Raw genomic sequence first — 72,089 nt, 5'->3', positions numbered from 1 at the left:
AGCTTCTGAGTCCTTTTTTTTACCAGACTTTCTCTGCACCCTCTCCAAGGGACGCGCGCACACACAGATCGCAGAGGAGAAGCCATTGAAACTGTAACCCCCAAAGAATTAACTGGCAGACTGTGATCTAAAAGAATGAGCTCCTCTGAAGCATTTCCGGCAAAGGGAATTTTTGTTGCATGGTCAGCAACAGCACTTTTTCACACACATCCCTCGTAGATCCTTTTTATTAGGTACTGTTACTTACACACAAGCAGTGGTGAATGCCAGAAGCATCTGTGGCAACACAAGTCACTTCAATTTTCCCCCAGCTTCTAATGCAGCCTTTTTCTTTTCTTTAAAAAAAAAAAAACCAAAAAAAACCCCCAAAAAAACCCCAAAACCCAAACACCTCTTCTGATAGCATGCAGAATATGGATTTCTTCTATCTGAGATAGGATTGCCTCTAATCAGTGGTGCTGGAAGTAATTGTTTAGCCATGCTGAGCACTGCTGCAATGCTGCTTGCTGTGTCTCACAAAAAGCAGTGCAATGACCCCCAACTCATTCCTAGCGAGTGGGGCAGGCTGCGCCCTGTGCTACCCTGTGTGAGCCCACGCAGGCTTCAAAGCACTCTCCAGCTTAGGGTTTCTCCTCCTCACTGTGCTCACTGGCGACACAGATGAGACTGATATAGTCTTTTTTTGCAGCTAATGGACTTCCTTGAGGTGTCTTTCCAAAGGGGATTTGTTTGTGTATGTGCATACACATATGTAATGCAGCTTGAACTGGACAATGTCTAAGTGGCTGCTGAAGAGGGTGGAGAAATCACCCACTTTGCCTATTTTCCTCCCCACAGCAAACCTCAGAATCTTTGAAACGAACTCCATGGGATTATGCTTCTTCACAAAGAAATGGGTTAGATCTCAGAAATGGACAATTCTCTTTATTCTCCACAAGAAGATGTGTGATGATCAGAGTAAAACCAATAAACACTCTGAGTTACTTCTAGCATCTTCCCAACTATTTTAGGGAATACTTCTGTTTCCTTATGAACCCCATATTTGTCCTGTGAATCCTGTATCTCATAGGTGTTGATTTTTCCTTTCCTTTATTTTTCATTACAATAATTATTTTTCAAATGTATTGAAAAAAATGCTGAAACTATAAATATATATCTGATTCCTTTAGAACTCAAATCCTTCCATTATTTATCTTGTGGTAGACCTGATGCTTTTTCTTTGACCAATACTTATGTAGCCATATTTGTGCCTTGTCTGTAAAGTTAAAAGAGATAAGCGGCTTTGCTGTCTTGTAGAGCTGGCTTTTCTGCATAAATTCTATGGTAATAGCTTGTTTTTATACATTCACTGTTGCGCTGTTTAAGCAAACAAGTTACCATTTGGCAGTCTTTTTTTTTTTTTTTTTTTTCAGGTGTCTACTCATTAATCATTGGCTAAGAAATACCTCTCAAAGCTTATGTCTGAAGACAGCTGTAGTCAAGTAAGAACCTTGATTAACTTCCTTTGTTTTCTTAGTTTCAACAATACGTTCCGTTATCCCATTTGGGTTTTGCAATGCCTGGGGTTTTAAACTACTATTGAACGGACTATTATTATCTTAGAAAACACCAGGAGCATGATTACATCTTATGAAGTTATTTATATTTGTGTATGGCAAATGAAAAATGGAATTTTAATGTAAATTAGTAGAGAATGATGGTGTATAACTGTACTATCTTCCATGCTGCCCAGTTTTCACAATTGTGATGTCCTGGGGTGCAAAGGAATGAAAAATCATGCTCTTGATTTGGAATTATTTGCCTTTTCAAAAGAAATTTCAACTGATAATTTTTTGTTTCAATTATAGTATTCTCTAGTTGATGGAATTTAATGCAGCCTGATTTGAGTCAGAAACATTAGGAAAGCTTTGTGTTTGGAATTATAATTGTCGACTCGTACACTTTGGCAGTCGTTTCCTGAAAGCTTGCTTTGGTCTGCAGTAAGTAGACAGTACATACGACAAACTGATTGTTGTGGAAATACATGATCAAGCTGCCTGTTTATTCTAGATTTTGGAAAGGGATTTCTTTTGCATAATTTGATTTACAGATGTTCTCTCTGAGTAAAGCATTTCTGTCTTCCTATTTATTTGTATCAGTATTTTCCTCTTTTATCTAAAGTGAAGAGATTCAATGGTAGAGATGTTGTGCTTGTTTAGAACTAGCAATATGCTGAGCTTTGTACAATACTCAACAGCAGACAATCACTGCCCTGGAGAGCTTAAAGTCTAAAAATACTTCAGCTAATGCTTCAGCTTTTTTCAGCCTTTAGCATTCTCAAGATTTTCTTATTGTTTTGTTTCATCTTAATACACCTCAATTTTAAACTGTCAGCCAAAGCAAATCAGCTTCATTCCTCTCTGTGAAAATAATCTGACAACAGGTAACAAATTCATTTTCAAATTTTAAAATACCTGTGGGTTCAATCCGGCATTCACTGAAGGACAGAATCCCATCATTATGAACTAACCAAGGAAATTTAACCTTGCCTACCCACTCCTAGCAATGCCACTAAAGCATCTGCAAGCACTCCGGCTGTGTTACCTGTCTTATCTGTAGCTGTATAGAGCACGTTAGTTGTAGCAAACTGCTAGAGCTCTGGTTGTAAATGAGGTCATCTAGGTAAGACATGCCCATCTGAGTGATGCTTTCATGAATATATGTGTGTATTTTGAAGCAATGGAGTGCATGTCTTTCCAGTAAGTCTCATTTTAAATCTGTGATGTGGGTTTTTTTGCCATCAGGACTATCAGCAGCAAGGGGAAGATGGGTGTGATCTGCTAGTTTAATGCTAAACAAATGGAAGGACAGCAAAAGATGACATAATGTGCTAATAGCAAAGGGACTAAAGAAGAATGAGGGAAAAACAAACTTTAGCAGAAAGGCTTTGCAGTCCACTGGATGTTGCCTCTTTATTTTGTTTGTGGATATATTTGTATGCATTTCTTCCTCTGTGGTTTCTCCTTTCTAAGAACAACATCAGTCACCACTGAGCTGTGGTGTCTCAGATTCTTTCTAGGGATTAAGCTGCAGGTTTAACTTTTGGGCTGGCATAAGGACCATCTGTTCAGTGTAGTTTGCAGGCAGAGTGGCGATATGTGTGTTGTGAGCATACAGAATTCACTGTAAAAAAAGAAGGCAGAGAATATACTTTAACATCTTTTTGTTAATTTTGGTTTCGTCATTAATTTTGTCATTGCTTGAAAGAGAGTGCTTCTAAAGGATGAAATCATTGTATTCTGTTCTGTGTGGAGGACAGTTTCTGACTGTTCTTCAAAGTGTTTGAACTGTGTGATGGCTTAGAGGATTGATAAGAAATGGAGACATTCTCTGTCCCAAAACTGCTGCTATACTATGGTGGCTGCAGTAGCTTAACACTTTTGAGAAAGGGAGCATTTCACTCTGTATTCATACCTTTACATTTCCCAGCATATAACTTGTACTGACACTCCTTCCTCTTCAGCTCCATTCTCATCCCATTAAATCACTGTATATAAAAAGTTGCTCTTTACTGTCCTGTCTGCTATGAACATTATGCCACAAGCAACTGCAGGAGCCCTGCACACTTCTGTGTGTCTCAGATCAAGCCCTACAGCCGTATTACTCCCATTTGACAAGGACTACTTCTGTTGCATAAACCAGAGCCACTTCTCTGCCTTGACATGCTCCTGGACTACTGAGCTAGCTCTCATGCCTTCTCTGGTAGCCTCTCTTCCCATTCCTGCTCCAAAGATAAGACATCGGAGTTTCATAAGTCACAGAGATCTCCTAGGTATTGACTGTAAGTTATACCTCATATTCCTCAGGTCTGACCTTACTGATCATCCATCTGAAGTCCTTCACTCTTTGTCTTGAGACATATTCTATGTTATTTCTGTGAAGGGTTAGTGAATATTAGGAACGAGCTGGAATGAATGTGCAGGACTTGAAACACTGTGGAACTCATTGAGAAAGAAAAATAGAAATGTCTGTAAAAAATTGACATCTTTAAAGAAGGCTCTTTTCAATTTTTGCTGTGTTCAGGAGGACATGTTCTGGAAATCCCTACCTGAAACAACCATGGTTTTGAATTGCTAAGAGACCTGATCTACAGACTCAAGCACATTAAAATGAGACAACTATAAAACTGTGAAACTTTTCATACCTGTTGGTCACTTATTACTTTTGTGGGCCTTCTTCTGACTGCAGATCTATCGTAGCTGATCTTGTAGTATCCCCTTACTACTGGACGATAACCATACCCCTGTGTGCTGCTGTTGCTCACAAGGGCCTGAGCCCTCCCTGTGGGGAGGGGACACATGTGGGGAAGGGAGAGGCTGACGAGCGGGGATCGGAGGCTTCACAGCTATCCCAAACCGTGAGTATAACTCATAAGTCAGAGCCTTGCCTCTAGTGAGCACATCGAATTCCACCAAATACAAAGAAGCAGGTGGATTTTAAAGCACTTCAGGTACAGAGAAATGAGACAACAGCTTGTTACCCATCAGCTTTTTCACTCTGCTCCTCACAGCTCCTTGGCCGGTTCAATCTGCTGTCTGAGCTGCCCCTGTGAGCAGGCTATAATGTCTTTCAGTCAAATTAACTTGTTGAACAATCCGTGTTCCTTAATACAGTTCACCAGGTTGTGCAGATTTAATCCAGATCAGGCATGGACACATGATCCCGCCTCTGCAAAGTTAACTAGAAAATGCGATACGCATGCTGGCTTTATTCTTTTAGGCTGGTTTATGCTGGCTGCAGGAGAGCAGAAGATTTCTGATCCAGCATAAAGCTCGAGCAGCACAGACAGACAATACCTGAGGCAACATCAGGTCTGCTAGGACAAAATTACCTATTCAGGGTTGTCTGAACCGATTTGAAGTGGAGAGTGAGTTTCTACTAGTCTAATGCTCTGCGCTACGCAGCCATGCAATTCTGTACTTGATGCTAGTCTTGCAGGTACCTTAAAAAACTGCTACGTGCTTTCATACTTGATTTACCATCTCATGCTGCCACGGTGTTTAAAAGTACAGAAAGCAGGTATTTGCTAACACAATCCTTTTTCACTGAAGCAAGGTAAGAAACAATCTCTGCTTTACCATCAGCATAACTGGATCTGCCTAATGAACGCGTTAAAAGTCAGCTTGCAAACAAAGGGGCTCAATACTCCTGTCTCTCTCTACTTTTTTTTTCAGATAGATGCAACTGAGCCTCAGCAAATGTTGAGGAAGCATGAAATATACCATTCCTTTACATTTGTGTTGATAAAGTTTCAGGTATGTTATGGATATTTTCTTCTAGCTGTTGTAAGACACAAAGTACAGCAATTTTTTTCAAATGTAATTAATAATTTACCAAAAGGATAGCAGAAAGTGGAACAAGGGAGTGTAATTAGGCTCCATTTCTATTTTTTGGGAACATTTTATTTGACAGAAACCTATTTTCCTCCAACCTCTCTATTTTTGACAGGTGTCAGTCACGTTATAATCCAGACATGAGAACATTATTACTTTCCACTCCTTTTCTGTACTGCTTTTACATGAAAGAAGGAAAACATGCAGTAACTCAGGATGATGACTGCCTAATGAATTGTGTGAGAGAACTTTTTATATAGAACAATTTATTATGAGCATATTGCACCAAAATGCATTTAGTGGATAAAGTTTTGTAGGAATAGTCTTTGGCTCTTAACATTGTCATTACAATAAAAGCATTTTATTATAATGTGTCTTCTATTCATTCACCTTCTACTGTATTCCTCAGTTATACCTTCATTCAGTGTAAGAGGTCTCCAAGGTGAATACAGAATAACATGTAGGCAAATAGACCACTGCTTAAATAAAATGTAGGCATTTAAATAAAGGAGAACAATCCAAATTTCCTGAATAATCCACTTTAAGTTGCTATGATCTGTAGAAAAAACCCTTTATGCACCTTGAGAATGATTAACCTCTTTTACAAAAAGCACTGTTGCATTGTCTGGACTAACCATCTAGATGCCTATCCTTCTGCCACTGGGGCACCTAGACCTGGAATTACATTTACACTGCTGAACACAGATGAAATACTATTTGTACAATTTAGCACTCTGCCCTGGACAACATGTGGCTCTTATAAACTTCAGGTGTCACGTGTTTGAGTTTCATGTATCTGAAATAATATGGGTGCTGTCTTGCAACCCAACAAAAGTATGTTCTTTTATAGCAAGAAACTGCTGTGCATCCAGTCCCTATCATATATGGATGATATGTAAGGTATGTGGGAGCATTGAGGAGAACTAGGAGGTGTAAAGTCTGTTGGGATAGGGTTGCAGGAGAGCAGGATGTCTGGCATGCCATACTGGTCCCTGACATCTGCTGTCTCCCACATTGTTCTTGTGCACTACCTGGAAGAGCTCTAGCTCATCCATATGGTACAGCTACTCTCACAGTTCAAGAGTAAACCAGCATTTTGGGCTAGTGGTCAAGTCTGTGTCATGGCCCTGTTTCATTTTCTAGTGTAGAGATCATCTGAGTGCCTAATGGTAAATCTAGAAATAGCTTTATGTGACAACACACAAGATGGATAGCTGGGTTTGGTGCCAAATTTAAGAATAGTACTTAAGTGCTTCCTTAACAGTGATGTTAAAGCTCATGTGTTTCAAGGACTTTGAGACTCACTTCTCCAAAATTTCTGACTAAGTGGCTAATGTGTCACATTACTCAGTATGCTCGCTCTGAGAATCACATTTTTAGATACCTGATTATTCCCAAATTACTGTAGCGATTGCTGAAATTACTAGTCCATAGTCTATAAAAGACTATGCAAACAAATTGAGAAAGAAGGATTTATTCACCATTCAGAAATTCCTTGGCAGTATGTCTTTGGCGCCTGAAAGCACGTTAATATAGACAGTGAACACTGGTAAATCGTAGCTCAGCTGAGAAGACTTAGATTGTCTTACATCACTCTTCAATCTTATCTCTTTTGGTATTGCAAAGAGTGTTTTTAGGAATGTTTTTCCTCTGACATTCCCATTCACAGCAACTAAAGCACTTCATGCTAGTCAGAGTTGTGTTAAAACTATCTGTCTTTTGTAGATGTGTGAATGGAAGAAGAGAGAGAATCTCAGAAAACTGTAGCTAGCCCTGCCCGTTAAGTTAACTGGATTTCTCAGATATATAGCTTGCAGGCAGTTTGCATACCTTCTAATCCAATCTGCCCACCCCATCGCATACAGATTTTGTAATGCAGTGGTATCGGGTGGCCTACTTCGCTTTTTTTTTTCTTAATTCTCCATCAAAGCACAGCACTGGACAGTGGTGGGACTGGCAATCTGTAGCCACTTAATCCAGTCATGGCCAGAGAGATGGAGAGCTGGGGTGATCCTGCTGAATCATCTACAGGGGCTTTGTAAAGCCCGCTTTCCCTTAACAAGCCTTTCCATTTGACACCTTCTCACCTAGACACTAATGCTTTTGGGAGCTAGGTGTGAAACCAGGAGGAGAAATACACCTGTTTGCACAGTGATTTTTTAAAGTTAATAGTGGGAAGTATTATGTAACATGACTATTGCAAACAACTGGAAGTTTAGCTTGGCAAATGGCAAGCGGCCTCTGCACAATATTGTTCCCTGCATGTGGAAATTCCCAGCATGACAGATTCAAACATTTAACATAACTGACACCTTGCTGGAAAAAAGCAGATCAGACAAAACAAAATGAGGTTCTTCAACAAATAGGTGCTCGGACATGAATCTAACAATGCTGAGGAATTTAAGTTGTTCATCCAAAAAGGGGGAGAAAAAGAAAGGACAAAACTTTCCTTTTCATGTTCCAAACATCTTCATTTCATGAGAAAGATGCAGTGGTGAGTTTGGTTCCTTTATACATCAAAGGGTAGCTGTAACCAGTTCTGGAAGTGGGTTAACATGTGATAATTAAGTGACTTTAAATATTAATCATCCTATTTAAAAGTAACATTGGCAAAGAAAGAGATCCCTAATGAGAAGTAAAATTACATTATAAACACTATTCCGTAAAAATAGGACCTATTCAAGTGTTTTCTTTGAAGCCAGATGAGAACTGATCCAGTGTCTGAGTACATTCCCAGGGTGCTATGAGGAAGCAGAATTCTTTTCATAATTGTTTGACAAACTTCTTCCAAGACACACAGTGCACAGACTTAAAATGCATTTTTCCTGTCGTGTGTCTGTGTTTATGGGTGAATACCATATGGACTTTGGTCTGAGCTTTGCTCATCTGAAAAACGCTGGGAGAGGACTCCATGTTTCAGTTAACTGTTTCCTTTTGAGCAGACAAAACATGTTCATGTTAAGGAAGTAAAAATGACAAAGCTATTTTAAGGTAAACAAGCCTATGGCTGAAATTTCATTTCCTCAGGGTCTGGGGTATTTTTGTTGTTGTTATTCACATCTGGATAAAAAAGACAGATTAGGTATCACAACTGTTAGCTTCAGCTTTTCTCAGGGAAATAAAGACAGGCTTTGAATAGGAAGCATTTACATAATTTGAAGGCTAAGCTGAGCCTGAAGGCAGTGATCAACTTAAAGATTTGTCCTACAGTAGCATATTGATGTGAATGCTGAAATGGGGCACATGTGCCTGATTGACACAGGCAAGGCTGTGTTCTGAGAAGGGATTCTGGAAACTGATAAAAATGATAGAAAGCTTTTATAAAATTGCTCGCTCTTGCAGTTTAATTTTCCAGTGGTTAAGGAAAAAAAAATGGAAACATTCATGTAGATTGAATTGGGTAGATGTGACTTTGGACAGTGTCCCCTCCCATGCAGAGCAGTGGCTGCAAACTTTCCCATAGGAAACTAAGGTCAGTAAAAATACATTGTTTGGTTAATATAGGAAATTTGTGAATTCTGCCTTTTAGTTTTTTTCAGGTCTTTTTTTCTGGGGTATAGGAACATTGGTCCAATCCTGAAGTTGTTGCTTAAGGCTAAATCCTGCTGTTCTTGTGCCAAAAGACATTTAATCAAATAAATGTTGAATTTGGTTCTCTGTCTTTATTCAATTGTTTTTTGAGTTAAATATTCATTGACTTCAACAAGAGTTTTGTTTGGTAAGAGCTAAATTAAACTAAGTAGAAACATGAGGACCCAGCTAAGATACTGACTTCTCCCACGTCCTTAGAGCTCAGTATACTGGAGTTCATTAACTCTTAGAAATGCAGTGCTAAAAGTTGACGTATTATTAAGTAATGGTAAATGGAAAGTTATATAGATGGATTAGCTTGCTTGCTTTCAATTTCTACAATGCATAGTAAGAGGTTGTTTCTCTGCAAAACTTTTGGACACCCACTTAAGATTGCAAAACTGTGACAATATAAACTGTTGCCAGGGAATGCTAAACCTCTCAGTACTCTGACAGTGTCTTGAGCTGGGCAGGTGGCAGAAGAACACGAAAGTGGCTAATCGACGTGGCTCTTAGAGTTGTGCTTATTGTGCTGATGCAATTGTAATTAAATGATTAAGTATGAGGGCAAAAATCAGGAAAAGGTTAGACAAGGTTGTGTTTTAAATTCAATAGGGACAGATTGGAATGGAAAAGGAATTCCACTGTTAAGAATATCAACTCATTTCTACACTGAGATGGGCTTAGCATAAAGGTAACTATGGTAAAAAAGTTGAGTAGCAGAGTCTGAATATCAGACTGCTCTGAAGTTTAGAGTAAGGCAGTTTCAAGAATATTCTCCTCTACTCCACATGCACGTGGTCCCGATTGATCAGACGGCAGCTGACAGCGATGAAGCCTGCTCCTGTGCCTACCATGCCACTCGTAGGGGCAGGAATGAAAGCACTGACAGCACCGTTTTACAAGAAATGGCTCCTCATACTTGGAAATGATTCACTGGCTTGCAGAATGATTTCCCCACATTATGTCTCTGTTATACCTTAATTCTGATTAAGGGTAATGTGAAGTCTTAGTTTCCTAAGGAGAGCACTGTTAGGAGATATAGGGCCTCTTTGTCAAATTTTCTGCTGGTCTATGTGCCATTTGTTGTTGTCTGCGTATACAGCATTTACATCAGCCGAAAAGTATTGCTTCTTCGCATAAAAAAAAGTAATCTGGGTAGCTTTCCACTCCAGCTGAAAAACTCTCAGAGATTTGGTCTCTTTCTAAAAACAGATCATTAAGGCTACGTTATTCGTAAGAGTATTTGGCTCTATTCCATGAATGGATTCTAATTGTTAAATATGATCTTTTTTTTTTTTCTTTGTGCTTTTCTTATTGTGGTTTTGAGTATCTTTTCTGGTTGCTCTGTTTGATATTTTAGCAGATAGAGACCAGAAAATTACAATTGTATATTGTCCTAAGCAGATTCACTCCTAAACAAACTATTCCTCAAAGATTTCCAGAAGGCACCAGCAGCTCTTTAAGAAGTAACAACCTACAAAAATGTTATTTTTCACAGTTAAGCAGACTTTGGTCTAAAGCTGTGCAAACAAGCCTCTGAATTCTTCTCGCTTTCAGGGACTGTTTTTGGGTGTGTGCTGATCTATAAATCAAAAGCATTTGAAACAATGTAAAAGAAAACGTTTAAAGAAAATAAATACTAAAGGAAACGTTTTTTCTCTTCTCCCTCCTGCAGATCAGGATACCTTCCAAAGAAGTCAAAGGCATTGCAGGGATGCAAAGCTCGAGTACGAAGAGGAGATTCACGAGCGCCTGCTCCAAATCCCACTGAATTAGTGGCAAGTTTGTCCTTGACCACAGTGAGTTTTGGATGAGATCCCATGCTCTGATTTTGGCAGTCAGGTTGGCTACCGCATCACAGTCCACTTCAGTTTCAAATAGGCAAGACCAAAACCAGCGAAAAAGTAGGTTAAAAACAAAAAAGGCATTGGATCTATGAGGACTCTGCCAAGCTCTTTTATAAATGATATGTGGCTCTTTATGAAACAATATGTAGCACTGGCAATGTATAAACAGCCCAAACGGCCTAAAGACTTTGGTGTAGCATTGACGTGAGAGGTGCTAAAGCAAAGTGACAGTAATTAATGCCCTGCCAGTACTGCAAGATAATACGGCCACACGTATTTTAAACCAGGCAGTTTATATTGGATCTTATTCTGTTGCTGATGTCAGTGGCAAAACTCCTGGAGACCTCGACAGTGAGAGGACCCAGGCAGTGGTGATGAGGGGAATTCATTTGCTCTGAAGAGAGCAGAGCTAACTCAGAACAGTCCATTACCTGATGTTGACTGGCATCACCCACCCTTGCGTTCCTGATGGTTGGCATCAGTATGCAGTAATAAAAGTACTGCTTGCCCAGGGTACCTAAACACTGGAGCGCAGCTGGAGGTGAAATCTGTGTATGAGAATACCAGTAACGAATAAAAGTTTTTCCTGCCAGGAGCCACTTAGAAGGAAAAATAAATAAATGGCTAACTTGCTCTGGCTGTTCTTTTTAAATCAAATGAAGCTGATTATTTTGAAAAAAAAAATCAGTAGGGTTATTTAGGCATATGTAGTTTTATTCTTTTTAAACAATAACAGTATAAGAATATATAAAGGATAAGGCTGGATCAGGTGGTGTTAATCACTGATTCTAGTCTTTTTCCCTCAGTGCATGCAAGTACTGACACTCATAGTATTATCTAAAAGGAGTATAAGAAGCATCGTAGTCTGTTATCAGCAATAAATTATTGACTAGCCTGCCTATGAGGAAAATTCCTTCTCTGAAAAATTGACTCAAGCTTATCCTTTACATTCAAGTCAATGACAGTGTTGTTCAGAGAAAAGCAAGCCCAGTGCGGCCGTCCAGTATCCCTGAGATCTGGGAGGAGAAGAGATTTTTGTCCCTAAAGCTTTCTTTTGTAACTTTTTGATTAGCATTCAAGAGCAGAAACAGTACATAGCTTTGAGGAGTGTTAAAAAGTCCGGTCAGTATCAGGGCTACAATATGTGTGTGTGTGCGCGTGCGCACGTGTGTGTATGTCTGTGTCTCTGTGTCTGTGTGTGTCTGTCAGGTAGTGCTCGGGTCTGCAGTCTGTTCTCGGGTCCCATTCACTGCCTGCCTGCATTGCAAAAATCTTGTTCACCCTTGGGCTCCCTTTTAGAGTGAATCAACTGCATCTCTTTTAAACCAAACTCCAGGTACAGTTCTGGGGGAAGCTCATTCCAGGGACCTCTACAAATAAGCACTGTGATTGAGATTGCACAGTCCTGCACTTGCACAGTCCTCCAGGAGACTTTGCACTCTTGGTCATCTCCAAGGCATGAAGAGCATCCCCTGTGCTTAATTAAATAAAAGCAAAATGCTGATATGCTCCAACACAGTCCTCACACTGTTTCAGACCCTTTGAACCAAATAAAATACACAGAAAATAATTGTGTCTTGGCCTGGAGAGACCCAGGGCCAAGTGCTATGGAGTGTGGATGCAGTCAATGGTCTTCACCTCTTGGTGCAAAAACATTTAGCAGGGTAAATATTTACCTACCCAAAGTGCATGTCAGGCATGGCTGAAATCAATCTGTGTATGAAAGATGATAATTAACATGGTCAAGTATTCAGCATATTTTTCAGGGCTCCTTGATTATGGCAACTGATGCAAGCACTTAGAAGAGCACCAGACTGTGAGGTTCAGCAGACCTCAATCTCTTGGAAATTCCATATGATAATTCCCCGTTTAACTAAGGAAAAGGTGCCAGGTCACTGCTAGTTGAGATGGGGGCATTAAGTATGACATGCCATTGCCAATTTAAAAACTGCGCCTCTCAGACACTTTCTATTTTATGTCTCCTAACTACAAGTGTGGTACAATGAAAAGATAAAGCATAGGAAAGAGACTTAATTCTGTTTCTACATAAGTGAAAAAAAGGCCTTTTGGAATTATACTTGGAGTCAGAGGCCGTATGTTTTGGCCATCAGACCTCCTCAGAGGTCTGTGCTCCTGTACCGTAACACATGTATCCTACCAGGTGGGTTATTTTCTGAGTCATATTTCAGCACAATATAGCTTTTAAGGCAGGCTAGGGAAGGACAGAAATGTCCTCATTCAGAGGGACATTTCCAACAGTTGTAGAGAAACTGTATACGAGGTATTTTGGCAAGTCATTGATAAGTACAAAGGACCCTGCTCTCCGAAAGTATTGCGGTGAGCCCTGGGGATGTCATCTCTAGTCACTGAAAAAGGGATTCCACAAAGCAAGGAAATCATCTCAGTCCTTTAATGTGATGGTGGATTTTCATAAGGGACTTTTGGGAGCCCCTGAGGGTCTCTTCCACAACATCAACAGTGCAGTTCAGCTGCACCTGCATCCCATTAAGATTGCTCTTTCTATTGTGGATGGCAGGCCACCGAGGTTAAATCTAATTCAAGGATCCTTACCACTGCAGAGCTCAATACATTTTAGAAGCTGAACATAAGTCAGTTTTGCATGATAGATAACAAAGAGGAAGAACAAAGCTAAAAAACTAGGGATAGGGGATGTTCACCAGTCAAGCATATTGAAAAAAAAAAAAAAATTAAATGGTGATTAATTATTTTTCTGGATCTTAGTATGTCATTTTATGACACACTTTCCCTGTAAGTAAATTTACATAATGAAAAGCTGAAGCAATCCAGAATTTTAGGCTGAAATATGTAAGTCTCTTTCAGAGCAGAAAAGCTAACACAGTGACTTCTCTTGAGCTGTTAAAACTATATCATATATCTTCAAAAGCTGTTTACGTGCTTCATATCTACAAGCCAGAAAACATAACCCACAAAGCCGGACTTGTCCCCATGACCCACTGACTTTTTGACATCTTGAGGTCATGCATCCAAAGCATGCACAAGCAGGAAACGCAAGGCTTCTTCCAACCACATCCTGGTGTGTCTGTAGTGTAAATTAGAGCTGTGAGAGCTCTGGGAAAATTCGTCTGGAAGGCATGCTATGTTTCTTTTTCTTATAAATTGTGCTAAAGGGTTTGGGCTTAGTCTGAGTGTAATTAAAATGCATGAGAGTTAAATGTAAAGGAAAAAGAAGAGATCACCCATAAATGATTAGTGGTAGGGGGGAAAACCTGTATATTGAGAAGGCATCTAGCAGGAACCTCCTGCACCTCAGGACTGATGTAAGCGATAAGATGTGATACAAAGATGAGGGAACATTTATTAGAATTTCAATGCAGTGATGTAAGAGTGACAAATACTAAGCCAAACAACTGATCATCATTGTTCAGGCTAGGATAAGCACACATCCTTGTGTGCAGAATAGGACTTATGAAAGTATCTTATTTTGATGGGACTACAGACATCTCAATTTCCAGTCCTAAAAGAACCCAACTTCTCTTCTTTTATGTATCTAGCAATTTACTTGTCTCGCAACTGAATTAATTCTCTGCCAGTCATATCTCTGTCATGTCAGCCAAAGCTGCAAAAAGTCACTCAGATGCCACTGATCCCCGCTGAGAAACTATTATTGAAGTGTCTCAGATTGCTCTTAAAAATAATCATCTTTTATTATGTTTATGTGAACAAGAAGCAAACCAGACAAAATGAGACCTAAAGGAAAAAGTAGAAAGTGTAAAGGCATTCTATAAGCATCTGGCTTCAGGACAGTCAGGTAAGATTCAAATAAAGTAAATTATCTTATCCTATGTGATTCTTACCCCAGGTACAGCTTAAAAATGGATCTGAAGTTTCAAGGTTCTCATCTGAAGATGAGGACACTGAACATTGTGCCACATGGCAGAGTGTTAAATGAGTATCCTGGAAGGACAGGGGCAGTGTGATGCTTAAAAAAAAGGGAATTGCTGAGCTCCATTCCCATATAAATGAAACAAAATCAGGTAGGTCCATACTTTCTGTGCTGGCATGATTGATATGTGTGATAACATGAAATCTTTGATAGACATTTATGAAATTCTGCTCAAACTGTACAGTATATCCAACTGCCTCTGTCCCTCAAACCCCAATCACTGCAAAATAAAAGGTTGGTGTTTTCTGAATGACACAAACAAAGTATTGTTGGTACAACTGAGATGTCAATGAATTGAGTTAAAAAAAAAAAAAAAAAGAGTTATATTACTTGCACCAAATAGGAAAGGAATTAATACATAGAGGCTATAAATTGAAACTTTCCCCCAAGAAACAGCTTGAGAAGAAGGACTTATGAAATAGCATTTTTAGTTTTGTGTACAAAGCAAGAACAGGTGCAAGACCAGTTTGACAAATAAAATGCAAATTCTGCATGTTTGCAAATTCTAAGTGCTGCAGTATCTAAGCACCCAACTGTTCAGGTCTTGAAGATCTCAGCTGGATAGATCATCACATTTATGATCTGTTGATATGTAATGAAAGTGCTCAGCAACAGGTGAGACTACTAACATTCAACGCGGCATGAAATCTCCAACTGACCAGAGCAAAATGTCAAACTGGACAGAATAAGGTGAGGGACAGAACACAAGTTCAATAATAAAGAGGAAGGGTGACTCATGGGATCAGAAAAATAAAGATGATCTTCTCGACCTTATTACGTCCCATCGCAGCCAGTCTATTCATATGGCATTTCTTTTGACCACGTGGCAGTTTAGCAAATGTTACTGAAATCCACATATCTCTTTCTGACTACTCAGAATGAAGGGCTGCCACGCATAATAAAGCAACGTTGCAAGCTGACATTCTGAGTTCAGTTGTCTGATTTGATGCAATACATAAAACTTCCATCAGCTGCACATCAGTAATGCCGTAACTATTCCAAGCTGTTGCTCTATGACTCTTAGCTTTGTTTTATTTTTCAGAAGATTGATGAGAGGGGTTTGATTGACATCATTCAAAACATGCTGTAAACACTGCTAATTTTAATATTAAAATTCCATAATGTAGCTCTGCCCAGATGTTATTTGTTAGAAGTAGCCTGTTGTTTTCTCTATTTGTGCATTTTTCTTTGGCAGTCCTTATAGCCCTTCCTGTAAGGAAAAAGAAAAACTCCCGTACCTTTAAATCAGACATGTCTGGCATAACTGCACTCGGTTTAGTGCAGAGGGGTTATACAATGGGTGAATGGGTGCCTGTAAATATGAGCTAAGCCAGGAGCCCTCTGTGTACCACCCCCCCAGAGCAAGGCAGCCAGCGCGTCAGTGACAGTGTGGAAAAACCCTTTCCCTGGCTATGTCCGGAGCTCACACAAGCCCAACGCGACAGTACCTGCAGATTACAGGATTCGAGAAATTTGGAGGCAATAAAGAGGTCACGCAAACGGAAAGATATTTAAAGACTTCTGAATAAGATTTCTGTTTCTCCTTGACAGATGAATTCAAGTAACTTTGTAGCAAGGCAGAGAGGTTTTGCCTGAGCAAAGTTTATCACTGTAAGGAAGTTTTGCTAGTGACAAACACATGAATAATGAGAAAGGCTTTGTTAAGTAAGTTGTTTAATCCTCAGAGGGTATAAAGGGTATATTGAACTAATATTTCAATTTTCCAGTGGTAACTGGTTTTGTTTTTCTCTTTGTGTTAGAGAAAAAGTCAGGAAGTTAATTCTTTCATTAGCACATTTGAACAGTAAAAATGAACTGGAATCAATGTTGTTTGGCTGGCCTGTGGTTTTCACAAAAGGCAGTGCTGTGAGGTGCATTTTTTTCCTACTCATTGGAAGCATCTGAGTCTGAGACATTTTAAAATGACACTGAAGAGACATAAACATTGAGCACGGAGCTACCAAATACCAGGAAATAAGAATCGAAGACTGACTGCCAGTAAAACCTAAACAAATATTTCCATCAGTAAAACTGACAAAACAGTTTAGGAAACATGGTGCGATTAACAGTTGTGCATGAACATGCAATGGTTTACGAGAGGTGTACAATAGGTAAGGTAAATCAGTCCTCTGAATTTGCTTGCCATCTTAGAAGTCAGGTCACATATCTTCTTGGCCGATAGTGTGTGAGTATCTTAGAAATGATTGCCTTTCCTAGAGCGTGCCACCACGCTCACTGCAACATAGCATGAATGTGAAAGGGGATTATTACCAGAGAATCTCAAATCAATAACTCCCATGGGTGAAACCATTACAAAAATGAGTTGTTTAACACTGCATCGTAACTGTATGTCCAGCTTTGCTGTCCAGTCAGTTTCTCCGTTACAATCTGCCATTATTGTTGGTTTGGGCAGAAACTGGATTCCAGCAGTTGGACATCTATGATTATGTGTACATTTGTATCTTCCATAGCATGTTGTGAAATGCTTAGCCCTTCAGCTGTTAAAACTGTTCGCAGAGCTACGCTATGAACCTAATTGTTGGAATGAGCCAGGTCAGAAACAACTCTCCCTCCCAGACGATTATTGATCTCAAGCCAAAGCAGACTATAAACTCCCTACAATAGCTGTTTTACTGATTTTTGTAGGATCAGCTGATTCGCTTTAATACCTTATTTCCATTATGGTTGAACACTTATAATTAATGCCACTGTTTTCTGGCTCAAATGTAATTATATGATTTAAAAAAAAACCCCATATATACTATTGGATTGATATTTCTGTTTTGTGTCTTCCCACAGCTCATTTAGCTTGCATTTTTCTTTCCTTGTCTTTCTCTCTTCCTTTGAAAGTATATTTCCTCTTTCTACTCCTGTATTAGCAGTTCCCTCCAGGACTCTCATTCCCAGATTCAACGCCAAAAATGTATGTGCTGTGTTTAAGGGGGTTTATGACCCATTCTTCCTTTTGATTGCTGCCTACACTGTCAGAGAAGGTAAACCTTGCAGTTATGGCCAGAGGAACAATGCTTAGCAGTCTGTAGCTTTGTGCATTCCAGTTTTCCTCCAGCAGCTCAATCCACCTACCGGCATGAGAAGGCTCAGCAGAGTTGGTCTCAGTGCTGGTAAACCTGTTTACCTTGCCAACAAAGCTGATGTTCTCCAAAAGGGGAGTTGTGGTTCACAGATTTGTTTTGCTCTTCCTGTCTCATGCCATAGGTAATATAACAAAGAAAAAGTCCAACAGAAGGGCTAGTTGTGACCTGTACACATTACCTACAAAGGTAATACGGTGTTTGAGCCACCATTTTCATCTCAGGAAGTATCACTATGAAATAAGTATCTCTATGAAAGAATAGCTGCTGCAAAGCTGCTATTACCCAGTTCATCAAGGACAACTGAGGAGTGAATAAACAGTGAAGGAAAAGAAGGAGAGACTGTACTTCACAGCATGCCAGCTAGTGCAGCTGAGGATTTGCATCAGGAGACAGACCTTGTAAAAGGTATCAGGTTCGAGCGGAACTAGTTCTCTTTATTTTATCAAGTTAAAACAGATTTGTAAATTCCCATCTCCTGGAGCTATGTGATTACAGATGCCTTTGCACACTTATTCTGAGCTTGAACAAGTCTGAGACTCAAGGTCTGGACCATTTAATCATTATGACCCTTGAACTGATGTCCTATCCAAAATCTCTGAAAAACTTGGAAAGAGAAAGTTATCTTCTCTTTCCAGTGAAATTTCCGCAGCAGTGAGTCACAAGAGCAAGTCTCTCTCTCTCAACCTGTCCCCCCCGCCAGCACACACTGCTGGTCACACAGAGATATCTCTCTTAAGGAGTAACGTCCTCCTTCCCAGCTGAGAAAAAGATGGCTTCAGCTACAGCACATCACACCTCTTCAAAGTTTGTACTTGAAGAGGAAAAAATAATGGTCCAGCAGGATCCCAGCACAGAGGTGTGAGGACCAGTGAAGTGTCCCAGCAAGCACATCCCAGATCTGTGGCTGTCCCTGGTGCCGCAGCGGTGGGGAGAAGAGGACTCTTGAGCTATGTCCCTGCACTCAGCTCTGGGACAGAGTCACAGTGGGGCTAGTCCTGAGGGGAGAATTTCAACCTGCATTAGAAACAAAAGATTTAAATTTTTCTTTAGAGAAATACTACTGTAATGAGTGTGGATGTGACCTTTTTATGGAGAAAAAAGTTTTGACAACATCAGGATACTGAGCTGAGGTTTCAAGGTGATTCAACTGAACAGATGAAATCCTGGCCTTTTGAAATGAAAATGAAATGACTCATAAATGGATTTACAGAGTTTGAAACAGAAGATGCCCAATAGTTGAAAGAGTTTTCTTCAATCTAAAGTTTTTTGGGTTTTAGGGGTTTTTTTGGTGAATATTTTCTCTAAGTGAATATTCTTTGGGGCCAAAAGAAAATGTTACAAAATTCAGACACATAAGCAAACCCCAGTTATTTACAGAGTTCTGTATAGCACAAGTTCATGCCTTTCTTTTAAGATCCATGCTTTTTCACTAGTCATTTCACAAGTCTGACATGGCGTTGTGAACACGTTACATTACCAGGTGGGACAATACTGCAGTAGTATATATTATCTCCCAGACCATTCCTTCATTTTCTAGTATCCCCTCTTCCCCCATGACCCTTTTGCTCTTTCTTGGCCACCTCCCAATATAATTCTCTTCTGTTTTCTTTTTTGCTGACAGTTTCCATTTAAAAGACCTTGGTTTCTGCCCCTTTGTATTCATTACAGAATATAAATCAGGAGATCTCCGATTAGCTTACTTCCTTGTTTTTTTTAGCCAGGATGATGTCAGTACAGCTTAGGGAATGAAGTTTATTGGTTACATTGTGCGGTCTCTGCCAGCCAAATCAAGAGAAGCCCACTGTTCAAAAGAGCGTGGAAGCCTGATGTAAACAACTATAATTTATATTGCTTTGAATCTGGTGAGAAAGAAAATTTGCATGCCAGACGTGAATGTGTTTTGTGATCAGGCATTGGTTTAGCCTGAAGGAAGAAGTAAAACTTAGTTAAAAAGTCACAGCTCCCCTTTTGTTCTGCAGGAATCAGCCTCTGGTGTACTTAGTGACTCATTTTTTGATAGGTGTGTTTGGCAATACTCTCAGAACTATTACTTAAAATACTGCCATGGAAAAGGTGCATTCTCTTTTCTAATAAAACAAACGGTCAACTTATTTAAGATTCACAAGACTCACAAACCCTCACGAGGGTTTAATGTTGCCACGAAGACTGGCTGTTTGTTTCCTTGTCACAGGGGAGTGCTTGGTGGCATTCAGGTTCCTACAAAAGTGGGAAGATAGCTTGAGTGTATTCTCAATGTTTTTTTCTTATCCATGCTATATAGTTTATTTTATGCAGCACATATATTTAACATTAGCCAAAATAGTGATAGTATTTAATGGCAAGGCTAACCTTTATCATCTGACAAGTCCGATTTGCTGTTTGGAGTCAAAATCACGTTCCATTAGGAAAAGTCACATCAAGTTATATCCCCACTGCTCTGTTTATTTATTGAGAAAGCATGTTTTCACCTTATTTCACAATCCTTTCTGATCTGTTTATTTTAAAATGAAATACTCTCACAGTGAAGCAGCATAGATTGCATTTCCCCAAATACGAAATAAAATTTCTTTCCTCTCAGAACAGTGCCAACTACTGACACTCAAAATCAATTTTAAATCAGTGAATCTTAGCCTTGCTTGCATCATTTCAGGGTCTTCCCCAAGGCCCTGAGAAAGGCAGCTTGTCTTCGTTAGGCTTTCCACCCAGTCCTGCTGCGAGCTGCTCATGCTGAGGGAGGGCTGGTTTTTTGCAGGGCTGAGGAGCAGGCGGTCGTGGTGCCTGAGATGTGCCTTTGTATAACCCACTGGGTGGGAGGACCTCTGTGCACTAGTGGGGTCTCCTCCACTGTGGGCAGGTGAAACAGCTGTGAACACCCTTCCGTCTCCAAACAAGCTCCTGTGGCCCCATACCCATTTCCTGGGTTTAAAAAAAAAAAAAAAAAAAAAAAAGCAAATTGCACAGACAGACAAATAAACCAAAACAAACCCATGGCAGTGAATTACAGCAAACCTCGTCTGACATACGGCAGTTTACTTAAGTCACTTTGAAATGATGAGGTGTTTCAGTGAGCTTTCACACCTGTGTTCAGAAAGGGCCCCGAGCCCCCTCGCCGCGGCTGTGCTCTGTACAGGGCTTTTTCACTAAATGGGGTGGGGCCTGAAGGCTACTTGCTGTTGGCTGGACACCTTGAAGACTGCATTTCAGCTCTACATGGCTGAGATCCCACGAACATTTTAGTAAAGAGACAACAATAAAATAATATTCAGTGACCTTTCACTTTGCTGGTAGTTCTTAGAATCCTTGTCATTTGGAATCACAATGAAAAGCAATATTGTATTATATTTTTTCCCCACTTGAATCAGGACAAATTGAAAGCTAATGCTTTTTTTCCCCTGAAAACCATCATTCCAAGACCTAAATCTGAAGATTTCTGAAAGTGGCTTACTTTTCTGGGCCAGGACACCTCTAAAAATAAAGTTTAATGTAGCTGACATCTGCCTAAATTTCTTGAAAGTCTAGAAGAAAGTTTGGGGGTACAAGAAACCCATGACAATTCAGCTCAGAGAGGCATCAAGTATTTTCCTCTGCTTTAAGAGTACAAGAAATTAGAAGACTGCTTTTACTAGAACTATTTGCATCATCTGTACTGATCAGCTTCTCATTTTTGAGTCTCAAGTGGACAGACCTTGGTTTGTAGAATGTCACAAATTTTCTTTGCCTTTTATTTTGTAAAAGCACATTTAGAGTAATTGATCAGCAGAAATTTTTTTCGTTAGGTGTAGACAAAATTAATGTTTAGGACCCTATTATATGATTACTAAATAACAAAGGATTAAATTTATAGAGATATGCATGGTTATTCATAGATATGGACTGTTTGAAAATAAACATTCAAACATTGGGTTTTACTCTCCAGCCTTACACATATTGCCAAAATGGATAAAATCTTAATTTTTTTTTTAGCGCACAGAAGACATAGAAGGTGAACTAAATCTCAACTTACAGTGAGGATATTCTAACCACTTCCTATCAGGCAACCGAGAATGTTGCCACAGTGGGCCAAAAGAAAGAGAAATCAGTTCTCTTATCCGAGCTCTGAATTTTAAAGCAAGCCTGCATAATAGCACACAAAAAATGACACATTCTTTGTGGTTAGTCCCGCCCGTGACACAGTATAGGCCAGGAGAACTTCACTTTGCTGACCTCTCACCTAAACTCTTCAACTGAGAATTTGGTGTGAAGGGCTGAGGGGTTTCCCAGCTGGAGGATACCAGCTCCTCTAGGCTACTGGTTTGAAAAGGCCTCAGGTTAGTATGGAAATGGAAATCGCTGACATACTGTCCAAAACCTGCCGCCTGTGGAAATACTACACACGGCTGCTGCCTGGCAGCAGTCTGAATTGCCCCTGCAGCGAGGCACCCGATCCCAGGGCATGCAGGCAGCCCACGGAGGGTAACCGTGCTCTGCTTCTGCCTCTGCCTCTACTGGAAGCCTCTTCTGCGGCCTTCCTCCTCCTCTGCCACCAGTCTGATGCCTCCCCTGGGCATACGGACATGCATGCCAAGAACTGTGTGGTTCTGGACATATAAACAAACACGAGGGCTCTTAAACCCCACGGTTTATAGGCGAGTCTGTTGAAAACATGCTTGTTGGAGATTAAAGGCTTAAACTACCTATGTTGCCAGAAAAGCTATCCAGGAGTTTTCTAAATGAAACATAAATTCCCTTCACTGTAATTACTGTGGTCAATTATGCTAAATCCAGCAAATAGCTTTTCTGTAAACAAACATTTCGTTAGTGAGATTGGAGGTCATCACTACTGATACACAGGGATAGATCATTAGTTCTGATAAAATCAGAACTTAGCCAGAAATTTCATTCTTCCTAGTGAAATTGTGAGTACTTTACAAACTGAAGCAACTCTTTTTTAGTAACACCTGAATTTTCTCAGTCATTAAGATTTCTCCAAATTTCAATATACCAGGACAGGTTGTTCAATCTAAGTTATGAGAAGAAAATGAATAGAAGGGGAACATGATGCCAGATCAATAAATCAAAAACACAATATAAAAATTCATGATCACAAACTGTGGTGAGGTTATTTTTCTCTCCTTTTTTCATTTATAATTTATTTCCTAAATGGAATAGAAAAATGGCTGCTGAAAATTGTAATAACAATACTTATTGCACCCCATCACACTGATTGGAAACTCTCACCAAAATCAGAGTTTCCTGCCCTAAAGATCTTAAATATAACTCACACAGTAGAAATTACTATCTAGCACAGTGTAAGTCACAACACTGAATTAAGTTTTGACTTTAGCTTAAATGTTGGAAAGTTTTTAAAAATATTAAATAGGAGGGTTAATTTATCTGGTTAACTGTGTAATTTAGAGAAAAATTACACCTGTTATCAAGCCACTGCTTCTCAAATAAAAGGTTCCAATTCCTGCATTAAGTTGTTCAGACTGGCACTTAAGGATGTAAAACAATTACTTACATTCCTGAATTACAAGCTGAATGTTGTATCTGAAAGATTAATATCTCAGTAAGCAGATAGAGTCAAAATATTAGTTTCTCATCTCTAGCCATTTAAAACATTTTACCCTTGATTTTTTTTTAGTTCTCACAGAAATGAGAATGCCTGAATGTCTAAGCTGTGGTGGTTTTTGATTCATATTATGATTATCTACAATGAATATTTTGCATTTATTTTGCACATCGAACATGCACTGTAGTCTTTTAACACTGCAATTGGTTCTGAACTGATGATTTAGCAGACCTCCAAAAATGCCATTGACACAGTATGCTTTTATGGCAATAGGTGTCAAGAAATTGGTCTGCAGCCGGAACTGTGCACACCTCAGCCTGTCTTCTCAGATAAAATCTTGAAATGAAAGCTTTCTGCCTCCTTCTTTGTGGCAGTCTTGGTTTTATTCTTGTAAGGTCCTTGTACCCTTGCCATTTACTAACCACTCTTCGTGTTCCCACCTTTACTGAAGCTCCTCCGTGTGCAGTATCCTCTGGGGAAGGGATTAGCATTCCAAGCTAGTCCAAAGAGCTGGAGCAAACAAAAAAATAGTTAGCATTGTCACTAGCTTCTTGATGATCTTTTGACATGCTTGGAATAGTTTACTTTGGGCATGCAGATAAGAAAATAACCTACCAGGTAGTGCATAGAGTATGAGTGTATAACAAACAGATTGCAGAAACAATTGATTGTGCTTCTGATTAAAGACAATGAGACAATATCACTGAGAAAAGAGAGTCAGATTCAAGAAGGTGAGTTCATTTGAAAAAAGATTGGGTGTGTATCCTAGTACAATTTTATATTTTGGACGCGAAAATGTTAAATTTGCTTTGTATACTTGCTAGAGTGTTGTCTGTGGCATGTTGCCATTGCTAAACCAAACAGCATAGCAATAAAACATCTTTCCATGCTGGAAGAGGAAGTAGGAGATTAGTTTATAAGAAATAAATTGCATAAAACTATAAGAGAAATCCCAAGGGTCTCAAATGTGTAACACTGGGGAGAGCTTGTTTTATACAGCTTTTAGGTTGAACTAAACAGTATGAGTGTACATAATGTGTTTTCTTAAGGAGGCTCATAATGCATTTTATTTGGTTTTCTCATGAATTGAAAAACAGGTCTGTAGTGCTATATATTGTAACTTTTTAGATTGTATTGCCCCAGTTTCCATGCTTTATTCATACTTTGTGTTTGGGGTTTGTTTGGTTTGTTGGGTTTTTTTGTTGGGTTTTTTTTCACTTTGTCCCCACAGAAATATCTCTGCTGTTACCAGTTTATACTAGCGTATGCCTTCATGGTGTTAATGGTTAATTATGGCTTTATAGGCTGTGTGCAATTTTCTTTGCAAATATTTCTTGTGCGGTCACAGTGAATGACTTAAGGTACATTAAAAGAAACATGCTAGGGGAAGATATGTTATGATTTCAGTTTACAGTTGAAAACCTGGACCTGAAGTAGAATTTGTGTTGTGCTTTGAATGGAAGAGTCCACTCATGAATCTGAGGAACCTGGCAGGAGTTAAAAGAACACCGACAGACATGTAGACTAAGCAGTGACCTGAACTATAGTTTAAGGATTTTTCTTCATTTAATATAAGCTGCATAGCCCAAGAGCCATCTGTCATTTGAGCTCAGTGAAAGTTTCTTTCACCAATCTCTTTTTTTCCCTCCCTATTTTGTGTAAAAAGGCAGATTTAGTGAGATCAAAACACTTCAAGAATGTGTTTTGCCAAATCTTTCCTTAACAAATGTAAACATTCCAAAAATTCCCTGTGACTGACTTTGACACATTTTTAAAATGATATGTTGTCATTTGGGAACTGGAATGATTTCTCATTTCAGCAAAACTTTTCATTTTATTTATTGTCATAAAAAAAAAAATAGCATCAAACTCAAACCAAGATGCACTGATTTTTTGGACTCCAAGGGATTTCACACAAACTTTTTTTTTTTTTTAAGTTCACTACATTAAAAAAGAAAAAAAAAACCCAAACCCCAAACCATTTAGGCTTTCCTATGTGTGAACATCTAGTAAGCCAAAGGAATGATGTTTTCATCCTGCTTGACAACCAATTAACAGTTTCCCTTCCCTTTCCTTCACATGGGTAGTCATGAAATGTAGGTGTTAGACCGGAGGAGTTTCTTTGGAGCTCTCTGTGACATGACCATGGGCTAATTGACCTTGAAAGCATGAGCCTTTGACTAAATGGTGGCATAGCTGTGGAAATCTTCTCAAGTTGGTGAGACAATTGCATACAAAGATGAGCAGATACGGTAGCGGCTACTTTTTCTGGGAAGCCCTTTATTAATGTGTTAACTGATGACTGCAGATTGACAAAACTGTATTTTTCTATTTTTTTCTTCCCCTTGCTTTCAGTAACTGCCGCTTCTCTGCCATGCCCCCTTCTTCCAAAAAAAAAAAAAAAAAAATTAAGAAGGGTTAAAGTTATGCTAGGATTCTGTGCCATGGATAAAAATCCAGGCCCCTCCCCTGCGACTTCAAAGGGGCCATTTGCAGTGGAATGAGTGTCATTTGGTGGTGGAAGCAGGAAGCTATTTGGGCAAGAGGCACGACATAAATGAGACAGGGAGGGGGGAGGACCAGGACCTGAGGACTGGTGCAAAAGGCTTTCCACCTATGGGAGCATGCAGGTTATTTCAGCTGCTGGGATGCAGCAGACATTTGCAGGGGAGTTGCTGCCATCCTGGGAGGAAAGCTCGCTTCTCTTTGGCTCCGTGCCCTCCTGCCCTGCAACCCCCGTAAAAACTGAACATCGGCACAAGGGCTGATGTCTGCGTGTTTGAGAGCAGACAGGGGACCATCACATTGAAACTAGGAGTAACTCAAAGTTCTCTTCTCTCAGGAAAATCTGGCTTCACCTCCTGCTCATGCAATTCTGAAATAAGCCACAGAGCCTCACTTGCTCTCTCTGTAGTTTAATGAGCAGAAAAGAAAAATTCCTTTCGTTCCCATTGTGAAATGGACCTTTATTTTTATAAAGACAGATACAGTCCTGTCTCATTCATTGCTGTGTGCAAAAAAGCTCACTTTGTGCCTTTTCTTGGTCCTCACTATTGTCTTCGTGTGCAGTTTTTTTGGGTGTAACTTATTAAGTTTTTGCTTGCCTTGGATTCCTGCAGGCCTCATTTGGATACAATGCATACTTGCCTCACTTCAGTTCCTGTAGACAGTGATGTATTTGATCTGCTGGCCTGAGATATGCATTTCTTTCAGAAACCCTAATGTAAACACTGGAAGTAGTTTATAGCTGCGAATCAGCATCCAATGGCAATGATGATTTAAGGCTATGAAGAAGTGACATAAAAAACCCCCCGTCCACTCCAATGCAGAGTCTTAAGGTGGTTCTCTATTCTCTTCTTGAAGCTACAATTAGAAATACTGTAAAAAGAGCTGCTGTTTTTTTTATAGTTTTCTTCTCTTTTATTTTCGTTCTTTTTTTCTTTCTTTCTTTTTTTCCTTTCTTTTTTTCCTTTCTTTTTTTTCTTCTTTTTTTTCTTCTTTTTTTTTGTTCTTTTTTTTTTTTTGTTGTTTTTTTTTTTTTTTTTTTTTTTTTTCTTCTTTTTTTTTTTCTGTTTTGGTCAAGCACAAGGAAGTATATTTCTGCTGTGCTGACTTTTTTTTTCTGCCCAGCAGAGTTGGAGCTGAAACAGAGTCTTGCTGACAGGATTTAATATGAGGAAGTTTTGCAACATAATTTACAGCTGGTGTAAAACTTCTCAGTGAATGTCAGAAGGTAACTGCTGCGATAAGCTAGTTAGGTATTGTTGGGCATATCATTGGAGCAAGATGTTTGCCCCTCAAACAAACACTTCATTTGGTACAGAAGTCTTTCCAGGCATCCACCCTAACTGTTAAAATCTACCATTTGATGAGCAGAGTTAGTTTATGTGCACATTAAAGAAATGGTAGAGAGACAATCCTTGATTGCATTCTATTTCCAGAGGCCAGCTTCAAATATAAAGTAATGAATCTCTTCTTTTTGCTTTCAAAATAAATGTGTCCAACATCCCAAAAATCTGAAATATTTAATAGAAAGACACTAAGCAATGAGAAAAAAAGGGTGTTTTGTTTTGTTTTAGAAAAGATTTGGACAGTGAAACCTGCTTTTGTACATCTTGTTAGCACATTTCACTGTAGTTGGCAGTTTGGCAACAGTTGAAAAAATATATGTTTGTTTTAGCTGGCAAGACTGCTCAATGTATTGGCCTGAGCAGTGATCTGAGTGTCTGGATACCTGGAGTTAATTCCCAGCTACGCCAGTGCTCTGCCGGGTGACTCTGAGCAGCCACCTCTCTTTGCCGCGTAGCTGCCGGCTTCCCTCCCGTATGGTTTCTCCTGTCTAGTCAGCTGGTGAACACTTGGAGCAAATGCTTCCATGACATTTTTATCTGTACAGCACCTAGCACAGCTGACTCCTGTCTCACTTGGGATCTGCGGGTGCTTCGGTCATGCAAGCATTAGCAACAAAAATAATGATGCCGTTAATCAGCATAGCTCCACGAAGCTGATTTACACACAAAGCAAAGGGTCCGGCCTACAGTCTTGTTCCATTGTGTTTGTGAGAAGAAAATGATGCAAAAGAGAAATGGAAATGGTTCCTTTTTACTCCCTTTTTATGTTCTCAGAGATGTTCAAACACTGGAAGAGGCGAATCTCTGGTTAATTAGGATGTAGTTGAGGAACACCAAGCTCTTGCAGTCAGTGGAGTCAAAAGAGAGGAAAGTATTGATTTTTCACCTGCTTAAACAGGAGAGAAGTGGTGCAAAACCAGGGACGTGGTAGAAGATAAAGCAATAATAGGCAGAGTAAATAGCCAGTGATTGTTTCAGTGTCTCTGTCACAGCCAGCATGCTTATATGAAGGTATGGCTGAAACTCCTGCAGCTGCTCCTGGGTGTGCATGACGAAGTTTCTTGTGCACTTCTGAGGGGCAAACTGCTGCTAGTACAGAAAAGGTAGACAAAAAACCCTCTACAAGGTATTGGCTAATACTATTCAGATAATCAGATAAGGTCATTGCATGCCATAGCCAGCACATTCACTATTTTATTTACTTACCCGTCCTCAAAAGGGTTTTTGAGTCCTCCACGTATGCTGTTTTGACAAGTTGTACTGCGTTGACTGAAGCCGAGTTACTCCTTCACACGGGTATGAAGGAAAGTCAAACCAGGCCCAGAGCTGAACTTGTGGATCCAATTATAAATGATCAGCAGTGTTTTCCTAATCTGCTTTTCTTTGTTGCTCTTTTGAGCAGTACAAGTGTTTGATACTCACCGCATGGTCAGTGTTGGCAGATGAATGTGTTCGTCTCAAGTGCTGTGTCCTTGTCGCTGCGCTAAGCCCACGCTAGCACGCTTCCTATGACATGCTAACTTTGCTGGCAGGCAATTTTATACTTCTGCAACTCAGAATGAGGGGTGAGTGTGAAGAATGGATGACACTTCACAAAAACTGTTCTATGGTCTGAACTAAGTCCTGAAGGCTTGGAGGGTTATTTCCTCAGTTCACCCTGAGCACATTTTTCTTGAGCTGCAGACTTAATGCAGATACCTAAATAAGCAATTAGTGCTTCAAAAGTGTTGTGTCTCCAATGATTCCAGTAGGATTTGCTGGTTCACTATTTTTAATTAACTGATAAGGATTTGGAAACCTAATTCTAGGCAATTATTCCAGAAAACTTTGGATAATGTCCTATAACAATATTCATTATTCAGAATTAACAATCAACTATTCAGTGCAAATTTGGAGGATGTGCAGTAAACAAGGTGTGAGACCACACATGGAACGAGTACCAAAGGAGAATATTTGTAAATATAGCATGCTATCATGTTCTTAAAACTATATTAACAGAAGTAAATTAAATTTGGACAACTAATGTTTTCTTAAATTTTCACCAGTATATTCTGCAGTTTTAGTATTCTTTCAGTGTAGGCTTTTTATAATAAAGTGTACACTGGTCCTTTGTTATTCTGTATGAGGAATTAAATGTTAAATTATAAAGTATATTTAGAAAAAAATTAAAGTTAAAATGCAGTAGTCAAATTAACCAACTGTGGTTCTCTGTGACATGTTAACCCTGCTTTTTACGTGCTTGGTCACTTGCAGTCTATTTTACTAATTCAAAGAATTCACAACATGTCTCTCAGTCATTTCCAGGAATTTGAAAGAGCTCGTTTGTTTATTCTTACTTGCAACAGGCATCTCCACAAAATTCTTCAAAATATACCAAAGGCTTTTTCTCCTCTGAAACAAAACTTTAAGCACCTAAAAATAACTTTTTTTTTTTTTTTAATGGGCTAATTAGTGCATCAAATTATTGCTCAGGCCCTTTATCTGAGACTTTGGGTAAAATCCAAATGGAAATGAGCTTGGCTGGTGCATTTTAACCTACATTTGTCAGCCTCACAAAGTCACCATGCGATGTAGCCCAGTTGGCAGCTCTGGTTAAGAGACAAGCAGGGCTGGCATAGCTGAGATGCTTCAAGAGGGGAAGGCTGTAGCACTTTGACAGGACTGCGAACACACACTTTCACTGCTTTTCCTGCTCCGTCTCTGCTTCCAGTCCCTGCTCTCGCTCCCGCGCTGGCAGCGACATTGGACGCCATTCGGTTATTTGAGACATACAATAAAACTGCTTTTTAGGAAAGCAGTAAAATCCTCCTGAACATGAGCATGCTCTAAAATCAATAATAGTCCACTTCCGAAGCAGAGAAAGAGTCACCACTTGGTCCCGTTATGTACAGCTTGTGGGATGCCAAGCCAAGGGGTGCTCGGGCATCCCTCCTGCCAGTATGGCCATTCCCTGGTGCCCACCGTGGAGCCACGCGATGGAGGCGGGTAACGAGACGCGCCAGTGAGCACGGCTATCGCCGCGTCTTGTTTGAGCTCCTGGTCTGTCGGGCGCTGTGGTGCAAGCACAGGAGTAAGGGTACCGATGGTTTGATTGCTTTGGCTGCGCCCCAGGACAGTCGTGACGTGGAGATACAGTATCTCAAGGATCTGTCCTGTTACAAAATCGTAAAATAAACAAACAAAACAGAGTATTTTAGGCTCTGTAGCCATTGCATCACAGTAACAGCCAGAGTAAAGGTTGTGTCCCAGGCCAGCCACGGAAGAGAGTGCTTAAGTGAAGAAAACAAACTTTTACAAATTCTGCCCTAAGCCACAATTGCATAAACTCTCTGAGATATTAGAGAGATTGTAGAAATTCTCCCTTCTCTTACAAATACAATGCATTTTGTTCATTTTTGTTGTCAAAATCCCCTGGATGTTGTGCATCTCCCTGACAGCACAGTCCTTGATAAGCTTGATGATAACTCCTATCACAATAAAATCAGCAGGAGAAAAATAACTGTCAAACTAGCAAGGCCAGGATGAACGTCACTAAAGAATGAGGTGGTGTGGAGAGTAGGTGCAGCTTTGGGAAGCAGCTAGTAACACTTTGCAGAGCTTTGAAGACCACTTATTTGTTTTTAAGAGCTGGAGTGGAATAACATCAAAGGCTAATGCTATTAATAAATTATCTCTCATTACTCAAGGGAAGAAAAGAGGTCCTGTGCAACTATATTTTCTCAGAAAAGAACCACAGATAAGTATTAGGTATATTATGACTTGTAAAATATTTAGAAGAAAAAAAAATGCTCCTTATGTTTTTATTTGTCACTGAAGACTCATAAATAAATTAATATGGGTGGGGTGGTCTGTTTTTTTTGTTTGTTTTGGTTTGGTTTTTTTTTTTTACCCAAACCCTGCAGAATTTAGTCAGGCTCTTAAAAACAACTTATAAAATGTTAATGGAATATGCAGGGACATTTTCATTGACAAAAAATAATCAATTCTTCTTATTTATTTTTAATGGAGCCATTTTTTCCACTCTGGAAATATACTTCAGGAGACATATTTAGTCTCATATAAAATAGTGAGGAGATGTTCCCAAAAGCAGAAAAAGAAAAGAAAAGTATGTTAATTTATTCTTATACAGAACTATCCTTGAGGGAATTTCCACGGTTTGTACTATTTTCCATTAAACTCCCTCAAAAGAAGTAAAAAAGAAATACTGCTAGGTTTTGATATGATAGAAGTTGTCTCTTCATATTTAATGCCAAAATATTTGGATAACTGGTTTTTGCTGAAGTAGAAAGATAATACTGATTGCTGTATTGCTTTTAATAGCTACCAAGAACATGCAGGTTAAGCAGGTTTTGCATACAAATGGGAGTTGAAAGAGAGAAAATTAATAAAATAGATTTTGAAAGAACAACCGTATTTATTGCTTTGTCTCAATTCAATGAGGACACAAGAAACCTAATTTTTGAAGGAAAAATTTTCATTGTTGCTTCACATTTTATTAAATTAAATTTTAAAAATCATCCTGAAAATAACATTTCTTGTTCAGCAAATTACATCTTCTAGTCAGAAGTCTTGCATTTGGCAAAAAAATATATTTCTCTCCCACTTATACCCACTACTGTTTTCTCATGTAACACAGCCAAGACAGCTTGGATTGATTTCCTTGTTCATTTTTCAGCTTCATTGAAAATGTCAGTGCAGGCAATGCAGGGTTTACTTAGTTAACATCTCCCTCCCAAGACCAGCTACCTTTGCAAACAACTTGTCAGTCGAATGCTTGAGAAAGCTGGATTAAAACAAGATAGATGTTACTGCTGAGATGGACAGGTAGCTGTTATCTAAGAACAGGCACATTTTTCTAGATCCTTGAATTTTTACAGTATTTCCTCATTCCTCACCACTTACATTTTCTCCACAGTGCAGCAGTGCGGGGGCTATCCAGAGGCGAGGGGGGATTCTCTGCTCAGGGCGCAACGCGGTCAAAGTCAGCTCTCGCCGAATGAGATACCGTGCAGCTGCCTTGTGGCGCGCCTTGCAGCCCTATTTTCTGTCATTCTGCGGCTGCCGGATTAGCTCATGTATTGTGTGTACATACAAGCACTCACGTGTATCCGACACAATTTTTGTCCCGAGTGAGAGGACTGCTAACGGAGCTGAGCCCCGTTACGGTCCAGAGGCACGTGAGCAGGTTACACACCCAGAATTGAGATAGGAGGTAGTACTCTGCACCAGACTCAAGCAATGCAAGATAAGGTCACTGAAGTGTGAGACACCTCAACCTTTTAACACCCAGTAGCGAAGTAAGTCTGAAACCTCAGGTGGCTGTATAGTGCAAATTGTACAAACTAAAAGACAATCACTTGGTACATCTAGCCAAAAAATGACAGGGCCATTTGTGCAGCCTGCTGTGCTCTATGGAAAACCAATATTCCCGGTGCTGTGGAAGGGCTGTGAAATTATTTGTGAAATCCGCTGAATTATGGACAATGGCAGTTACCTGTATATTAGGAAAAGGTTCAAAAGTAGGTTGCATTAAGATAAAACCCGCACTGTAATACATAGGAAGAAAGAATAAAGATGAATTTTATTGTTTTCATTATGTCAATCTCTAGGAATGTTAAGCTCCAAGTAAAAGTGAATTGTTTAAATGACAAACTTTTAGAAGAGACAGCATAAGAACTCAACAAATAAGAAATTACTGATCTGGTAATAGTGACAAGTTTTGTAAAGGAGTTTGCTCAGTTTTGAACATTTGTTTTCTATTATTTCAAGAATCAATCTCGAGGCAGAGTGTACACAAACCATTAGCAGTTTAGAGTTTATGGAATCATGCATAACATTGCAAAGAGCAAAACGTTAGTGTTATTGCTAAGATTGTGATTGTGAAAAATGTGCTACATAATTATTGTCGTTGTTATAATCCACAGAGATTTACCAAGACTCTGCCCCATTATACCGGTTTTCTGTGAGCAGGGGTAGTAGATTGCCTCGCAAAGCTCATGATTTAAACACATCTCAGTAATTGATTACGTATTGTTTAGTTCTGTTTTGTTTTCCTTATTAGATGCTTTCTGAAGTGACAGCGGATTTAAGTGGAGGATTTCTGCATAGACCTTCACTCTTTGATAAAATGAGCACCTAATAAGGGTGTCGTAATAGGGATGTGGTGCTCCTGTACCAGAGCAACACTGACCAATTAATGCCTCGGCATATGGTACCACTGTCTTTATAAATGTGTCAGCTGACGCAGAGAAGTGATGATAATTGCAGGGGGTTACACATAGATTCAGTAGTAGTGCCAGAGACTGAAGAGTTCATATGGCCAAGTATCTAGTAAATACTCAGATAGAAAATTTCAAAGCTTATTTGAAATTATGATAAAACTCCACTTTTTGTGTCAGACTCACCGTAGTTTATCAGGCCACTTGATCTTGGTCAGCAAAAAGGCCACAATCTAGCCAACAAGTCCTATTTCATAGGATGCATCAGCAGCAAGACAATCCTATTCATGCCACCTCTTCTCTGCAAAAGGTACGTATCATTTGCCACTTGTGCTTTAAGCAAAATCAAACCTGAAGCCAAACCAGAAAATTATGGCTCCTTATCACCATCTCGGTTTCCTTAGTGTTTGAAAACAAAGTCAGTTATGTTTTAGCCACATTAAATACACTTCAATATTTATATTCTATAAACAAGCCAGTGTCCTTTGTTCTGCTATTGCAAATCCTAACGAAAAAAAATGGTTTAGCTGGGTTTATTCAGAAGTGAATTTGTGAAGTTACAAAATTCATGTGCTTCCTCATTATCATTATAAAAACACTATCATATTATTTCTGCTCCCTGGGGGACAGATTCTCAGATGATGTACACTGTCATAATGGTTGACTCGAATATGATTTCAGTGAGTCATATCAACTGAGGATCCTGCCTTAGTACAGAATTGCATTTTGCATGTTTTCCTTTGTTGGTTACTTACCTGACTCATACTTTCAAGGGAAGGAAATGATAGCATGTGGCTTAGTTAATTAACCAGCCAGAACAAATAAACTGAAAAAGGGTTGATTTAGATTGGATATAAGGAAGGAATATCTTCTGATGAGGGTGGTGTGGCACTGGCACAGGTTGCCCAGAGAAGCTGTGGATGCCCCCTCCCTGGAAGTGTTCAAGACCAGGTTGGATGGGGCTTTGGGCAACCTGGTCTAGTGGAGGGTGTCCCTGCCCGTGGCAGGGGCATTGGACTAGATGATCTTTAAAGGTCTCTTCTAATCCAAACCATTCTATGATTCTATACAAATTAAGCAGCAAAATCTGCACTTTGGAAACAAGCTGCTCACAGTGTGGCATTGAAGATCTGTCGGTTGGCAAAGTCCCTTTAGTAAATCAGAAGGTCTGGATGCAAGTCAGGGATTACTTATTGGGGGAGGTCCTATGGTCTCTATTAAGCAGGATACATAACCAAAATGGTCCCTTGTGCCCTCTGAGTCTATTCAGCTGCAGTCTGTGAATTAATGATAATTGTGAATAATTTCTGTAAAAGCATTCATGCAAGAAGGCAAAAGCAGTAAGGAGTAACTTTTGCAAAGCTTAGCTGTACGCAAGGGTACTGTACACCAGGCATGCCTGCTCTCTGTACAACTTTTGTTGAAATTGATGGGAGTGGGGAAAATTTCCACCTTTGTGCAGACTACAGTTTGAGGCAATGCCCTGTTACCATTTTGCTATTTCCAGGGTAGGCTATACTTTCAGCTGTGATAATAGCAAGCAATATAACCTCAAAATGAAATAACTGTTTGTAAAACCAGTCCACAGCCAAAATACTGCAGCTGGAGCCAAGAGCAAAGATGCAGCATGACCTTAAGAGGGTCAGCGTTACAATTAAAAGACCCTGACATATGCAGCTTTGAGATTATTTTTGTTTTCAGTTTCCAGTAGCAAACTGAGCTACTACGTTAAGCTCATTGGAAGAAGTCAGAATTCACAGTGGACATTGTGACTTTCTCAATATGTTCAGATAATACCTCTGACTTTTTGAGTGGCATGGGTTGGTGGTTTGTTGTTGTTGCTTTTTGGGTTTGGTTTTTTTTGGTGGGTTGGGGTTTTTTGTGTGGGTTGGTTTCCCCCCCCCTCCCCCCCCTGAGAATTTGCTACTTAGCTTTGCTGGGAGGTGTGGGAGAGTAGAAGGAAAGAGAAATTTCCAACTTTTGCTTCCTCTGATGTGTTAATGAATGTTAGAAAAATTGCTATATTATGTCAGGTTTTATGCATCTCACTCCTATTGAAATATAGCACAGAGGTCTTGATGGTATCCCTGATGATGAATTTAGTCTCAGACTGGTATCTAAATTTCTTATTCTGCTGCTTTCAAGTCTTACTTGAATAGCAGTTGGTTGCCCAACCCACCCAACCCTTTCTAAGTGACTTAGACAAAACAATCTTGCTGAGTTTGCTGCATTGCTTCAGGGAGGTAAATTTTATAGGGCAAATTAATTTCTATTGACCCAGACAAATCTAGTCTGCAGTACCCAAAGGGGAAAAAATCCCAAGCAAACAGGGATGTCTAAAAGCGCATGCAGGAACCTTTAACCATTTATTAACCTATTCTAACTATGAATAAACCTGATTTTAGGTCAAGCCCAATAATTTAAAAATACAGTTTTATACAATTCAAAAATAATCTGTCTCCCATCAAGTTGGTATTTAATCTCATTAAGAGGCAGAGGGAAGGAAGACTGAAACTGGCTGAATATCATACCATTCACTGATTTTGTTTTATTAAGAATTAAGTTACTTCCATATCACATATCATTACTTTTGTTATGGAAACCATGGATTTTGGTGGACTGCAACATCCAGTTCAAATCAGTTCCCTAAAAATGGGAACTGAAATTCCTAAGATAAAGAAAATAATTCCTGTGCTGTTTTGTATCATGAAGATCATATGCCACCAAAGCAGTGGAGCCCTTTGGGTGGACCCTGAATTGCTGGGGGAAGTCTGGGAGCCCCCAAGCCTCACACTAAAATTGAATCAAAGCAGCCCACATGGGAGAGGAAGGTGTTTGCGGCAGCATGAGGAGGCCCAGCCTTCTTCCTCTGCTGTGGGAAGGAAGATCACTGGGGAGATAGCAAAGAGGATGAACTAGTTTGTGGGGGGGAGATGTGGATTCAGTGCATACCTCAGCAACCTCTTTCAACAGGAAATGAAAGCTACCCAGATAAGGTGCTGATTGCCTCACTGACACTGCCCTGGGCTGCAGTTATTGCAGCTTAGGCTACGTGCAGACTTGAAGAGGACTTCTTAAAAAAAATAAACTGAAAAAAAACCCCACCACACATGAAAATCAATCCTTCTTGTACCATTCCTGCCACGACTTGAATCTCGAGTTCACTGTTTAACCTTAAAATGTTGATAGTATCACAAACAATCCCAACAACTCCAGGAATTCAGCAATTTCATACCTTTAACTAGGGATCGGTTGTGGCAAGGCCATGCAGATATCTAACACTAACTGGATCCCCACAGAAAAAAAAAAAGTTGAATTGATCTGTTTGGAAAATGAGGGTTTGATTTGTGTATTTTTTATATATGCCTTGTAATGCAGTAATACACTGACTTCACAAGCAATGTGTAAATCTTTCAGTTACTTTTGGAATTATGGGCCTAAGGAAAAAAAGGAAAAGAAAATCTGAATTTCACCAGCGCCATAACATGATATAGAATGAAGTAAATCACAAATAAGTCTTTGAAAGGATGAAGAATATTCCCAGACAGAGTTGGAGTGGCAAAATATAAGTAAAAAGCTACAAAGTAAAACAGTGATTGAAAGACAGCTGAATCCCACACAGGCATATTAGGCAGTGTTGAGTGACAGGTGATAAAAGATCAAGTTCATGTCCTTTCTATTGCTGCAAGCAGAGGACTTAAGATGCTGAGTCTGACCAAAAGCATTAAAGAGTGCAGAAAGTCATGGGATAGTGTGAGTCACTTGGAGAGTGATTTTCAAATGCTTCTCACTCAACCTTCCCCCCCTCCCCGCCCCGGCCTCTTGAGAAAGCAAATTAGTCAAAATCGAATGTATTTGTGGAGGGGATCCACAACATGGAAGATGCTATGCAGGCTGAACAAAATAAAGAGAAAATATTTTATGTTGGAAGGAGATAAAACCATTAGTATCTGACTCCTCATATGTATCAGCCCAAGCTGGGAAAAGAATTTTTGGAGGATCACTGTCATTATTAGTGTCTGTTATTGCAATACTGTGAAGTAATTCTGAGTCTTAACTCTATATTCTTCTGGGCATAGACAGACAGTAAGAGGCAATTGGCACATCTATACTAGTATTTTAGTTCAGAGAAGTGAACCTCGGAAAAGCATATTCTGATTGTCCCCACCTATTGCACTTTGGCTCTCATGATGGAACTGCCTTGGAGACTGCAAAATGGATTCCTCTGGGGTGAAAAAAAGGAAGCGTACAGAGGGTGGAAGCAAGGGCAGGTAGCCTGGGAAGATTACAGAGAAACTCTCTGAGCAGCCAGGGATCAGGTTAGGAAAGCCAAAGCCCTGATAGAAATTAGTCTGGCCAGGGATATTAAGGACAACAAGAAAAGCTTCTATAGGTATGTTAGTGAGAAAAGGAGGACGAGGGAAAATGTGGGTCCCCTCCAGAATGAAACGAGTGACCTGGTGACCCAGGATATGGAGAAGGCTGAGGTACTCAATGACTTCTTTGCCTCAGTCTTCACTGGCAAGTGCTTGAGCCACACTGCCCAGGTCACAGAAGGCAGGGACTGGGGGAATGCAGAACTGCCCGCTGCAGGAGAAGATCAGGTTCAAGAATATCTAAGGAACCTGAAGGTGCACAGGTCCATGGGACTTGATGAGTTGCATCCGCAGGTCTTGAGGGAACTGGCGGAGGAAGTGGTCAGGCCACTCTCCATCATATTTGAGAAGTCCTGGCAGTCTGGCAAAGTTCCGACTGACTGGAAAAGGGGAAACATAACCCTCATTTTTAAGAAGGGAAAAAAGGAAGACCCAGGATACTACAGGCCGGTCAGTCTCACCTCCGTGCCTGGCAAGATTATGGAGCAGACCCTCCTGGAGACTATGCTCAGGCACATGGAAAATAAGGAGGTGATTGGTGACAGCCAACATGGCTTCACTAAGGGCAAATCATGCCTGATAAACTTGGTGGCCTTCTATGATGGGGTTACAGCGTCGGTGGATAAGGGAAGGGCAACTGACATCATCTACCTGGACTTGTGCAAGGCATCTGACACTGTCCCGCACGACATCCTTGTCTCTAAATTGGAGAGACGTGGATTTGATGGATGGACCACTCGGTGGATAAGGAATTGGCTGGATGGTCGCACTTACAGAGTTGTGGTCAATGGCTCAATGTCCAAGTGGAGAACAGTGACGAGTGGCATTCCTCAGGGGTCGGTACTGGGACCAGCACTGTTCAACATCTTTGTCGGCAACATGGACAGCGGGATTGTGTGCACCCTCGGCAAGTTTGCCGACGACACCAAGCTGTGTGGTGTGGTCAACACGCTGGAGGGAAGGGATTGCCATCCAGAGGGACCTTGACAGGCCAGAGAGGTAGGCCCGTGCGAACTGCATGAAGTTCAACAAGGCCAAGTGCAAGGTCCTGCATGTGGGTCAGTGCAATCCCAAGCACAACTATAGGCTGGGCTAGGAATGGATTGAAAGCAGCCCTGAGAAGGACTTGGGGGTATTGATTGATGAGAAGCTCAACATGAGCCGGCAGTGTGCACTTGCAGCCCAGAAAGCCAACCATGTCCTGGGCTGCATCAAAAGAGGCGTGACCAGCAGGTCGAGGGAGGTGATCCTGCCCCTCTACTCCGCTCTTGTGAGTCCCCACCTGCAGTACTGCGTCCAGCTCTGGAGGCCCCAGTACAAGAGAGACATGGAGCTGTTGGAGAGAGTCCAGAGGAGGGCCACAAAGCTGATCAGAGGGCTGGAGCACCTCTCCTATGAGGACAGGCTGAGAGAGTTGGGATTGTTCAGCCTGGAGAAAAGAAGGCTTGATTTTGTAGAAATGAATTGCAAACTTGATTTTGTAGAAATGAATTGCAATTTACAGTGTGCCAGCAGGTGCAATGCTCAAGTAAAACTGAAAAGAACAAGACCTTCATGCAGATAGGTTTAGAAAACGGTACTGGGAAATCCAGCTGCCTAAGATTTAGCCTCTGAAGAGTTAAGACCTGGTGCCAATTTTAGTATTTCCATTTTAGCAACATGCACCCCAATGTCTGGGTAATCTTTCTGTGGCACTGCAGAGGCAGAACATCATTTTGAGATGTGCAGTCATTTTTTGGAGAATACCTGTAAAGAAACGAGGCATAGTTGGAAGATGGTGTTTCAGATGCTGGGATGAAGAAAGCTAGGAAAAACCACAGCAGATGGCTAAAAGAAGATTGCAATCATATTTAGCTTTTCTCACTTCGCAACTTCAATAGCCATTTCGTGCCAGGGAACCCAGCGCCTCCGGATGCCCTTTTAATCCTGCTCATCTTTCTCTTTCTCTTTCTTACTCTTTCAGTGTTTGCTAGCCTGATTCAGACAGTGTTGCAAAACTACAGTCCCGAACAGACTGTTGCTCTTTCTGGGTCATCCCACCACAAAGAAATTGGAGAGACCTATTTCTTCTGTCACTTCTGTTTCTGATGCCACCTGATGTACTTTGCAAGATCTGTTTTAAATTTAGAGCTTTGTAAAGAGACCCTGTGTCTTAAAAGCTTTTTTGTTGGATCAAAATTTGAGAAAAGGACCTATGTTCACTGATGAGTCTCTAAACAAATGTTTCTTCAGGGATCCGGTTGTTCTATTGAACTAGATCTCAAGCTAATACTTGTATGTCACCTAAAGAAATAAGCCCAATGTAACACATTTTCCACTTCAACAGTAATATAGCGATGGGCAGCACAGTTTGTGTGGACTTTGCAAAGGTGTGGGTCCCTGCAAAGAGGAAGCAAATTCTTGCTGTTAGGACCAAGAAACTTAAACCTTTACGAATGCAACTCCTTGCAGCAGGCAACCTGAAGACAAACAGCTGGGAAGAGCAATTCTTATGGGTGATTCAAGTCTGTTCAAAAGGGCATTTATTCTGAAAGAGGCATCTTTGAGAAGGTGTGCAAGGAAAACACATTCAAAGTGCAGTGTATTCTGAAAACATGAAGTGTCAAATGCAATCCAGATGGTGAAAGGAGTACTGTAAATGGAGATTCAATGGGGACACTTGAGCAGTACACACAGCATACACAGAAACTAAAGAAATTTATGATCTAAGGAAGACAAAAGACCTTTTCTCTCCCTCCACGAAAGCATGAGGTAGTGTCCCTAGAACACCAAAGTGTAGTCAACATGGGACATGACCCATGGAATATGGTTCTGTAACGCAAGATGAAATTCTCTGGCTTTAGCTCCTGTTTATTCAGATCCATGTAGAAATAAATAAAAGGAAATAAATAAAATAAAATAAAATAAAACAAAACAAAATATAGAATATAAACATTCAAATAATATTTGTCTGCCACCAGCTGAGGTACTCAATCTCCACTGCTTCACCTGAAGCCAACTGTGTTTGATTTTGGTTTTATTTGCTTCTGAGTCAGAAGTGGTTCATTCTGCAGCTTCCTACCTGTGTCAGACCTGTGTAGGAGTGCTCTAAGTCTCAGAGAGTCTTTTCTTCCTGACGTTTTTCAGCAGTGCAGATGCATATTAGTATCTAAAGCAATCTCTTCACCTGTGCAATAATAGAGCTGATTCTACAAGCTTTTTAAGTACTTTAATCTGTAAGAACATTAGCTTCAAAGCGAGTACTTTGGTGCTTGGATTTAGAGATACACTTCAGAAGATTGCTAAATTTGCTCAAAACACTGAATCTGAATGAACAGAAATGTCGGGTTGGAAGAAGTGGGCCTTATCCTGAAAGTGCTGACATTTACTTTGACATGCAGCCTACCTTTGGGACTGCAGATTACTGGTTAGCTCTCACCTAACTCCTTCTTTACTGCACATATGATGGAAGGGCTTGAGGATTTGTCTTCTGTTTTCCCTTGAAGATGTCTTTAACTGCGAGGCCTGTGTGCAATGTCCCATGAGAACATCAGAAACAGAGAAAGGGGAAAAGCATCTTACATCATTAATACTGTTAACTAACCTTTGCTCTGGCCTGTAAATAATTTTCCTTTGGCTCGTGTGGGCCTTATGCTCATGGGATGTCTGAAAATGTCACTTTTGTCAATACATAATGAGTAATAAAAATTAAACACTTAAGATGTCATTTTACTGTAGGCTTCTAGAGAGGCTATATGATTTGAAGATTTGAAGATCACTTTTGTATAAAATACTGATCTTTATATAAACACTATAAAAAGGAAGCACTTTTTAAGAAATCTTTTGTGGAAGATTTACTGGGTTTTAGTTGTATTCTTGTTCAATAGATGAAAAAAGCTACATAAACATCTGAATTGCTAGGCAAAAAGCTCTGGATACAAAACATGTTTGCTGTAGGCAGTAAAATAATCTTTGTTTAAATATGAAGTAAAATATAGCAAAATGTAATGTATTTGTGTTAAATTTCCTTAGCAAAGTAAAAGGATTTCCTCACAAAAGTTAAGAAAATTTTTTACTAACCTGATAGAATTTAAGGCATCTTTCTTTCAGTAGAGTTTCTTTTCTATCAAATTTAGTTTACTATATTTCTTCTGAGCAAGACATCCTGCAATTGAATTTAGTATAAAAACATATATTCATTTTGGGTTTTACATAATAGAGAACAGTTTCTCAGTTAATTTAATGTGCTTACAGGACATATTGTTAAATATGGTTCAACAAAATCAATCCGAATGACCTCAAGATTAGATTTTATTTTTTCATATTTCAGAGAACGTCTCTTTTTGCACAAGGTTTGACACAGATTTCTAACACATGAACAATAGATTTTGTCTCTACTGAGTAGTATTTATTGCTTAAATCTAAGGGCTTCAAATCCTCAGCTGTACTGCATCCTGCTTCTTCTCCTTGCTTTACAGAGCTAATATAGCATGGAGGAGTTTAAGTATAAAAATCACGCAGGGTATATATGTCCAAGGCCACAAAAATATATACCTTAAATTGACCAGAAGTTCACATTCAGTAAGAGAAAAATTACTCAGTTGCATCTGGACATTCCTTCCACAGCTCTAAAACCTGACTAATATTGACAATTTGAAACATTTAGAAATTAAGATCTTGGCTTTATGTACACTGGATTTATGGAGTGAGCTGAAAATCCTCTCCTCTCCTCTCCTCTCCTCTCCTCTCCTCTCCTCTCCTCTCCTCTCCTCTCCTCTCCTCTCCTCTCCTCTCCTCTCCTCTCCTCTCCTCTCCTCTCCTCTCCTCTCCTCTCCTCTCCTCTCCTCTCCTCTCCTCTCCTCTCCTCTCCTCTCCTCTCCTCTCCTCTCCTCACAACAAGCAATCCAGCTCGTCCATGGATTTCTTTCCTTTCCCTTGGATCCCAACCTTCAAATTCTTCTTCTTCCATACTTGAACTTTGTTGCCAACTCCTACAATGTTGTCACAGGCCTCAATGTTTTGGGTGTTTTCTAAGAGCTCTTCATCTGCCAAATAGCTTACAAGCGAAATCTCTTCCATATTTCCAGAGACGATTTGGGGATATAATTCGCAGTGAGAACTGGATTGAATTCCGCCTTAGACTTCTTACTGAGAATATGATTTGAGGACACCTCAGGTCTGCCCACAACAACAGAAGCAGACGAAAGAACCTCCCATTTGTTATTAAAACAATAAAAAACTTCTGTTTCTAAGTGATATTCAGGAATATGGGACCCTTATTCACATTTGTTGAATGCTTGTGAAAGCAATGCTGCATTTGACAAGTCAGCTTGTTCTGGTGACTGTCCCTTTCCTTGCTCCAGTCAGACAGGACACGTTGGATGCTCACCACCGAGATGCCCTCTGCCTGGGTGACCCAGGGCACAGCCCAGCCACCATCTCAGAGGCCTGCTGCTGGCAGGACAGCATTCCCTATTTGAGGGGCCTCTGCTTCTCATTCTGAATAAAAAATCTGGCACATCTGTAAGATTTTTGTCAACACAGATCTTTGTGCTGTTTCCAGGAACCCAAAATACCCAGGACTGGCACTGGCATATCTCATGTGTTGTGTCAGCCAGTTTTGACTATCAAGGGATTACAAAACAGACGCAAAAATTAAACCCGAAACTGCTTCAGTAGGCAACTTGGAGAGAAATTCCTCTGCTGTTCCCTTTTTCATTTCTTTGCTTTGAACAGTTGTTCCAGTTAATGGTAAGTTCCCATCCCCCAGCCTCCCCACCAGATATCTAAAATTGAGTCTTTTTTCTGAAAACAAAACAGCCTTTATGCTTGTAAAGGTCTCTGTTCAGAGTACTAAACACAAGACTGATCACCCCAGTTTCTTCTCATATTTAACAACATGACTTTCGTCTTTAAACAATTTATTTCTGAAACATATTTCTTAAGTACCGTTTCCCTGTCTTCTCTTGTTTCTTCCACTTTTTAAAAAAAAAAAAAAAATTCTTTTTCCTGATGAGCATAAAGAGAGGGCAATAGCTCCTGGTCCACCATTTCAGATCCCACTGTGGGCCAGAACCTGCCCATCCCCTCTCACATGCAGATAAAAGGTTGTTGTCTGGTACTTGGATCTAGTCCTCCCTGCTAGAAGACCCTTGCAATCTTTTCCATGAACCACAGTCCATTGTGAAGAAGCTCAGGGAATGAAAAAAGGCGCACAGGTGTTTTTATTTTGTTATCTGAAATAACTCTTAAGAAAACCCCAAAACTCCCAAAAGCATACCCTAGATTTAGAAAGAAGAAAAAATTCCAGAACAAAAATTTATTGCAAATAAAAGTATTGAAATTCTTATGAATTAAAATACAGTACCTTCCCATTATCCCAGCATGTTATTTGATTAAAAAATGAAACATGGAATTGAAAAGGAAATAAATATTTGGTGAGAAAATAGCTGATACTGAAGCTTGCAGATGAAAATAAGTGAACAATATTAGACCCTCTGGTGTGCAAGATGGACTTCAGCTAGGATTTTAGCAGCAGTTCATCCATTAATTACCCTAATTTCTGAGGAAATATCAACCTTCAGCAGCCAGCCTACCTCTGTGAATGGCGAGTATGTAACCTATCCAGAAGTCATCTGAGTTAATCGAGATTAATTTCTTGTGAGCAGAGAGCTCAAATCTCCTGGGGTCTCATCAGAATGACAGCACTTCTGATTTATACCCATGTAACAATGTTATTTATAGAAGAAAGCGCTTCACAACAAAATCAAAATATTTTTCCTTACTTCCCCTGCCTGACAGCTGGAATATATGTACGGCTTCTCTCTTCCTTGAAGCCTTAAAATCCTTTACTTTATATGAATTCAGAATTATTAAATATAATGAATCATCATATAGGATAGCTACTAGCAGATGATATCTAAAAATGGGGTTGAATTCTCCATTTGAAAGAGGAGATGTGAGTTAAAAAAAAAATATATATATATGCATTTGCATTGATGGCAAAGGAAAGACTGTTTTATAAAGGCTGACTCAAATGTGAAAACCTCCTTTTACAAACAGCGGTTCTATTAGGCCAAAAAGCCACAGATCAGAGCAGAAGTGATTCCTGGAGCAGCCATCAGCAAAACTTCTGTGCAGCCCCCAAATTTTGTAGACCTTTGCCCCTCCTGCCCTCCACCTTCAAATCCAGACAGCTCCCCCTTTTTATTTTGGCAACGTTTCAGAGAGTTTGTGAAAGGTTGCTGTCCTGGTACGTCTTTCCTCCTGCCTGTAAAGACAACTGTTTAGAAGTGCCACTGCACTTCTGAATGTTTCAAGACGTGACCTCAGATAGCTTGAAGTCTGGTAGATTGTAGCTTTTAGGTTTAGGAGAAGAAAGTGCTGTGGGAAAGTTATCAAACCTCTTTTTGCAATGGGATGCAAATTCTGTTTCTGCCTCTGCTAGCTAGTGGGAAATTGGAATTTAACAGGGAGACTCCTTCAGAGGTGTGAAGGCTTATCCTGAATCAGGACACACTGGACATTTACAGAAAAGGTAATGAACAGAAATGAAGCTGGACTTGGAAAAAAGCCACAGCATCTGTTAAAAACCTCTCTTTAGAGATTTGAAATGCTGGGACTGAGTCTGAGGGAAACAGCACAGATGAAAGAGGGCATGTCGTTAAAACATGCAATGCTAATAAGTGGGTAATGCCTCCGCACAGACTGTGTTTGTGTGTATGTACACCCACAGCTCCTTGCCCTTGTATTTTTTAATCTCCCAAAGGAGTGTGAATACTTTGCAAACTTGCCGTTTTTATGGCATGATACTCCTTATAAAGAAAGAACCTGAACAAAGTAGTTATGTTTGTAGAGACATTGAGTGATATATAAATGAATCTTTATTTTAAGCTGATCTAACCTATTGACAGCAGAAGTGCAGAAGAGAACTAAATCCTCTATATTTAAAGTCATTTAAGAATTCCTTTTGGCACCACTACAGAGGACTAACCTTTGGTGTGCAAGCGTACACTGGAGTTTTTTACTGGTATTTAAATCTGGGCCAGGAATCTGGCAGGAGCTGCAATCTTCCTTCTGTTGAAATCAAACCTTTTCCCCAGGGCTGTTCACCCATTCCAAGGTCTTCTGAAGCATGGGCATGGGGAAGTTTCCAATTTTCTCGACACTTTTGTAAGACATTCTGTAGTACTGCCTATGAAAGAAGCACATGGAAATCACATGCAGACAGAGAAGAAGTTCTACTAAATGTCAGGAACTTACATCTGGTGCCTGCATCAGACTGAATATCATTGTTTGCTGTCCTTCCTGTAGAAGGGAAGAGTTCCCTATTGCTGGCAGCTTGCAGTAGTCTTCCTCTTTTATTAAAACAACTTTTTAAAACAGACCATGGACCTCAATACCTGCGCAAAATCTAAGCAAGGAGACTTTGCACGGGAGGGGAGCAGAGGCAGAGGCACACCATCCCTGATGTGGCTGCTGGGATCCTCCTGCCTATTCCTAGTACCTGAAGGAGTAGCTGGGAAGAGCACTCCCTCCTCTCCAGGACTTTATGTTAGTAGCCCAGGAATCAATCTGCATACTCTGTAGAAGGCTCCACAGAGATTTCGCCTGTTTCAAAAGGCAGGAATGTGAGGTTTTGGCCACTAATATTGAAAGACTTGCTATCATAAGGAAATTACAATTTGAAACATTTTGGATGAGGAATCTCTTCAACCTGAATAGGTATTTCCTAGATCCATGTGACCAGAAGCAAGGCCAGTCCTCACCTAGAATTTGAACAAATTGATTCTAATGTAAATGTTTGTTTTGTTTATATTGTTTCAGGAATGGCACAAATGTCACCAGAATGCAATACATCAGCCTTCCTCAGACTTAAAAGGAACTACTTTGAGGATCAAACTTTTTACCTTCATTCTCCAAATATAATATTCGCTTATCAAATATCATATTCACTTACATATATAATACTGTCTTATCAAATATCAAATATTTCTTGTAAATTTCATTTTGCTTTACAGTCTTGGAGTTGCCACTGCAACCTCAATGGCAGTTACCATAATTTTGCAAGGAAAAACAAGCCAGAGAGGTACTCATCTGGTGGTGGCATAATTTGCCAAAGCTCCACTGGAAATCAGCAGTTGAAAATCCAATATGTAGAAGTATTTTTCTGGGAAGAAATAAAAAACAGTGGAAATCTTTCACACACATCTCTGCCATCTGCATTTGGAAAGGTTTGAATCTCAGACATTCCACGTATATCTAAACTAAATTAAACATTTGATATCTTCAGTCTGCCATGATTATCTCTTATATCCTTCATTTTCACGTGGAAATGAGATATGTTTATCCAAACAAATGGATAGCATTCTTTGTTACTATGATGATAAAGCTGGCTAGATAGTTATTCATATGAGTGAGGATGAGACAGTTTTCCCACACGGTAAAATAATGTTTGTCTTGGAGTACAGTGAGGCACCCACTGAGATGCATCACAAAATGCCCCAGCTACTTTGACAAAAGAGAAAAAAATTGCCAGACGTCCAAGTACAGGGTGGATAAATAAGCAGTATAAATAAGGGAAGAAGTAGGAAGCAATTGCCAGGCCCTCAGCCCTAATGTGTGCTGTCTCCACAAAGTCCCATTTGTGGCCTCAGAAATTATTTCTTCTATTTTCATTTGTTTTTAAAATACATGCCACAGAGAGAGGAGTTTTCCAGCACTCAAATTAATGTATAGAATACTGCAGTGGTAAAAGAAACTATGCTAGCAATGCATATGTAAATTTATTTCTGCCTTTGAACTCTGTTTATACATCACTCTGGAACTCAGCTGCTAATATTTAGCACCACTATAGTCCTTGCTTACAGCATTTTAGTGCCAAGGGGAAAAAAAAGGGATTTCCTTTTCTTAGCAAGGGATTTCAAGAAGAGAGGGGAAGAAAAGTCTGCTCTTATTGAACTTTCCTCACACATAACTTTTTTCATTAGCTGTGAAATGTCTACATCTGCAGCTAGAAACAAAACTGATAGATTTCAGTGATCCAAGGTGATACTATTGTAAGGGAAATATCAGCAATTCTGTGATTCAACATGTACTTTCCTTGTAAAGGAAAGCCAACGTGAAAATACTTGTGCATCTGAGATCAATAAAAATGTCCTAATTTTTAAAGAAATATTCTCATAGACTTGTCAAGAGAAGTAATATAAAACTGCATTGCTCAAATGTCGTTGCTTTTTGCAGAGGAGCAAATTTTTCTAACACCCAGATCAATGTAGTGTAGAGTCTTAATCAATTCAGACTGAAATACTTTGAAGTTCTAACACAAAAGCCAGCTGGTGGAAGTGTGTTGCAAAAAGAACTAGCTGAATTATTCATTGTGAATAATCTGTGTTATGAATTTACCCTCCCACTGCCCCACCTCCTTTTCAGGAGTTGTCTGCAATGCAGTCCTCATCTCTCTGAGTGCTTGGCAAATGGTTTATATTGATGCATTTTTATATGGTTCCAAGAGTTGCTGGATCTCCTGAAAACTATTATTTAAGTTACTATACTTTGTGACTTACAGTCACATACAATACCACCTAGTAAATCCTTTTATGGTATTATTTCAGTACACTGATGAGATGACTAAAACTTTTTAACCTAGAGATTCCCCTTGTAACTTCAGACAGTAAACTAAGGTGGCTAAGTGAGATGCATAGGCACCCTGTATAGGCTCTTTCTCTAACTGAAGGTGAATAGCACTCACAGAGATTGAGGCAGGTCATCCGTGCAATTATTGCTCTTCAGAGGTGCCTGGCCCTTCCATTTATTAGATTGGGAGTGTAAAGAGACTATGAACACCACGTTGAAGAGTTAAATCTGGGTCTAGATGAGATTGCCTGGTTTGAAGTCATCCTTATGTAATATAGACAGGAGACTATTCCATTCAGCTAACATCAGATAACTCTTTTCTAAGATTACCCTTATGGTCAGTAAGGAAACATAAGTCCTTCTAGGCAGCAAATCATTTCATCCTAAGTAGATTTACAAAATAGCTAGATGACTTATACCCTAAAGGGCTTATTTCTCATAGGGTCTTGTGATGGGAACTTAAATAACCAGCCCATGTCTGTGTATCTATACCGAGGATATCTACATTCAGCTAAACTAATTTCACCTACAAGTCTTACCCACTCATGTTACTCATGCCACTGATGAACATTAGTGGCACCAGCCCTTTTCCAGCTGCTGGAGAAGCATTTCTATTGATAACACGGAGAAATGGGTTCTCAGTGTCATTGGTACTGATGAAGTGTGCTGAAGTATTCAATGACTCCTAATTCTTTTTCAGAGTTTTCACCCCAAAACCATAATGAAGAAATATAACATTACTTACTTGTTCTGCAGGTGGATTACTACATCTGGAACCCATTTATACTCTTCTTCCTAAATAAGTCCTCAAAAAGTCATCTGTGTTTTTCTAAGAAAATTCAAGGTAAGTGGGTACTTCATAGCTCTATAGATGCAACAGAAGAGTGATGAAATATCTGAGTGATAAGATTTTTGTGCACTGACTCAGAAATAATTGGGTATAAGCTTCCTGTTAATAAATTTACCTGTGAAAGGAAGACCGTTCTAGCCATCAAAGGACTAAACAGTCTTTTGAAACAGCCTTCCAAGAGATTATTAGTGATAAAAAAGATGGAGTTTGATAGGTTTATGAGCAAGACTACACGATGTTAGGTCTATTTTAGTTGGAGGTTGGACTTTTGATGGCGATTCTAATCCTGTGTTGCTGCTAAAGCCATTAACTCTTAGAATCATTGCACGTCAGAAGTTTGAGCAGATTAAAAGAGTGTTTTAACCATTTGAGAACTGATGCTAATTCTATTCTGTATATACACCTGCAACAGTGAGCTAGCTAGATAAAAATATCTGTGTAACTGCCTGTCATGCAAAGGAGACACTCTCCTATGAACACCTATCTGAGTCACTTATGTGCAGTGACGCATGCAATTTACTAGAAGTGCTCATTCCAGTTTTTCAGGAATTCACATCTTCCTTTGGCTTATCAACATCTAGCAGTACATTCTTTTTCATTATGTATATATTCAGAGAAGCACAAAAATGCTTACTAATCTAAAATGCATTTCAGAAAGCCATATAGATATATACTGTAAAAGATACCTATACATGTACAGAGACAACTGATTAGAACTATTGGTTATATGCAGAACAAACAAGCAAATAAATATTTTTAATGTTATTAGTTAAAAAAAATGCTTAGTTCATAGATATAGTTTCCAGGGGAAATATTCATTGTTTGGAGACAAGATTGAAGTATGGCCTTAAGTGACTACATGTGGTACTAAATTTGTCTTTTCATACACTACTCAGCATACGTGCTAGTGCAGGGGTGATGGAAGGAAAAGAGGGGAAGAGGAAATGGTATGGGTGTTTTTTATATTCACTCTTTTATCCTGCAATTGGCTGGTATATGACCTTACATCTTCTTTTACCAAGTGCAACAACTCCAAGGATAGAAGTCAGTATCCTGAGACAATGAAAACCTGGAATTGCTCTTGCACAAATGGTCTTGTAAGAAGCTGGGGTGATGAGCATAGTTTTTGCTGGCTTGTGATGTGTCAATCCTCTCTCATCAGGCTCAGTTAATAAGGTTAAACACTACTTTTGAGAGATTTGTGTTGGTAGTGCCCATGTGAAGTAGTCATGATGAGGATCATGTCCTTTGATACAGATGATGCTTTACCCACAGTGAAGAAAATGTGCTACCCTCAGCTATGCCCTTTGTTTAAACTTGTTCCTTGACTTTCTCGAAATAAATGGAGCATATGAAAATACACTAGGGGTATCTTGCTAAATACCGTGGCCAGCTCAGACCTGCCAAAACTTAACCTCAAACTGGGGGTTCCTAGCTATTGGAACAATAGAGTTGCTAGGGCTGAGAGGGTGTAAAATGCACAAAATGTTCCTGCCCACAAATATGCTGGAGAAGATACAAAAAAAGTAAATTTCTTAATATCCTGATCTCCACCTCCCTGACTTTTACTAATGTTTAACAGTTTCATTTTCCCCTCACTGTTTACTGACACCCAGGATAAATTAATGCATGTTATGGGTAAAATGCACTAGAATCAAACCAGTTTAATTTTATGTCCACTTGATGCTAATAGAGAGGAAATTATATTCAGTTTACAGTTTGACCAGCTATTCGAAAGTTTGAACTATGCTTTTCTTTTGGGGGTTTCCTAAAAAGCACTATCTAGTACAATTATCCTTCGGTAACCTTTAGATATAGAGATAAAGAAGGGAGAAGTTCCAGTTTAGATCAGGCTATTTTCAGAAATAAGGCTTTCAGCATCATTATTTGCAGCTGGATTGAAATTAGGGGAGTTCGGTGTCAGCACTGTCCTTGGGGAGGGTTTGCTTCTCACAGAGAATGATGCAGTGGAAATGTGTCCCCAGCTTGCACAGGGTCTTAGTGCTTTCTTTCTGATCTTCTGAGATCTGCTTTAATTGATGGGGACAATATTTTTAACAGGGTAAGCCTTAACCTGGTCCAGTGGAAAACATATTCTCACTAGCATGAAGAATTTTGCTGCACTAACAGCCTGAGGCATCCTTGTTTCTGTCTGGTGGCTTGAGCTCTTCCTGGCAGCTTGTCTCTACCAGTGATAGTGGAAGACTTATTTACGTATTGCTCCACGTTGAAGCCTCGACTGTTATGTATAAGGGAATGACTTTCATATATCTGCTTTATTAAATAGAAACCTTTCATTTTCAAAGTGCATATTTTCTGTAGCTGATGTGACAGCTTTAACCACAGTTATTTTCATTTTTGCTTTAGAGACATGTGGAAATGTGTACATAAATACTGTTCCAGTGCACTGGATACACATTCATAAAGCATCACAGAGAAAAGATGATTCAACGGTCCTGGAAAACAGAAAAAGTTACAGGTGAAGTTATGAGAGAAACTTCTAGGGAGCAAGACAACTTTCAGGAATAAAAGAAAAATATCTGTTTTCTTTATCAGAGAACATTACTTCTATCTTCTCTTAATCTCAGACAGCAAAACAGAGTAAAACAACCAACAATATTGCATTGCTATAAACTTTTTCCTATTATAAACTTTTTTCCTGTTTATCATGATGGAAATTAAGAAGGAGATCAGGACTGTCCAAGTCCTGCACGCGCACTGTGGGCTGTATGGCACGTACCTTTTGCAGCTCTGGGTTGTACAAGGCTCTCTATGGGACTGAGGTGTGCTTGGAATAGAAGGTCCTCCATTCAGAAAGCTGTTGTAATACAGCTGAGGCTCTCTGCAGACAACTTAAGGTCACATAACTTTTTACATATTCCCCATTGGCTATACATATTCTGTGTTTTGCACAAACAGCATAGCCAAAGTCATGTGTTCTAAAATGATTTTGAAAAAGGGTGCAAGATTGCAGTAAAAGCCCTAAGATTATATTTGGAAACATTCATACATTTGGTTTTGAGGCATTTAAACTTGAAAGTGGTATTAGTGGTATTCAAGCTATGCTTTGCCATCATGAGAACTAATAACTTTTTTTTCTGTTTTAGTTAAGAAGAGATTTTTCTGGTGATCACAGAAGATTAGGTGTGAAAAAAATGTTGGGTGTAATGGGATGTGTGGCAAAGTTCAGTGAATTGGCAACAACTGGTGAGAATATGATAGTGCTGAAGAAGGCATGTGACCTGAACACAAGGTTTATTAGATCTCCAAATAAACAAATCTGCATTCTGCTTCCAAATGTCTCCAGGTGCAAAACAGCCAATTGTAAAGTATTTCTATTTTCCTAGATAGATTACATATTGTCTGCTGATACTTTTTAAACTTTTTTTTCTTTAGATTTCCATGGTGGTTGTTTCCTTATTATATTTTTTCTTTCTTTAAAAAATTTGTTTGATTCTACACTTCTGCTCCACTCACAATCTTTTGCACAAGCTTATCAGCTCTTCCTTCTGTTACTTTTTCTGCTGCATATTTTACAGCTCTCTGTTCCTCTTTCTTTCATACTTTTAACATATAAAAATAATCTAAATTAAGTCTATCAGTCCTGCATGGAGAACAGGAAAAATCAGAAATCCTCATTGATCTAGTTAAATATCATCTGCAGATGGTCCTGTTCTTAACAGGATGTGCTTTATTGAATTTAGAATGGAAAAAAGCAAAACCAAAAACTCGGCTCTATGAGCTGTTGTGAAAAGAAGTAGAAAATAAAAAGAAGATATGAGACACACATGGATAAAAGGCAGGACTATCCACAGCCTTATTTGCTTTCTTCTTCTTTACTTTGAATTTGAAGAGCTTAAAAATTGCTCTCTAGATGTATATATTGTGACTACATTATTCAGTGGTTTCATTGCATTGATTTATATTATAAATGTGCTTTGTAAAAAGATTTAAGAAAAGAATATACTATTAGACTTTAATTTGAACAGAACACTTGAGGAATCATTAGGAAATGAGGTAAAGATAAGAGAAAGGAGAAGAGAATTACTTGGCACTGGGCTGGGCAAGTAAAAGATGCAATTTCATTGATTGGCCTACAGGGTACTATGAACAGAAAAACAAATTTAGCTAAAACTCCCCCTGTGTACCCATATATACCATTTAATCTCTTAGTGATATTGAACTGCATTATACTATCTGTCTTACATCTTCTATTTAATTTTAGTGAGAATATGAAGCACATGGTGTCTCATAATAGTGAGAATGACTGATAGAGCTCTGAAACTAATTGTATCCTAGATATGAGGTACCTGAAGGTAGGATTTGGAGAAGTGGTAAGACTCTGAAATGAACCTTACACTGTGTCTTTTAGATTGTTCTTTCATGGCCCTAAATCTTGTTAATATAACAGGAAATATCCCATTGTTTGGTGGAAGATGTTAAATCCTCTACTGTTGTGTTTAGTCCTTAATTTTCACTCAACATGAATCCTAAAGCAACTGTGCTGTCTCTGGCACACGTAGTGGTGCATAGTTTAAGCCTCAGCATGAGATTCACAAACGCGAGTCAGTCTAGATGCAGACACCTTCAAGGCACTGCAGACTGGATCCGACTCTCTTTTAGGACCGTGAGTATCTGGTAGAGTGGCCCTTTTGTTCAGCAGCCTCACGCAGGGGTTTCCTCAGACACTTACAGCAAGGGCACCTGCAGCATTTCTAGACTTTTTAGCCTAGATAGGATAAGATCTCTTTCCAGCATCACCTGTGCTTTTGCTGGGTTAAACGCAAAAGGAATTAGAGTCTTCCCTGGAAGACAGGGTCTGGGTCACTGAAATAGTGCCTGTAAGATTTAACACTAAACTTTATTTGCTGTCATCAAAACCGGGGCATAAGTCACAACCAGGCCTTTCCAGAGTAGATCCATATGGGTTAGCAGGGTATTGCATAAATGGAAGGGCACATCCCTCCCTGACACCATGGTTTCAGCCCTCGACAGGGCAAAAACAAACCTCACCAAAAGTCTGAAGTAACTTCAGCAGGTATTGGCAACTAAGCTAAAGGAAGGACACCCTGGCAGTCCACATGTGTGTGTTAGGAGAGGGATGGTGGGAGTACTTTCCTTTGTCCCCATCCCCAGACTTCAATTATCTATGTAAAGAAACAGGATTACACACTCCAGACATGGTCTCCCCAAGGTGAGAGAGTGGGAACAGGTTCTGTGCCATTACACGCAGCCAGGAAAGAGCAGATCACCATCTTACGCAACCAAGCAAACCCAGCTCCTGAGCACTCCAGCAGGCCTCTTATACCCCACGACCAAGCTAGCCCCAAGAACCAAGGTTTCCTAGCTCAGACCCTGAGCTACCTACCCACTGCTGGATCCACGCTGAACCTGCAGTGGGACCAGGCAGGGCTGCCTGTACCAGGCTATGGGAGGTGGCAGACAGCAGCAGTTTTGGTTCCTGACTCTGCTCAGGTCAGGAGAAGCTGAGTCTCCTTCCTACAGCAGCATCATCTGGCATTTAGCTGGGCCTCGTCTTCATCAGCAGAGCGATCCTAATGAGAGCTTGCGGGTTTGGCAGCTCACTGGTTAAGGTGCTCTGCCTTGGGCACTGCCTGGAGCTGGAGGGTGTAGGTTCGGTTTCCCCTTTACTCTGTAACAGTTCAAACCAGCATCTTCCATTTAACAGGAGAGTGAAAAAGAAATAATGCAAATAAATAAGTCAATTACTTGTGCCACTTGAAGTCAGCTCTCAAGGAGAAGATGGAGCTATTTCATTAGCTGGCTCTTGCCACATGGAAGATGGTTTAATTTTAAAGTACGGCTAGGGAGAGCTTGTTTGTCCGGAGCACAGTGATATCTGTGACACCCCACACAAACAGATTATTAATACATTAACAGTCCTGATATTGTGTGCTGATTTGTGGCTTTTTCTCTTTAGTTGCGCACATTTTGCAAACTGACTACCTGAAAAGAATAAACCAAAATAAAATCCTACTAAGAACTATTAGTTAAACACCATGCTATGTTCTAACAAACATAATTTTTGATCATCGTCCTATGTAATAGAATCCCAGAGATGGAGGAAAAATGAAAGACGGTACAAGAATTTAAATATGTTTGTTTAATAAAGTCATTAAAGCAAACTTTAATACTCTCAAGACAAAAAACCCTTTTGACTCTTTCACATAAACCAAAGATATTTGTAGTCCCTTCTAATTCAGTTAAAGGCTAATCTCTTTTAAATCCTCATTCTTGTCCATTCTTTACTGAGGCAGTGAAATCTGATTATTAACAAAGGTGATGGAGTGCTTTGGCAATCAGCTGCTGCAGCTCTGTATCAAGTATAAGAGGAACTGATTGGAAAGATCGGAAAGGGTCTGAAGAATACACAGAGAAACTCTTGCTAGCATGAACACCTGATAATATTCAAAGTGTTTCTGTAAAAGACAGATGGCTAAAGGAAAAACTCCACCGTAGCTATGTAACAACAAAGAGGAGGTCTAATAAAAAAATGTCTGAAGTCATCCATATGGGTGGAGAAAATTAACTACATTCAAATGAAATATTGGGAGCAAGCAGTTTTCTAACAAACAACTTGGAGTTAACACAGCCAGAGTCAGATGAGCTCTCCCGAGGAGAGAGGGGAATGAGTCCCCTTGGTGAGGTGGGGCAAAATGGAAAAGTTCAAGCAGAGTTTATGGCAACTCTTGGTCGCAACGGTCCAGGCTGTGTTTGAGAAGTGCGCAGCTCAGCATGGGAAAAAGAGATGCAAGGGCTGCCCTACACTGCTTTGATCTTCAGCTGACCAAGTGACCCCATCCTGTCCTTCAGCATATGGAGCTCTCCAGGATCAGATCCCGCAGGCATCATACTGGCCTCTGGGTAAACCGAAAGCAGACGGCGGCGTTACCTAATTGCTACACGGACACTTCCTGACTCACTCTCTGGGCTTGCTTCCCCCTCTGCTACAGTGGTCCTTTTCCCCCCTTGGCTCCAAGGAGATGACAGTGGGGGCAAGGAAAAGAAGGACACGTTAGACACCCGATGGCAGTATCAACACTGCAGAACGAGTGGAGGGGAGAGCAAAAGCTGTATGCTGTTCCGCCCTCGGCCAGCCACAGCGAAAACAAGCAGCTCAGATGAAGGTTACCGCACATTTGTTTTCTTCGGTGGGGTAACTCGGAGGTAGCATGAATGGTAAAATCTTTTTACTCCAAAATGAGGGTTTGATTCCAGCTCTACAGGCCCCAGACTGATGGGCCTGAAGGAAAGAATAAAATTTCCTCTAGCTCACTGATCCACTGAGAGTTTTACCTGCCAAGGAATGAGAAACCCCAGTTATTCTTTCATAGGGATCTACACCATTACGCTGTTTTGATATGAAACAGGTTGTAAGTACGCAAGGCTGCCAAACTTTACTACAGAAATACTCTTGATGTCTCTCAATGGAACCTACTTTCCTAAATTAGAGCCTTACAATTGCTACAGTATGAGCAGAAACAATCAAATTCTGCCATGGTTACACAGCATAGAATGACACTTCAGTGGTAAAAAACATTACAATGTAAGTAATTACTAATTTTCATCATTACGTGGGCTGTAATAGTCTATATGTTACATTACTTTTGTACAAAGGTTGCTGGAAAATTTAAATTCAAAGCTTAATATCAGAGTACCATTTTCTTTGTCTCTGCAATTTTTTGAGCATGGAGGTTTCTAATTCATACTGTTGTGCATCTCTCTTGATAGCAGAGAGGCTCATTCATGTCACTGTCTTCAATTTAAATTTAGATTGCTTATATGTGTTCATATTTTCAATTTATATTATTACATCCACTCCTGCTCTATTCTTTGCTCATTAGGGACCTCTGAACACCAGCTCGAGGAAGTTCTGTTAAATGAATCGCATGCCCTTTGCAACAGCTCTTTGAATGACATGTGTAATTATCAACAATTAACAAGATGCTAATTATACCTTCAAATTATAATCCTACTGAGCAAAATAAAAATCCTTTATGGAAGAAAAAATTGTTAAAGGCACAACATTATATTAAACCAAATGACAAAAGTTTGGCAACTTCCAACAGTATAAATCAAACAAACTGCTGAACACATCATGCAGCTTGCCAGAATGGCTCTCTGCCAATTAGCTTTTCATTGCATATTCAATAAGTTGGGGGTGGGGGGTGGGAAGAAAAGTGAAGGCTGAAGATGATTTAACTGACGTGTCACTGCTCAATCAATAAAAAAAAAAATCAAAAAAGTGTAACTATTTAAACTTTGCCGTGTGCGTTGTCTTACAGTTACATCAAATTGACAGAGAAGAAAGGTTTGTCTGAAAGGTTTGAAGCTACAGCAATTTTAATAAATTCTACAACTGCAAGAGAAACAGCAAGAAAAAGCCTCCTTGTCAACATAAAAACTTGGACCCAGTCTTGTAAATGCTCACCATGGATTTGATTTTTTTTTTAGCAGTTTGCACAGGCAGTTTTGGATCTTTATCTGCACTCAAAGATGGAAATCCTTGCAAAAGTAGAGCAGCTAGAATTAAACCTCTACATTCACGTGTTCTCAATTTTTATTAGTTATGTTTACTCCTGGTATAATTTAGCTTAAGTATGTTGTTCTTCAGTTCATCCTGATCCAGTAATTCCTCAAGGACTTTCTTAGTTTTGGTGTCAGACCAAAGTGCTCACAATACAGAAGTTTTGTTGGCATGAATAATAAAAAATGTATTCAATCTGTTGAAAACCTAAAAAAAAATCCATTTGTTTTCTCTAAAAAGAGTGTCCCTACTATAGGGTAAAACAGAGCTTTCAGGTACTATGACAGTTCTCTAAGATGCCTGGGTTTTATACCCCTTCTATGGTAAAAGATATAATTTAACTCAAGAAGGAAAAAAAAATTACAGAGAATTCTCCCAGTCAGGTAGAATTATCCATGGTCCACTCTGCAAGCATGTCTGCACTCCTTGCAATAAATGCTATAAAAAGAGGACAGCCTCCTGTGTCTATATCATTGTTAGCTCTGCTGCAAACATGCAGTGGGGAACAGTTTTAGTTTTGTGGGTTTTCTTGTTTTGCTTTGCTTTGCTGTTGACAAATTCCAAAGAGTTTATAAACCTTAGCAGGAATGGTTTGCACTCACTCACTGAGGTGTATTAGGTGCTCTGGTTGGCCAAAATAGTGGTTGGAATACATGCCATGCAGCTTCTGGAAATGTTTTCAGGTCATGAAGCGTGATCTGCAAACACTCCAAGTCAACCCTTTGCAAGCTTTTGACAGGCTGGAATTCACACACAACTGATTTGCCAACCTCCACAAAAGGCTCATTAATAACCCAATTTGTTTCCAGTGACTACCTGATCCAGCTGAAGTTTTGAAATTCAGAAATCCTTGGAAGTTTTAAACTCTATTCTTCATTTTACAAAGAGGAGTTTTAAAGGCAATACCTAATTTTTTAGCTACATAAGAAAACATTGTCTCCTATTCTACTGTGCAAAAAGATATAGTAGGGGTTTTGTGTCTTAAGAGAAAGTGGAAACTACTTAGAAATTACTTCAGAAGACATGCCATCAGGAAAGCAATGGGAAATTGGATGACAGCATTTGTCATATTCCATCTGTACTTAACTTTTCATAACCTATCTTATCTAAACATAGAAAGGGAAGGAGTTGTTTAATTTAGGCCTCATACTACAACCATTTAATAGTCATTAATTACTTTCTTCTCTGTGAGAACACAGGGAAAAGCAGACTCATAATTAATCTAGATTTAAATATCCAAGAAAAGAGATGTCCTGATCTGCCAGGACTATATGCAGCAGAGTAAAAAAAAACCCATCCTATTCCCCTGTAATTTTCTACCGGAACCTGAAGAGGCTGCCGATCGATGATTGGCAACCAGACTCTTTTCTATACCACCCCACACAGCAACTTCTCTAAGACATCTTTACTTTCTAGGCTCCTCAGATCACTCTATACATCAACATAGTTTTCCAAAACACGCTAAACTTTTTTGCTTTATGTCTCTTTGTTTGTTTGCTTATTTGTTGTTGGGTTTTCTCGTGGTGAGGTTGTCAGATGACTAATCTATTCTTATGTGGTATGTCTGGATTGACAATGTAGGATATTAGGTAGCTACTGCTAGACAGACCTGTACTGTTGGAGTTTTCCAGTCTGAGAAACTGAAATAATTGCGCTGAGTAGACTTTTTTTTCCTCTCATAGTCTACTTGCATTCTGGTAAAAAAAGGAAGTATCCTGGCTTGATTTATGGGAATATGCCTCTAAGCATTTGAAAAAGAGCAAATCCAGGAAAGCGCGGCATTAAGCAGTAGCTGTGTCCTGTCCACAGGTCAAGACATGGAATACCAAGGAGCAGGAAGCTCCTACATCCTCAGTCTTGGTAGAAAGAGAGTGACTTTGCCTTCTAGTCAGAACTGGTCAGTGTAGGAACATTTTGAGCTGTTTTTATGAAGAACAAATAGTTTCCAGAAAATGAAGTAGTTCCAGGTTGTCTGACAGCAAGCAAATGCTCTGAGCTCCTTAGTCTCTTCTTCAAGAGTCACCTGAGGAAGACCTATCAAAACCAGGACATTTACAGAAATTCAATATATAGAAAGTCATAAAGTTTTAAATAATCTTTCCAAAGGAGAAGGAGGATGAATATGGAAATAAAAAGTATGAATGAATTAAAACTTCATCTTTATCAACAGAAAAATAACTAACATGAATTTGAAAACAATTATTTAACTACTATAAGTGGCTTCATAAATTCCAAAAGCAGAAAAAGGAAATGTAGATTCCAAAATAAGGAAATAAAACTGATGCAAGAATATAAAAAACCTTAAACTTTGAATCATTTAAGTGACTACAAAACAAGAAGAAGGAAGAATGAAAATATAGTTGAATATAAAATAAAAATTGGGCAAGGTATATGTCAAATTAAAATATCAGGCAGCAAAATTAAGAAAATAAATTAGAGATCATTCTGCTAAACAACAGAAAAAAACCACTTTGACAAATTCCACCTACTAACAGAAATAAAAATTGTATTACCAGGAAGATTCAGAGAATAAATAATATGAAGTAATAGTATGAGCTGACACCATACTAGTTATACTATGTTATACTATGTAAAACCACAGGCCACAATGCAGCACAAAACATGTGCTGTGCAGTTCCCCATAATGATGTGTTGTAAATTGAACACATTTTCCTCCATAACTTCTTGTTTTATTAATGACTTCTACATTTAAGTTATCAATAGCTCTTCTCACAACTTTGCTGCTGGGCCTACTATGGGTATCTACCTTTTCTAAGATTTTTGTAAGTAAGTGTGTGATAACCGCCTAGTGAAGAATCAGTAAGGAAATTTATGAATTTTATTTTATTTTCAGGAGTGGATGTACTAAGTAAGCTCCCCTGGTGAAGCTAGCGTTATAAATGAAAGGATGAGTTTAGGAGACAACAAGGCGCTTTTACAGAGGTGTCTACTTAAATGACAAAGCAATAAAGGAGATGTGTCAGATTTCCAACCGGAAAGCAGCTTTGCAGAGAGGGGCTGGGGGTCCTGGAGGGCCCCAAGGTGAACACAAGCCAGCAGTGCACCCTCATGGCAAAGACCCTCCCGGGCTTTGCCAGCAGGTCGAGGGAGGCGATCCTCCCCCTCTGCTCAGCACTGGTATGACACGCTTGGAGTGCTGGGTGCAGTTCTGGGCTTCCCAGTACAAGAGAGATGTGGACGTACGGGAGAGAACCCAGTCAAGGGCCACTAAGGTGATGAAAGGACTGGAGGGTCTCCTCTGCGAGGAAAGGGTGAGAGAGTTGGGACTGTTCAGCCTGGAGAAAACACAGCTCAGGAAACATCTCGTGACGGAGTGATGGTGGGGAGTAAAGAACAAGAAGCCAGGGTCCTTTCAGTGCACCCAGTGATGGAACAAGAGGCAATGGGCAAAAATTAAAGTACAGGAATTTTTTTTTTTTAATTACTGGAAAGCTGGTCAAACACTGGAAGAGGTTTCCCAGAGTTGTGGAGCCTCTGTCCTTGGAGATATTAAAAATCTGACTGGACACAGTTGTGAGCAATTTGCTCTAGGTAACCTTGCTTGAGGAGAGGGATTGGATTAGATTATCTCCAGGGGTGACTTCCTACATCAGCCGTGCTGTGATTCTGTGATTGTGAGATGAAAATGAGAGAGACTTAAAGAGGACAGAGTCCTGTTAGGTCAGGTTGTCTTTGCATGTGTATGTAGGTATGTTTATGTGAAGGGTAATCAACTGTAAAGGACTTTCACAAGTTTCTTGCCTTTGTGGAGTCTTTCCATTTACAAAGGTGTGAGTTGAGAGGCTTTAGAAATGGGTTCAGCCAGTTTTCATATGTCTGAATGAGCGGATATCTGCATGTAGGAGGTTGGGTAGATTTAATTTCTTTTCAGACATTGTAATCATAAACTACCATGAAAACTAATAGGATGCTATTGTTAATCTTGAAGAGAAAGAGGAAAAGTACATAATCAGCAGGAGAAAGGCGGGGGGGGGAAGAAAACATAGATGTACATGAGGAATCCAAAAGTGCAGATGAGTGATAGAAAGAATCATGCTGCTTTTTTTTTTTTTTGGCTCATTAGAAAAAGGCTGCAGAAGAGGTAGGTTTGTGATACTTCAAAGCCCATACAAGTGACTAATCCACCTACCAACCTTATCAAGACAGAAAATCAGAGGTACCCTCTTTAATGCCAGTTTGCAAACAAGGAAAGTTTTATTTATGAAAGGGTGATATAGTCATAACTTAAGATAACAAACAAAGTGTAATCCAGTAATTTTAGAAGCAATCTGTTCAACATCTTTTCATCATCATCATCAGAATGTATCTTCAAAATAGTTCTTTCGTTGCGTCTTATTACCTGCCCATTGAACCTCTTTCACCAGTAGGAGAGGGACAAGAACATTTTTTCAGTTTTATCTGCAGTGTGGTCTCAAGGGTCTGGGAGCTGCCTGCTGGCACTACTACCTAATCTAGTCTAATGACTGAAGTGAAACTATCTGGTAAACCAGACTCACAAGACTTTACTCCATTCTCCTCTGTGATATATCTGACTGGAGATTTCTATATTTTATTTGTTCTGTCTCTCACCAGGAAACAGATACAGTTGTGGTCATTTTTAGTAACTAATAACTGCTTGGATCTTTCCTTGTCTGTGGAAACAGAAACTTTCTTCCCCTCAACATCTTCCTACAACCAAATCAAGTTTCTTCGTATTTAACAGTACCGCCTGAGGTTACATGCTAGGAACACTGGTTGGCAGCTTATGTAAAGCAGGCTGTCTGGCATCCCACTTCTTATTTGCAGCAGACAGCTTTTCCTTCTCTGGTTTGATCTGGAGTTTGGGGAATGCTTGGGTGGAATTTGCTCCAGCTCCTCCCTGCAATCATGCAGCAGGATTAAGTACGTCATTCTCTTAGGCTCATTTCTGTATACACTTACGCATCTGTTTAACACTTGTGAGTAGTTCCACTGAGACCCTCAAGTAATGTCAAAGTGACAGAGGATCAGGGTGTGATTTAGAAGAGGAGTGTATACAACGGTTGCTTAGATCCCCCTCTAATCAAGGGGGGATAGGTGTCAGTTTATGCTTCTTCTCAGTGGGCTTGTGAATTATTCTTCCCCTTTGAGCATTTTAGGTGCTAAATTAAATACAGAATATTTTACTTTTACACTGAGAACTATATTAAATAAGTTGCAAAACCAACTACTTAAGCTAAGCTGAACTCAGTAGCTAACTGTTCTATTTAGGGAAGTATCTGGTAAATTTAAAATAGAAAGAGAGACATCCTAATTTTCTAGTTTTTGAATGAATATTTCACCCTCAGACAAAGGAATGGTACAGTGGAAAAGACCCAGACTACTTACTCAGTCATATGAACTTCTGAAGAGACTGCTGTGTAATCTACTGCTAGCCGAACCAGGAAAATGTGTTGACCACTTAGGAATCAGATATCAATTATCTCCATATGCAAACACCACATGTAGCATTCCTCTGTCTCAGTCTCTTTTTCTCTCCCTTTGCAAACAGTATTCAAACCGACTGCTTATTCATTTCCGTGTACATACACATACCCCCTGTTCTGGTTTTTGGCTGGGATAGAGTTAATTTTCACAAGAAGCTGGGAGGGGTCACAGCCAGGACAGCTGACCCAAACAAGCCAAAGGGATATTCTATACCATATGACGTCATGCTCAGCATATAAAGGGGGGAGCTGGCCAAGGAGGAGACGGGCTGGGCATCGGGCTCCAGGGGTGAGCAAATTTGCATTGTGTATCATCACACACATTATATATTCTTTTAAAGGTACTGTTGTTGTTACTTTCCCCTTCCTTTGCTGTTCCAGTAAATTGTTCTTATCCCAGCCCATGAGTTTTACCTTTTTCTTCTGATTCTCCTCCCCATCCCACAGGGGGAAGGGAGGGGTGAGCAAGCGGCCGCGTGGTGCTCAGCTGCCAGCTGGGGCTAAACCACGACACCCACACATATTTTTCCATGTGTATGTACATAAGGCATGTATAGTGCTAGTCAGACCTGCTTGGACTTTTAGTTCAGCAGTGCCATCTTCACTTCTTGCAGCGTTCACTGTGATCTCTTCACCAGTGTGGACCATTCTGGCATGATATTTATACAACGCAGAATCATGACAAAACACGAAAAGAAATTCCTCTTTCAATGCCAGGTCAAGTAGTATAACAAAGGAAGAATTGCTTTATTATCTCCTCACATAAAAGAAATTCTGAGTCTGCTAGTACCTGAAGAGCTGAATTCTTTGAAAAAGTATAGAAAAAATGGGAAAATAGTAATACTTAATGATGTTGTAAAGAATAACAAGGAAGATTAAAGGGAATACTTTGAAAGTAGGAAAACACAAAAATAGCATAGGTAAGGGTAACATATATCTTAGCATATGAGTAATATTATATAGCACCAAAGCTACTGTCATCAATTTAAATTATTTCTGAAATGTCCAGGGTGATCAAGGAAGCTTAATATACTGGAATACTGAAAAAATAGAAGCAGACTGTTAAATAAACTTTGCAATGTACATATACACTCACAGTCTCATCTGTTCTACTTAAAAACATCCTTTCATCTCTAACATAAAATACCTATGTAGTTCCTCAAATTTCTCAAAATGCTATTCAAAGACATCCACTTTGAAGTTTGCCCTAGCCAAGTGAAGACAGCTAATAACTTAGCCACCAGAAAGATAAACATGAGGTCAGAACAAAGACTGTACATTTTTTAAAAGAACTGGATATGAGGCTAGCACAAGGTTGAATACTGAAATTAAAGGGTTTTTATTATCAGGCTGAGGGTGCTGAAAATAGCTATGGGTACTGTAATGTTTAGGTGGTAAGATGTGTAAACTGAGGTTGGTTAATGCTGGCTTCACTAGTGGTTTCCTTGATTTGAAATGATTGTGCTGATGGGAAGTGCACTTGAGCAACCTAACTGTAAATGCAGACTTTTGGGGGTTTGGGGATTTCCTTAGGTTATTTTTCCTTCTTTTAAGTATAAATAAAAGTATTTCTCATCTCTCAACTTTTAAGCTCCTGCTTACCATGTGAAGTCGTCCTGTACGCTCACCGTGTTCTTTCCCCTTCTCACTGAAGTTACATCCCTTTCCACTCCGCCTTGAGCAGCTTCCTTTCCTCGTAAACTGCTCTTCAGATATCATTCTTCCCTATTGCCATGCTTCATCTTTCTCAGTATAATTTCTGCCCACTAAAAATATGCAGAGCTCCACATGATTTTTCCCTGCTGTCTCTATTGCACCACTGTATAGGTCACAATATGCAGATTTATAGGTAGAATTGGAGGGTTAGCGAACCATGGGCAGGGAGAGAAAGAAGCCTGAAAAAGGGAGGAGCCATGTGGAAAGTGGAAGATGGTAATGGGTGCAGACATTACTCTGTAGGAAACCAGCAGGCTGTAGAAAAGGTTTCTTCTGTGTGCAAAATACTCCTACCACATCCCAGTTATAAAAAATCATTTTTGTAAGAAATAGGAAAAGAAAAAATGTATTCCTCAATACTTTATTCCACTACAACATCATCCTCTGGAAGGCGCTGGCTAGGATGAAGAAATCTTAGGCAGTCTATTATTAGAACATTGACCACAAACCACCCCTTCCAACCTTCAAACCTTCAGAGAGAGCTGATATTTTACTCATCAAAGTGATTTTCTCCCTATATTTTATTGCACTTACTTCAATTACAGTCAGTCCTAGTCAACCCAGCCTGCCAAGGATTAACGCACAATTACTTACATGCTGTTTACATTGTTAAAATATTTCTGCATAATAATATTTCCTCAATAAACAGAATAAAAAAATGGCTTTTTGGAGGTTGCCTTAGTCTGTCAAGTCAATACAAATGTAGGATATTTTAAGGCTGTTTATACTTGATATCATCTTTGCTATGAGAGCTGTCTTCATTCTATTTTTGAGAGAGGTTTATGCTATAATCCTAAGTACTTTAAAAATATGCTACTGCAAGTTATCTGGCAGATTGTACAACATCATCTACTATTAAAACACAATGTAATTTACTATTCAGAATAATGTTTTTTCTTAGCAAAATGTCTCAGGAAGGCTTATTCGCGTTATTTCAAATATATACAGCAAAGCTGTTATTGGAGTTGAAAGAATTAGCCAGATTTTGCTGAGTCAAGCATTTCTGGAAAGGAAGCCGATCCTGAAAACACATCCAACGTTTAAATAGAGCTGTGCCAGCAGGTACCTTTGTAATTAAATCTCTTCATTCTTTAATCAGTATTCCTGTCAATCTCTGGAAGCTCCTCTGTTGTAATCATAAAGTATAGAAAACAGGTGTTCAAAGATAGTTTTTCTTGAAGTGCAAAACAGGGCTAGAATAAACCTGACAAAGTCAAATGCTACCAACCTCATGGAATGTGAGGTGGGTAAGCCTGCTACGTATTTTCTTTGCTTCGGCACAGAAACACTTGCAGAAATAGGTCAATATGATAAAAACATGCTGTGAGCCTCCTCGTGAAACAGTCCACTACAAAACATAAAAAAATCAAGGTACGTCTCTTGTGCTATATACATGCACACCCCATTTATAAACCAGAGCTTTCTGTCTGAATTCTAGGCATGAGCATTACAGCTGTCCTGACCATTTAATTTTTTTCTTTTTTTTTTTTTTTTTTTGTATAAGGAGAATGTGTACTAGCTTCAGTGCTTCCAGAATATCCTTGATCAAAGATTTATATATGAACAGAGAGCAGGAATGCTAGAATTATTTCTGTTGGAGACCTCAGGGATATGTGACTGGACAGGACATTTGCATTCCAAGCCAAACACACCCAAGCGCAGGTCAAGTTAGATGTAATTTGAATTCCAAAAGCCATAAAACAGCCTGTTCAGCAATAAGTAGGGTAAAAAAGAAAGAGTGTCTAATGTAATCTGATATTGTTATTAAATACAACCCCCCTCCCTGTGCTTAAGTGCTGTTGATATTGTGACACGAATTGACAAAAGCCAGAAAATTCAGCATTACACTGACACCTCATCCTTTGCTCATGGCTTTGTGAAGAGAAGGGGAAACAGATATCACAGCATGAACTGAAGACAGTATCAGCCTTAGTTCTGAATTTCCTGGCTTTCGGTCAGCTTGCATCACAAGTGTAATGTTACTTAAACATAAGCTTCATTATAATTTAACTTGAGGGAAAGAAGACATTATGAAGCAAACATGCTCATTCGGCCTGTGAGACCAGAATAATTTTTAAAACGGCTTTTGCAGATAAAACAAAGTTTAAGTGATTTAAAAAGAATGCTTATTTTCTCTCTCTTTTTTCTTTTTTTTTTTCTGTAGTAACTTCACTTGTTATACAAATATTATCTACCAAATGTACTTCTTATGGCCACTTATTGTCTATCAGATAAATATACATTTTGGGACACAGTCAAAATTTTCTATATTTGCATTATATGTTAATTTATAATGGTTTCTATGACTTGATATAGTCGATTTAAGTAAATATTCATTAGTTCTTAACTTTATAGATGTATTGACTACAACCTATTGTACTAGTCCAGCTGCCACATGTGCATATTAAGCCATAGTGCAGATGTGTAATATTCTCAAGAAATTTGAAAGTAAAACAAGTTGCTCATTCCCATTCTATTCCTCAACCAGCCTCCCCCTTCCAAATATCTACACATGCTATTCTAAGCTATAAATGAAATGTTTGTAGCAAGCATGTGCTTTATTTAGCTATATGGGAAAAATTCATATTTCACATAATCTAAATGATGTGTTAACACCTCCCAGACTTTAAAAAAACCCAAGGCATTACTTTGCCTCCCTTTTAAGTATCAACTAGAAAGCCACCTAGTTTGTAGGCTAAATACATTGTACACAAATGTAAGAGGTTTCTTCCATCTTCCTAGCAAAGCCCCTGAGTGGTACTGCCATACATCTCTGCTGCATTTCTCTCCCCCCAGCTGTTTACCTCGGTCTGTGTTAGATTAAAGAGGGGTGGGAGAGGGGCTTGAGCAATGACCTGTGCTTTCAGCCTCACCCCTACACACTCTTGTTCAGGCACAACTAGTGTTCTCCCACCCATGCCCAGGCACCAGTGTGGGCCTGGAACCAAGGCGGGCATTTTGGAGGTGACCAAACATTTTTTTGACAGAGAAGAATTGTGGATGCCAACCATACTGTGCAATTTGACGTTAAAGACAGAACGGTGCATCCCACTTTGTAGTATAGATGTAACCTAGCCTATATGGGCTCCCTCCATATAATATTCTCTTTGCCTCAAACACCACAGGTGAAAAGGCAGGAAAGTCTCATGGGTGATTTTTCTCTGTTATGCCATTACAGAATATTCTAATCTCTCTGTGATTATGTAAGTCTACATATTTGGATAAATATGTAAGTTAGGGTATATAACTTCTGTAATAGGACAATGGAGAAAATCACCTCAGTTTGGCATTAGGTTGGGAGGGACCTTGGGATGCCATCTGGTTCAAAGCAAGCCAACTCTGAAGTCACATAATTCTGCTTAGGATGCTTTGTTTATGAATTAAAAAAATAAATTATTTTATTCTGCTTGAAAATATCCAAACAAAATTTACTATCAAAGATTAAACACTATATGACAAATCCTTTTACTTCAGGATAGACTAACTACTTCACACTAAGACCTACATATGCCTGAAGCTCTAAGTTAGGGGAAAAGGTACAAAACCACCCAGCAGTGGCTCATAGAAAGGCCAGAAAAAAACTTTGTGCCTGAATTTCCTTGGGGTAGTAGAGTGGTCTCTCTGCATTCTCCAAAAAGCACTTTACTTCAATATTAAAAAAAGAGGGTGGAGGTTTCAGTCTTAATCTTTTGTTTATAGTCATTGGCTCTGGAGTAGGTGAGCAATGATATCCTTTGAGGGAATCACATGAGATGTGTCCCTCTACGCAGGAAGGATGCCAGGTACTCTGAAGTAGAATACTTATTGGAGTTGTTCTTGACTGATACTGTAAAGGTGCAATTATCCCTCAAACTGTCTAATGCTATTCAAAATGCCGTCATGATATTGATGTAAAATGTAGAACTGATCATTTATCCTCAAAATCAAATACATGCCCATATAAGAAAACATGTGTTTTAATGACAGATGTGAATTTTGGTTTTAAAAAGGTATTTTTCCTAATAAAATGTATTTTCCAATCACAAAAGGTATTGAATACAGTGGAAAAAGTGTTTACCTCATTTGGGTTCTTGGCAAAATACTGAAAAACAATGTTAAAGAGAAAAAAAATAGATTTTTTTTCTATATGTTTTTTCTTAGATCATCAATAACAAAGTAATATGCAAAGTAATCTGTGCTTCAGAATTCCTGGGACTTTTTATTTACAGAAATGGGTGCTGAGAAGCTAATGAAACTCATGCAAATCCAGTTATACACAGTATCATAAAATTAAACAGATATGAGAAACATTTAAATCACAACTTTCCAAAGGGAATGACAGCAGACTTCTGAAGATGCAGGGCATTGTAGATGCCACTAAACGCAATCAGATTCAAAAATACAAATAATGTCTTTTTACTTTCTTATACTGCCTCCAGCACTCTAGCAGTAGAATATTTCACAAGCTTTTGGTTTTTTATTTCCCAGTTTGTCCCAAGAGAAACAGCTTGACTGGTATGTAGTCTGGGTATCTGTTGTTTCTTGTGAACAATTTATTGTTGAGCAATACAGTTGAAGAAACTAGCACTTAATTTGAATCAGAAAGGAGTTAAGATTTTCAAGCACTTGCAGTTCTTAGAGCAAGAGGTTCAAAGCCTATGAAAAGCCTTCACTGGCTTCACTGGCATCACAAAAATGTTCCAAATAATTCAGTGTATGCGTGTGAGTGTGCCTGTGTGTGTATGAGCTGGGGCATGGAAGAGTTTCCCAGAACCAAAAATATTGAGGTAATCAATCATGCATAACCTGTATACTTAGATGCTCCTCCTATGTGACTGACGGGTTGTTGTGCTGATGGTGCTGATCTGCTATTTTTTCCAAAAACGACTATTTGAACTTCCAAAGGCAGAATCAAAATAAAACAAACAGCAAAAGTATGGATGTTGAGGACCAGTTTGGCACTCTGAGGACAATGGCTTTTCACGGCAGAGGACACTGGAGAAGAGGCAAGCTTACCCAGAGTGCTGCTGTCCTACAGATATCACTGCAGTTTAGGTTGGATCAGTCTTATCCAGCTGCTCTTCATCCAGCTGCTCTTCATCCAGCTGCTGATTTGGATGAATCGGTGAGTAAGATAGGAACGACTGTATATTTACAGCAGAATTAGGTAATGCAAAATGGCTTCTCTAGAGCTGGCTATCATCATGTTGACATTGGCTAAACATTCAGTGAGGCCAAAACGGGCAATATTTGATAGTCCTTAGGTGATGCACAACAGAAATTGGAACCAGCTGAAATATCTGCATTGCAGAAACGGTCCAGGACAACCGCTCTCCCTGCTGTTCCAGCACCTCAACAAGGAAAAACAGTGATTAAGACTCCTATCTATTCTGAGAAATTAATTATGAAAAATGAATATGATCATTTTATCAAACTCATGAGAGAGATGCTAGACAGTTCATGTGTTTAATTCATACAGGACAGTTTTTACTTTATACATGTTTCACTGGGTAAATGCAAAACAACTCTGTTTCTGGGAACTTTTTAATGTTTCAGTAATTTTTTCAATGATTTCACTGCTTTTCTTTATTTATCATAACAACATATAATTTATGGTCATGTTGGATTATATTTGGCAGTTGTTTTCAGAGAAATTGCATATTTCCTGATTGTTACCAATTATTTTTCATGCACGCCTTGAAAAAACAGGAATGGATTCATCCTAACAGCTTTTAGACAACTGAAGTGAAAAGTGTAGTCCCGCTGAGGCACACAGGATCTCTCAACAGTCAGTGAAGATTTTCCCATTCCCATTTCTAGACGCAGTCAGACAGACTTGTCCTAGTATATTTAAAAACAGAGGCCACAGACTTATTAAACCTATTAAATCATGGAAGAATTAGCCTCAAACTACTAATGAAGCAGCTCCCATGAAAAATTATGCTGGCTAGAAATATTTCTTTCCCTTCCTCTCTGCAGAAAAGGGAACAGATAAAAGGAGAAGGATGGCTTTGCATTGCATGGTCCTCGTGCTCAAAAAGTCTACGATGTTCTAGGGATTTCAAATAAAACTTCATCTGTCATTTGAACTAACATTTTAAATTAACTTAAACTCCCCTCTCCCCAGCAAAATGGAAGGAAAACAAAAGCAGTTTATAAATTTTGACTCTGAGGAAAATGTCCTTCTGGCCTCACAATAAAAGATAAACCTGCATTAGAGATATGGAAAAAACTGTAACAGTACCCTAGTAAATGATTATATTCTTCTGCTACCCCTGCTGCTGCCATCCTACCAAGATCATGAATGGATGAAGCAAACTCCAGCATGAAACATACTCTTGCCTCAGTCACCACAAAGTCAGAAATGGAAGGGAAAAGGATGAGGAGAAAAATAATTGTCTCCTGTGCTTCAGTAAGAATAAGGAGGAGCCAAGTAATAACACGTAGATTTCCACTAGTTCAGAGAACCTCCTTTCCACTTGGGAAAAGGTATTTCTATTGTTCCTAATCCCATAAATATATCCTGACCAGCTAACAGGGTGCTTGGACGTTCAGCAAGGTACCTGAACCCTAGCAATGGAGCTGTTCATGTGGTCCAAGAAAAGCCCTTGCTGCAACTCGTTGCTGCGTCAGGCCCACTGTAATCTGGAGTTCATCTGGAGTTACTGTTCCTGCTGGCATATTGTTTCAATCCCTCCTTTAAAAATGAGAGGGAGGAACAAGTGGCTCCCTGTTGGATAAGTAACAGATCTACTCTGTCAGAAAGACTGTCTCAGACCTCACAGACAGAGCCAGTCTGGGACATCCTGCAAACTTTCCTAGACACTATCCAAAATATATGGTGCCCTGTTTTTCAAATATCACACCATTTATCTGTGCTTTCTGGAAATATTTCAGACAGACACACAACATACCAAGATGATTGCTACAAAATGGAATATTCTTTCTTCCTATCTAAATGAAAAATGATGGCAGCTCTTTCTTTGGAGCAAAATTAATGCTTACCAGCACAGCACATGAAGGAAGATCAAGTCATAGCTCAAATTACAAAGTGAGTGCAAACATAATGGGAGTTGTATGAGGGGGGAAAGGAGGATGGAGATGATATT

The 72,089-nt window shown here is 39.5% G+C and overlaps 1 long non-coding RNA gene across 1 annotated transcript; it reads left to right on the top strand.

Annotated features, from left to right (window-relative positions):
* The first annotated feature begins 24,004 nt into the window (after positions 1-24,004).
* Positions 24,005-58,208, top strand: LOC129205405 (uncharacterized). Its single transcript, XR_008576714.1, has 5 exons — positions 24,005-24,094; positions 49,179-49,266; positions 51,640-51,751; positions 52,380-56,420; positions 57,579-58,208. It is a non-coding gene; the product is annotated as an uncharacterized LOC129205405 (long non-coding RNA).
* Positions 58,209-72,089: the final 13,881 nt, after the last annotated feature.

The sequence above is a fragment of the Grus americana genome, chromosome 3 (genome assembly GCF_028858705.1).
Source record: "Grus americana isolate bGruAme1 chromosome 3, bGruAme1.mat, whole genome shotgun sequence".
In the NCBI taxonomy this organism is placed as follows: Eukaryota; Metazoa; Chordata; class Aves; order Gruiformes; family Gruidae; genus Grus; species Grus americana.
This window is presented reverse-complemented; position numbering and strand designations above follow the sequence as displayed.